Below are 72,089 nucleotides of genomic sequence, written 5' to 3' on the forward strand. Positions count from 1 at the left end.
ACATTTTAAGTATCTCATTTAATTTTTCAAAGTCAAACCTCAGAGATGTTTGGCTCCATTACTATAGCATGCTGGTATTGCTGTCCTGGTGATTATGAACTGACCTTTTGCTATGCTTTTGCATAGCCTAGCCCCAAGTGGTAGACAAAGTAGATTTTAATAGCTAGAAATCTCTCTTTTGCCTATCGAATGCTGTACACTTTAGAGCAGCCTTTCCCAACCTGTGGGTCCCCAGATGTTGTTGGACTACAACTCCCATCACCCCTAGCTAGCAAGGCCAGAGCTCAGGGATGATGGGAGTTGTAGTCCAACAACATCTGGGGACCCACAGGTTAGAGCGTATAAATGTTGCACTCATATCCCATGTTTCCTTCAAGGAGGTGAAGGTGGTTCACATCCCCATTTCACCCTTACAACAACCTTGTGACATGAATTCACACCTTTGATCTAAAGTGCTACAGCCTGGGATCATTCTTCTTAACCTTATCTTCTTTGTTTTCTCTTGTTCTGGCAAAAAGCACCTGGCTCTCTGAAGTAGGTTTTCCCCTCCTTTGAAAGTTTTCTGTCACCTTTGTTTTAAGATCAGCACACAAATTGTCTAACTTCATTTTTTATTGCCCTTACAGTAAGTAGAAACTTACTGGGTGGCGAAGAAGATCCACTCTAAAACTAACAGCCCAGTCCATTTTGGTTATTACAGACACAGCAGGCTCTCACTCTGCTGCTGACATTTATTTTGAGACGTGTTCCATTTTGGCATGGACTTAGCAGGGCATTGACATTTACTAACACCAGCAGCGCATTGTTTAAAAAATTGTGTGGAAATTGGTTGAATGAAGCAAAAAATAAACAACAAAGACCTCAAAACACAATTGGTCCATTTGCAAAATGCAATAGTTAAAACAAATAGGAAAATGAGTTTTTCTTGAAGGATTTCTTCCAAATTTACTTCTCCAAGCCATTGCCTAACGAACATTCCAGTTTGATTTTTCACAAATTATGAGGATTCTGCTTCCATAGCTGTCAACTTTTCCCTTTTCTTGTGAGGAATCTGATTCGGAATAAGGGAATTTCCCTTTAAAAAAGGGAAACATTGACAGCTATGTCTGCTTCCCATACACAAGAAATAACAGTTATTTTTTAAAACTGTTCAATTCTTCTCATTCATGGAACTGGTTTATATAGACTTATGTACAAATGCTGGGTTCCTTTCATTTCCTGGTTTGCAAATTAAAGTGCTGGGTCTTGTTATTTCAGTATGGAGAAGGGAGATGACCCAAAACAAATATACCTGGGTTTCACCAGAGTTCTTCCTCCACCTGACAGTAGAGGCTGCCACACCCAACTCAATCTTAATTCCTCCAAGGCCACCTGTCTTGTTATTTACAACCAGTCCCAGGCTATCAGCTTCCTTCTCCTTAGTCTTGGTGTTGCCCTTGTTGAACTCAGCAGGGAGAAGGATGGGCATGAAACTAGAATTAGCTTCCTCTATCTGTCATTGGCTCTAAATAATAATAATAATTAATAAGAATAATAAGAATAATAATAAGAATAAGAATAGTAATAATAATTTATTTATACCCCACCACTCTGGGCGGCTTCCAACAGAATATTAAAATACTATTAAACATTAAAAGCTTCCCTAAACAGGGCTGCCTTCAGATGTCTTCTAAAGCCTCATTACAGCAGAGGACAATCCCCCTTTCTGGCAAAGCAGTCAGAGCCAACTCCACACATATTTGTAGGAATGGAACTACTACTGCTACTACTACTGCTACTATTACTAATTTATTATTTATACCCCTCCCATCTGGCTGGGTTTCTCTAGCCACTCTGGGTGGCTCCCAACGGAATATTAAAAACACAATAAAACATCAAACATTAAAAACTTCCCTAAACAGGCCTGCCTTCAGATGAATTATAAAAGTCAGGTGGTTATTTATTTCCTTGACATCTGATGGGAGGGTGTTCCACAAGGCAGGCGCCACTACCGAGAAGACCCTGTGCTTGGCTTCCTGTAACCTCACTTCTTGCAGTGAGAAGGCCCTCAGGGTTGGACCTCAGGCTGAACAATGGGGGTGGAGACGCTCCTTCAGATATACTGAAGGTTGGTCTACCTGCAGTTGGTCACTCTACCAGTCCTAATGGGTGCCATTGGCTATGATCCTAAAAATCTTTGGTTCAATTTTCACCTGCTTCCCCAAAGGCATTGATAAATGTAGGGCACAAGAGCTTCCCCAAAGCTATCCATAAATGGGATGTGTTTAAAGAAGAGCTGTGGGATGAGAATTTCGAATCCCAGTCTCTGAAATTGCTTCTCTCTGTGCAAAGAAAGTACTGCAAATGACGCATTTCCTAAACATTTCTCTCTCTCTTTTTTGGTGTTTTGTTTTGTTTTTAAGTACAAAAAAAGGCAAAGGAAAAGAAACATATTTATCGCCTTGGAAAGGTTAGCCAGCTATTTTGTCAAGTGCCTTCCTCCGAGCCCTCCAAACAACTTGGCCAATTCAGTGTGGAAACAAGGCACAGATGATATAAAGGGAAGAGACTCCTTTGAACCTGCAGCTGCACTGACTGCCGCTCTCGGTGACGAGCAGGCCAATTCCATGTGGAAAGGGAAAGAGCACAAGATATAAAAAGGATCAAAACTGTTTGAACCAGCAGCTGTGCTACCTGAAGCCCTTAATCTTTCCTGGCAATCTGTTTGAGACACACTTTCCTTCAGTTAAGAGGACTAAGAGGCTTTTGCTGACTGCTGATCCTATGAGAGAAGCCGGTCCAATTCTCCCACCGTATTTATTGGAATGCTCAGATATATTTGGAATGAGGAAGGGAGTGGGGGTGGAGAGAAGTAACTTTTCTTTTGGTTGGGATGAAATCGAAATTGGATTTGGATCAGCTGGCTTGGATGAGCAACACATAGGTAGCTTGTACTGAACCGGACTCTAGTATAGAGTCTTTCTTTTCTTTTCACTTATCAAGTAGGGAAAAGGCTTGCGTAGTTCATGGTAATGAGAGAGAACTATACTGAAATCTGGCACTTCTGGCCAGAATGAAAGACAATCTTTGCAGAGACAAGAAAGGGAGCTGCTGAATACTGCCAAGGAAAAAGATTGCAATTTATCCTTGAGTAGAAAAGCAGGTGTATTGTTCCATTTCAGGCTGCAATCTGTCTCATACTCTCCACAGGCAAGCCATCTCAGTAATGCCCCCCTTTTGCTTTCTATCGCAAATGCCCCGCTCCTATAACCCTAACATTTCTGTCTTCTGTAGTCCTCTCACTGCTTGTTCAGACATGCACACAACTGACTTTTCTCAGGTTTTCAAGGGTGGGGAACCATTTATAAGTTGAGGGCTCTATTCTCTTGTGGGCAAATGACTGAGGCCACATGCCAGAAGTGGTCAGGGTCAGAGCTGTGGGTGAATGGTTAGCATCAAAGCCAAAAATACCATATTGGCCTGAATATAAACCACATTTTTTCTCCAAATTCCAATCGTGAAAAGTTAAAGTGTGGTTTATATTTGTGACCTTATGCAGCCAGCAAAGTGGTGTGGCTCCCCCCCCCCCCCCCCCGCCGCCGGGAAGCAGCCTGGGAGCACAGAACAATGGCTCCCAGCCCAGCCACCGCTCCTCCCAAGCCTCCCCTGAGCCATCAGAAAAAAGGAGGAAGGGGGGAGGCTGCCGGCAAAGCGGCTCAGCTCCCCTCCCCAAAGAACAGCCCAGGAACATGGGGCAATGACACCCATCCCATCCAAAGCCTCCCCCAAGCCACCAAATTTTAAAGGTGCACCTTATTTGCGGGTGTGCCTTATATTTGAGCCAATACGATAGGTGGAGATATCCCTTTTCTCACAGACACTTTCTATTACCTCAATCACTGTCACCCCTTCTTTCTCCTCTTCATTGCCATTCATTCTCTGGTGCACACAAACTGCATATCAAGCCACTCATACACGCACAAACAAGGATGTATCCTTCCATCCATCGTCTGTTCATTCTTTCATTCCCTCTCACCAATCAACTCTAACACACCACTTCCAGCTATGTGCTGAAAACTTCTACCTTTCCCATCAGCAGTGATCCCAGCCTATACTCTTCTGCCCTTGGGGTGAACCAGGATGTCTGCCACTACACAATGAGCAAGGGAGAGGGGTCCATTTAACCATCTGCCTCCCATGGGTTACACCAAAGCTTAAAATTACTGTATGGCACACCGTATCCTAGATCATCCTCAACAGGTGAGGCATTGTTCAGTGGTAGAGCATCTTGTTTGCATGCAGAAGGTTCTGGATTTGGTCCCTGGTGTCTCCTGGTAGTCCTAGGGATGTGATTGATTGATTGATTAGACTTCTTGCCCACCCTTCACCACAAGGTCCCAGTGCAGCTTATAAGAATAGAACCTACAATAATGAAGCCATTACAATTATGTTGTTGTTTCCACTGCCTCCCGCAGTTTGGTCAAACTTATGCTGGTAGATTTGAGAACACTGTCCAACCATCTTGTCCTCTGTCATCCCCTTCTCCTTGTTTCCCAACCATCTTTCCCAACATCAGGGTCTTTTCCAGGGAGTCTTCTCTTCTCATGAGGTGGCCAAAGTATTGGAGCCTCAGCTTCAGGATGTCTCCTTCCAGTGAGCACCCAGGGCTGATTTCCTTCAGAATGGAGATGTTTGATCTTCTTGCAGTCCATGGGACTCTCAAGAGTCTCCTCCAGCACCATAATTCAAAAGCATCAATTCTTTATGGTCCAGCTCTCACTTCCATACATCACAAATATTATACAGTGGTGTGTGTGTGTATTACAATTATACAATACGTAAAACTATTCACAGTGGAAGAGAACTGTCTGCTCCCCTGCCTGAAGCCCTTGATATTGTCTGCCAGTCAGTGCAGTCTTGGGGTGCTTAACATCTGAGGGGAAGTAGCAGATCATCTGCTTTGCATGCCAGAGGTCTTGGGTTCAAGGATGATGGGAGAGGCTTAAATCCCGAAGAGATGCTCCAAGTCAGTCAAGACAAGACCAAGACCAAACTAGATGGACTAATGGCCTGGCTCAGCCTAAGGTAGCTGCCTATGTTCCTGTCCCTTTTCTAAGCTTGCTGTACTGTTCAACTCCTCTTACAAGTGTTCAATTTTATATCTATATATTTTGAGAGATGCAAGCAGAGTAACAATAGAGAACTACCATCTATGGTGATAGGAATGCTGGATAATTCTACAGCATTCATAATGTTTATTGTGCAGTATTTCTCATTCATATATATAGTGGGGGGGGGGTCAGAAAGACGGAGGGGATAAAACTTATTCTATTTCACTGACACATTAATCTATTTCAAGCTTTAAAAAACAGTTTCTGCTTCAGTCTCACATGATAGAGCTGCACTCTCAGCAGAACCCAAGAGAATATTCAGTCCTTCAGTTTGTGGTGCTTAAATATTGATTTTGGTAATCAATCAAAGAAACAAATTTTACTATTAACAAACATAAATTCTTCATTTTTGAAGGGGAAGGGGTGGTAAAATCAGCTGCCGAGATGACCTGTTTCACAGCCATTCCCCCTAAGCATGTTATTCAGATGGACTTTGCTGTCACTTCATCGGTACAAACTTCATCAATGACTGAGTGTAATTTCTCTCAAGAGATGAATGCACAGAATAATGTAAAATCCTGGCAATACCATGGCCCTTCTTATCAAGAATATGCAGCAGAGAAGCTCAGATTAGAGTGCTGAGACCACAGAGTGCATATGGCCACTTTTGGCTGGCATGCTAGCTGCACTGTCTTCCAGACAGAGATAATTTGCATCACCCTCCAGGAACATCCCATGACACTGGAGATGTGTGATTCCACTGAGAATAGTTTGAAAGCTGCAGTTAGTGTAGAAAGCACAAATTTTGATTGGCACAGGCCACTCATATGTCACCAGTCTTGAAAGAACCTTATTGATTGTCCATTTACTCCAGGGCTTAACTTGAAGTTCTGGTGCCTACTCTCAAAATGATCAATGGTTGGAGCCCAAGAAAATGATCACATGCTAAGGCCATCAGATGATGCCTTTCTCCAAATATTACCCCCGTTTGAAGTTTGCATCTGCTACATTTGATACAGTATATGACTTAGATGCAGTGACACCAAAAATGTTGTGTGTGTGTGTGTGTGTGTATCCTTCTTGACCACATCCTTTGCTTTGTTGTTGTTTAGTCGTTTAGTCATGCCCGACTCTTTGTGACCCCATGGACCAGAGCATGCCAGGCACTCCTGTCTTCCACTGCCTCCTGCAGTTTGGTCAAACTCATGCCGGTAGCTTCGAGAACACTGTCCAACCATCTTGTCCTCTGTCGTCCCCTTCTCCTTGTGCCCTCCATCTTTCCCAACATCAGGGTCTTATCCAGGGAGTCTTCTCTTCTCATGAGGTGGCCAAAGTATTGGAGCCTCAGCTTCACGATCTGTCCTTCCAGTGAGCACTCAGGGCTGATTTCCTTCAGAATGGATAGGTTTGATCTTCTTGCAGTCCATGGGACTCTCAAGAGTCTCCTCCAGCACCATAATTCAAAAGCATCAATTATTTGGTGATCAGCCTTCTTTATGGTCCAGCTCTCACTTCCATACATCACTACTGGGAAAACCATAGCTTTAACTATACGGACCTTTGTTGGCAAGGTGATGTCTCTGCTTTTTAAGATGCTGCCCATAATAATCCCTTCTTTACTGCCCACAATTCAAAGAGTGGTTTAAGTTTCAGGTACTGGACATTTGTGAAGTGCTAATCTTACATTATTGGACCAGACATTAAACTGGCATTTAGATTAAACATCAAGCATTTTCACCAAAAGAACGCATTTGTAGTGTGTCTTCTCTTCTCAGGGAACAAAGACCATGTTGTTTGAAGTTACCCAGTTCGTTCAATAAATACAGTTTATCAAGCCAGTTAACAAATGGTAACAGGCAAGAAACAAGATAGGGATTATTCATTAATATGCAAGCTAGGGTTGCCATATTTCAAAAAATAAAAACCAGGACACCCTTAAAGTTGTTGATTTTTCTGTATAGAAAGACCCCCAAATTGTTGAGCTTTCTTTCTTCAAAAACACCACAAAAAATCTTGATTTTTCTATTGACTGTACTGAAATATTTGGACATAAGGCAGCCGTAATGTAAGCAATTTCTTTTTCTTAAAAAAAAAGAGAGAGTCCAAATAAATTGTTGGTTTTACAGTTTATGGAATTTGTAGTTCCTAAGTGAATTACTAGAACTGTGGAAGGGGTACAATCAGAGCCATAATAGGGGATAGGGTGCTAAGGACTTTTGCTCCTTTGCTCACAAAAACCCAAAACGATGTGCAACACCAGGAACAAAGCAGGAGTTGAAAAACCACAAACTTTTCTAAAACTCCCACCTCCCTAATATGATGCCACTGACAAATCTTTGGTGGTGGGGAGGAGAAAAAAAGGCCTATGTGGCCTGTGAGCCATGGAATAGCCTCCCTCAATATATTCAGGGAAGATAGAGAATTATCTTTTAGAAAGTAGACAGAAGCAGGGGTGAAATATCAAAGTCACAGATGATGAATATGACTCAAGGACTAACTATTGTATCAAAAAGCCTGCAGTAAAAAATTGAATAGTGACATATTTAACTGGTTTATGGTAGTAACATTAGATGCAATAAGTCAATATAGCTGAGAGTTCAAGTCATAGATAGCTATAATCATGGATACAAAAAATCCAGAGGGTTGTTAGCTCTCCAGCAGAGAAGTTGCTGAGGGATATCTCATGCTGATATCTCATCCCATTTTTCAAATCCTAGTACTGTGGAGTTGCAATGATCTGAGTGAAATCTGAAGGGATAGGTGAATCTGTCTATTTCAGTTTCCCTCCGTTCCTCATTTTTGCAGTATTAAAATCAGTTCTTCACATCGTATTGTGCTCTCTCTTTCCCTCCCTGCTTCTCTCTCTCTCTATGAAAATCTTTATGAAAAGTCGTCAGCATTTTAGCGCAAATTTCTCCTTATCTACACAAGTTTGTATGCAATTTTGTCTAACAAAATGCATTTTTGTGTGTTATTTTCACTAACATATTCATTTCTATGAACATTTTAGCCTGGCAAATGCATTCTTGTACACATCGTATGGCCGGAGAACTGCATTGCAGGATTCGGAGAATTGCAAATTCAAGGGAAGCTGTGTTTCAGTTTTTGTATTGCTATGGAAAGTGAAAATTCAGTAGGTTTGCCTTGAAATGTGACGTTGATCCCCCATCCCTCGTAATCTGGTCCAGTTCCTGCCTACTCCTTCTAATCAAGCACTCCAAATCAGTGAATTAGTCCATATAATTCCAAATATGAAGAAAGGAGGCAACTGAATCTAATATGGTGAACATTTGCTAGAGGTGCTGTAGGGCATATAATGTTAGTAAAATCCATCTGTTGGTTCAAAGAAAGAAACAGTGCCACGGGGACTTGCACAACTCCCAGGGGCATTCCACTTGAGGGAACTTGCTTCTCAAACCAACTTACACTCCCAAACGAAAGAAAAGCCCAGGAGGATTGAGATAACTAAACGATGCATCCAATATAAATATTTTGATGGTTAAGGTAGATATAGCCTAATGCAAATGGATCTCTGCAGGGTGACGAGTGTCATCTATTGTATTTTCTATAAATAGCCCTGCCTACAATATGAACATTAAAAGGAGGGATGCTAATTTGCTTGACTATTTGTAAGCCCTTAATATCAGAGGATTATCAGGTTTCTAAATCAGTTTTCAACTGCAGGGAGAACAGTAATTACTGTAATTATGAACTGCAGATAAATGCCACATTTTCATTTAAATAGTTCAAACTCACCAAGGTAATCTGCATGCATAATTCGACCTCATCAACACCTGTACTTGTTTCTGATTAACTGAGATCAGTGACTATATATATAGAATGTATATGGATACATTCTTGTACATAATACTATAGCATGGCCTTTGGATGCAACATTCCAAAAATAGCAGGAGGGAATTCAAACTGATCTTAAATTATGATTGAAATCTCATTGGTAGGACAAGTTCATGAATTTGATTAAATAGAGATATGCCAGCTCTTACTTTTTCACCCTTGGCTCATTGAAAGGCAAAGATGCTTTGAGTATAAAGAAATCTCTCATTTGTCTTCGTCGTTTCCACACAGACACACACACCCTGGATTATTCTTTATAAATCCACTCTGCCTTATCTCCATTTTATCAAACTTTGGAGAGTAGCTTAAATCAAGAGTGCTCTGATGGTGTTTCCTGCTTGGCAGGGGGTTGGACTCGATGGCCCTTGTGGTCTCTTCCAACTCTATGTTTCTATGATTCTATGAAATCCTAAACCAAACAATAGCCCCTAGTGCCTACTTGCTCACATAATTGTCTTCACCTTTTGGTCTCAGACAAATCTTTCAAGCGAGATAAGCAAAAAATGCAATATGGAAGTATTTCCCAAATTAATAAACAATTTTCAATGGAAAAATGGCCATGTATTTTATCAGAGCAGAATATAAACAAAGTTAACAGTATCACATTCCAGATTCAAATGCTTTCTATTGCCAATGCAGATTGAATTACCCATGGAAAAATCGCCAGTAGAACATCCACTGTAGTGTCGTAGTTAGAGTGATGGACTAGGACCTCAGAGACCAGGGTTCAAGTCTCCACCTTGCCACGAATCTCACCCAAGTGACCTTGGGCTAGTCATTACCTGACCTATCTTACATCATTGTGAGAATAAAATGGGGAAGAGGAAAACCACATGTGTCACCTTGAGCTCTTTGGAGAAAATGGTAGGATATAAATACAACAAGCAAACAAACATGGCCCCCAAAACCAGATTCTGTCAACTACTGCCTTATGACTTATTCACAGAGGATAGGAATATCAATTAGATCTTATAATGTGAAGGGAAACAAAAGGTACTTTCAGCACCATGGACAGCTAAAGTGCTACTGAGACTTCTAAAGGTTCCTTTGTGTCTAATTAAATACCACCTGTTTGAAGGGTCATTGTTTTATTGCTTAATGAGTGCAGGTGGGAGATTAGTGATGAGCATCTCATCAATTGCCCCTTGAACAGCTTCTCTTAATTGTACCCCCATCAATTTCTGCTCCCGTGGAGCAAGAGGTTTAATCAATGGGTTCCTCTCATTCTACAAAAAAATTAAATAAATGCAAAGCAGTGTTATTTCCCTACTTCAAAAATAAGAAAGAAGTCAGCACCCCCTTTGGGAACAGAAATTGACATGGCAACACTTGTCAGGAAGGACTAAAATGGGTCAGAAGTAGCAAGGAAGAAACTTCTATTAAACTGTTGGGAACTGCGACAGAACACAACTTGTGTGTGTTTAAACATGCTTGTGAGTAAACTCTATACCGTTAGCTAATATAAAGGTAAAGGTAAAGGGACCCCTGACCATTAGGTCCAGTCGTGACCGACTCTGGGGTTGTGGCGCTCATCTCGCTTTACTGGCCGAGGGAGCCTGCGTACAGCTTCTGGGTCATGTGGCCAGCATGACTAAGCCGCTTCTGGTGAATCAGAGCAGCGCACGGAAATGCTGTTTACCTTCCCGCCAGAGCGGTACCTATTTATCTACTTGCACTTGATGTGCTTTCAAACTGCTGGGTGGGCAGGAGCAGGCAAGTCCTAGGCTTTGTGGTTTAACCCAAAGCGCCACCCGCGTCCCACGTTAGCTAATATAGCTCTGTATTAATTGATTGCATGGAACTTCCATTTTAATTCTGCTTTGAATTAATGTGGAAAAGCAATGCTTCTGCAGGACATTAGAGATCTAATGTGAAAAGAAGTACCAGGTATGAACTGTGGGGCAAGGCAGAATGGAGCAATTTCTCTGGGGTGCAGCTGTTTTTCTGTCTGCACAGAGGCTGCAAAGCAACACTGTGACTCAGGCCCTGCCCCAGAAACCAATAAGACTAGCCAAGTGCCTTCTGGGGTATGGGAGATCTTTCTTCCTCTGGTCCACTCCTAGGCTATACAGCTTTAAATCCTGCACACCACAGAATATATAACAGCAGAATTCTAGCCTTGAATTTGGATCAGTAATTTAAGCACTTTGAGTTTATGGAATAAACTATTATACTTGAAATTGCCCCTTGCTGTTGCTGATGACTGATTTGAAAAGTGTCGTTTAATCTCCAGTAGCATTATTCTGTCACTTTCCAGAAATCTCCTTTTATTAATGAAATCTATACAACCCATTTCGGCAGACCAAGAGGCCATGTGTATTTCAAAAAGACACCATGCAGCTCTTTAGTGGCGGATACAAAGCACTAATAACAGGATCCATTTGCCTATTCAGTGCACCAGACTCTTATACTAGAAGGTATTATCTTCAAATATCTAACAAATCTCCATGGAGCATAAAATAAACCAGGCCAGCACAATTTGTGACTCATCAAGCTACTCCCCCCCCCCTCCAGACTTTACACAGCCATTTTAATTATTTTACATTGATGTTTACTTTCTTACTTTTAACTGCCCTGTGATCATCTTTGATGAAGGGCGGTGACATTATTTGTAGAGGAACAGCTGGTGAGAAAATCCCGCAGCAGTGTAGCTTGCGCCAGAGTTGTTGAGCTTCTCTTAGAAAGATCCCCCCAAAATTGTTTACATTTTAATACCTTTTTTAAAAAGCAATCACTTTCTTCTGCCACCCTTCGACCAAAAAAAGAGGAGGGCTGGTGTGGTGGTGGTATGGGAGAAATCGAGCATGCCGGAGACACCACACATTCCCATTGAAATGAAAGGCCCTGGGTTCTGAGTAAACATGGTTAGGATTGCAAGGCACCTATGCAGAATTAGACAAGATGACAGGAAGGGTTCAAAACCTGCGGGATCAGAGATTCTCAGAGGACTGGAGTAAATATGTGAACTATTTGAAAAGCAATTGTAATCAACAGATTATGCTAGTAGGATTGCAAGAAGTTTTGTAAGGAGGACTATGTGAAATATTCCAGAGAAAAGTATGAAGACAACTATTAGTGAAGGACCATTAAAAGTAATAGTGAAATTAATGAAATGCAGATTAAGTGATAAAGATTGAAAAATCTTCAGATGTGGTTGATGGAAGTCCAAAACACTGAATAAGATGAGAAAATATGTTGTATTTTATTTATTTTTGAAATTTCATGTAAAAAATTTTTTAAAATTAAAAAAAAAGGGATTTCCTAACCAATGCCTCCTCCCCATTGGGTTCAATGGGGCTTAATCAGATAACTCTAACCCCCATCCAGTTTCCTTTCCCCACTTTCAGCTATTCCACAGTACAAAGGAAATCACAGGGAGAGATGTTTCAAACATTCCCTCCCACGATCCTAGTTTAGCTTATCCCGGATTTTGACTGGCCAGAAGCATCTTTTATGTTCATAAAACCTTTCCTAAAATGGTTAACTCTTCCCTCCCCTGTGATCCTGATTATAATTAACCCCATGCTGCTATAAAGTTTCCCCCCTAAGATTAATAGTGGCAGAGAGAGAGAGAGAGAGAGAGAGAGAGAGAGAGAGAGAGAGAGAGAGAGAGAATTTTCATCTGAATGGTGAGTGGGATCGTGATGCTGAGAAAATTTGGGAAGCAGGAGTACCACATAGGAGGCAAGCCATTTACCAGCCACCTGAGCTCACAATTTGGTGACCAATTCTGACAGCAGCTCCAATGGTTTTTTCTTCCATTTCCATAGCAAGGGCCAATGTGATAACCTTCCCAAGATTGTTTTGTACAGTTGTTTCGTGTCAGAGTAAAATGCAAGCTTTCAAAATAAGTGATATAGATAAGTGACATGAATCCGTATCTTCACATAATATGGCATGTTGTCCACATGTAAGCTTCCCTCCTATCTTTAAGAGCAGCTTGGTTTGGAGATGATAATATTAATTTCCATGTTTTGAAAAGCCTCATCTGCTAATTTCCATATTTCAAGCTTCCTGTTTAGAAGACAAGAGCAAGTCAGGCATGCTTTGTTTCTAAGCAGTTTGCAATTTTAACTGCAAGTGGAAGACACCTTACGTAAGTTTAACAGTATTCTGGCCTTCATTTATTTACCAGTAATAAGCCCCAGTTCAAAGAAAGTGCAAGCTAATCATATAATAAGATACTATTTAGTAGGATTATAGACCTAGTCCGAGTTTAGCCTCCATTACAGAATTATTTTATTTCAAGATTACATATTAGTGTTCCTAATAAATGGGAAAGCTAATAGATAGGAGCAAATTGATATTAAGCACCAGATGCAACATTACCAAACATCTCAGAAAATTTGATAGCAATTATCAGAGATTGTGTTCCTATGATAAGTCATAGGAACTTGCCTTACACTGAGATAGAATCATCATCATCATTATCATCAGTTTTATGATGATGAGAGCCAGTGTGGTGTAGTGGTTAAGAGTGGTAGACTCGTAATCTGGTGAACCGGGTTTGTGTCTCCGCTCCTCCACATGCAGCTGCTGGGTGACCTTGGGCTAGTCACACTTCTTTGAAGTCTCTCAGCTCCACTCAGCTCACAGAGTGTTTGTTGTGGGGGAGAAAGGGAAAGGAGAATGTTAGCCGCTTTGAGACTCCTTCGGGTAGTGATAAAGCAGAATATCAAATCCAAACTACTACTACTCCTCCTCCTCCTCCTCCTCCTCCTCCTCCTCCTCCTCTTCTTCTTCTTCTTCTTCTTCTTCTTCTTCTTCTTCTTCTTCTTCCCCTTCCCTGCCCTCCCCAGCCAGAACCGGGCTCAGGGCGGCTAATAGCAAAGTATATAATACATTAAAACAAAAACTCAAACAATCCATTAAAATAACAGCTTAAAATCAAATTAAGATGAGAATAAAATCAGATGGCAACCCACGAACCATTAACTATAGGGGTGGGGAACATTAAGTGCTCACCAGGCCCGGTTATTTATACTGGTCTTATATGATTTGGGACACGGGTGGCGCTCTGGGTTAAACCACAGAGTCTAGGACTTGCCGATCAGAAGGTCGGCGGTTCGAATCCCCGTGACGGGGTGAGCTCCCGTTGCTCAGTCCCTGCTCCTGCCAACGTAGCAGTTCAAAAGCACGTCAAAGTGCAAGTAGATAAATAGGTACCGCTCTGGTGGGAAGGTAAACGGTGTTCCCGTGCGCTGCTCTGGTTCGCCAGAAGCAGCTTAGTCATATTGGCCACATGACCCGGAATCTATACGCTGGCTCCCTTGGCCAGAAAAGCGAGATGAGCGCTGCAACCCCAGAGTCGGTGACGACTGGACCTAATGGTCAGGGGTCCCCTTTACCTTTACCTTAAATGAGCTGGTGGGAAGAGTTAGCGAGGCCACTTACATGCAAGGTCTTGTAGACAGAGGGGGATCAGACTGGGCCCCAACCAAAGGCCTAGAAAACTAGTCCATTTAGCTTACACTGAGTAGCAGCTGCTCCATGGGGTTTCAGACAAGATATATTTACTAAAAATATCTAGTAAACAAGATCAGTAGTTGGGTTCCTATTTGGTGAGCCAATATGACAATGATGTGGAACTGAGGATTGGAGCAGTCATTCTGTGATACTATGGCAGTGGACAAAGCTGTATGGTAACTCTTGAATAAATGTGTGTTTTTGTCAGAGACTGGGCAGAGGAGGAGTGGTGGAGACCGTCTCCCCTGCCTAAGCCATCCAGAGAAGAAGGAGACAGTTCAGAATTACAACAGGGGTTTGAGGGAGGTCACAGCTCAGAGGCAGTTGAGGGGGAAAAGCTGGGAAATAATGGGAGAGGGGGAGGGGGAGGAAGAGGCACCAGGAGGGCAACAGCTGATGGACTCAGTGTCTTTAGAAAGTGTTCCAGACCCCGCTCTCCCAGAACCTGGCGGGCACTGAAAGTAGGAGAGCAGAGAGCTCAGAGGCAGAAGGCCACCATAGTGATGACGCATAATGGGAGAGATGGAGGGGGTGAGGTTCTATCAGAGCAACACGGCCTGCATTTCTAAGCTTCTCTCTGTGAATACTGAATAAAAAGCATCAGTAAGAACTTTTCTTGTCTTATGCATTCCTGGCAACCTACTGTTGGGGGGTTGGATCCTCTGATGCTTGACAGTTGTTTTTTTTAAAAAAAGACAAGTTTTTTAAGTGTGTGAGTATAAATAAAATAGTTTTTCCTAGCCCTACATGGAGATGTGGGGATTGAAAACAGAGACTTCTGCATGAAGGGCATATCCTCTACCACCGAGCAATGGTGGTACCACCTTTTAGCACAAAGCATCTTCAACACAATATCTGTAAACATCTTATAACCAGCAGAAAATATATCACAAAAATGATCATACAGTACAAAAAGATGAAAATAATAACACAGCCATAATAAAACACCTAATTAAACCAGCATAGACCCATTTAAACCCAGATGATCTTTTAAAAAAACCTCTCCAGGATTTCAAGCGGGGTTCATTTCCAGGACTACCTAGACATCTCAAGGACTAAGCTAAAGCCAACTCCATATTTTGCTTCCACTATGTTTGCCTTGGAGTGCATGGAGGTGGGGACTGTATTTCAGAATCCTGTTAATGTGAGTTGCTATAGCTCTCATTCTTCAAGCTTCTGGTCCTTGGTTCTGTGGAAGGTAAGCAACTTTTGTGAACCCATGAGAGGGGGAAAGCTCTGCCATTTGTTGAGAATTATTTTGTGTTCTTTAAAATATTTTCCACAAAAATCTTTTTTTCCCTCACTCTCCTTGATTTATTTGCTCATGCTTCCATGAAAAACCTAATTGGTTGTGGCACCTCTTTTTATTTGGTTTGCAAGCGTCAGAGAAATCCTTGTATCAGTGAGAGCATCATCATCATATTGCCACTTGCAAAACTATCCACAACTTGTTGACTCCAACCGTATGAAATGTCATTCTGGTCCAGTGAGTCTGTGGACCACAAGGAAATGGTGCATAGAAAGCAAACAGGTATAAAATGACTTCCTGAAATTAGGGGAAACGGAAGGTACTTTTTTGAAATACACAGTGGCTCTCAGCTTTAGATAGAACCTACATTAGGAAACTGGGACGCGGGTGGTGCTGTGGGTTAAACCACAGAGCCTAGGACTTGCTGATCAGAAGGTCGGCGGTTCGAATCCCCGCAATGGGGTGAGCTCCCGTTGCTCAGTCCCTGCTCCTGCCAACCTAGCAGTTCGAAAGCACATCAAAGTGCAAGTAGATAAATAGGTACCACTCCCGCGGGAAGGTAAACAGCATTTCCATGCTCTGCTCTGGTTCACTAGAAGCGGCTCAATCATGCTGGCTACATGAACCGCAAGCTGTACGCCGGCTCCCTCAGCCAATAAAGCGAGATGAGCGCCGTAACCCCAGAGTTGGTCACGACTGGACCTAATGGTCAGGGGTCCCTTTACCTTTACATTAGGAAAACATTGAAAGAGATCTTAAAATCTCAATATTAAAGATATTGCAAAAAAAAATATTTCAAGTGACCCTTCTCTTCATACATTTAGATATGGGAACCTATTTTTTTGTGAGGGAAGCATTTCCTCAACAAAGGGGGTGGGTGCCCCATGCTGGTGATGGGTAGGAATAGAACCAGAGGTTGGGGAGGGGGCTGCAGCAGAAAATGGATGAGAAAAGTCATTCACTCTCTCTCATATCCGCTCCAGCCTTATCTTGCCATCCACATTAATTTAGGCCAATAACATTCAATTCTGCCATGTCCTAGATCAAATGAGGACTTTCAATACCGCAATTCTACACATGTTTTCCTGGGAATAAGCCCCACTGTTTCTGAGTAAACATGGTGTAGGCTTGCTCCGCATGTCTCCTCTTAACTTTCTGCTTGGGAGGAGTTCCGTTTAATTGCTCACAAAGTGTCTCAGAGGGCACTGAGTTTGACAGTGAATTAGAAGCAGCAAAAGGATGTTTCACTGATGCTGAGAAGGGGGAATAATGTTTAAGCTAGACGTGTTCTCATTCCTAATTGAGAAGATGTCAACCTCACTCCCGACCCCTTAATTCCTGAGAGAATGGTATGTGACTTGGCCACAGAAATGGTTCTATGTAGGGGGTTTTTCTTCTCCTCGGTCACCTACAGCTGACCTAGCAATATGGAGAACAGACAGAACTTTTTAAAAGTGGGTTTTGTCTGGCTTTGGCTTAGTTTCTCTTGAACACACTTCCTTTTGCTTCACTGTGAATATTCGCCAATGTCACTGCATCTGGACTATAGACTTGGCTTGTTTTTAATTAACTCCTCAAGATGATTTTTTTAAAAAATAAAAATAAGTAAAAGCCTCAGAACAAGGTATAAAGGCTACAATCCTTATCCTTCCTAGTCATGAATAAGCAATGTGCATTGATGGCACAGTGTTAATAATTAATTTAAAAAATAAGTCCTCTTGATGCTTGCGAGGATTGCTCTTGAGGAAGCACGTTGAGGAGCTCATCAAAACTTGTTCAAAAGGATACCAAAGCCCTAGAGAGACTTCTGCCGACTTTGAGACTCTTTCTGTTTGGCCCTAAAATAATAAGATCTCATTAAGCTGACTGATGGGAATCATTTTTCTATATTTCATGTTGCTCATTTCTATTGCTTTGTTATTTCTTAAGTGGGCCTAGCACAATATCACGTCCAAGGAGGATGCAGCTGATCCTCAGAGCGCTATTTCACTGCAACCCATTGAAAAGATTACAAAATGAATGCAGTCAGTGGATTCCTTGACAACACGAGCTTCTTGCTCAAGACATTGCAGCAGAATGTTTATCCATCTTTGAGATATGCCAGAATGTACAGATGCAACATTCAGCTTTTAAATGTCTAATCCAAACATGCATTTTGTATGACAGATTTTAGTTTCAAAATTCAAATTCTTTAAACTTCTTTGGTTTGGATGTTTTTTTTTTGTTGTTGTTTTTTTGGGGGGAGAGCAGAATCTGTTAAGAAATAACAGAGCTTCTTAACTGTAGTATAATAAAGGCAATTGGTAGTTATCTTATTAGTTGCTGTCATCTACTGAACACCACCCCCTGCAAAACATCAAATATGATCAAATGTTAAATGCTGTCATATGTCACCTATCAGCAGCTGTCAGTTACTAAAATCATTGCTTGCCAGCTATGAATCACAGTCAACTTACAGTGCAATTCTATTTGTGTCTGCTTGGAAATAAGTCCCACTGAATTTGCACTGAAATTCATTCAAATGAAATAAGTGGTATTTCATATCTTATTTCAGTTTAGATGCACATATTGTAGATTTTAGATACATTATTGTAAAGTTTAGATATGTTACAATCATGCCATCAAATTTATAACTACCTATTTAATTTTCCCCTAGGCTGAAAAGTGGACGAGATGAGAATTTTGTCTCATGAAATGAAAATTTTGTACATGTTTTCTGATCCACTCTACTATAAAAATTTTGGAAAGTTGTTTGTTTGCTGTGCATTTGGCCATCTTTTAAGATGTTATAACCAAATTTGCATTTTTGTTCCTGAGATCAAGGAGCAGATTTTCATCTATTTTTTTTTTATACAGTTGGACACCATTTTGAATCAAGACAGCAGACTAAACCTTTCAAAACTGCAGTGATTCTAACAACTGGTTTCAAAACTGCACTGATATTTTGGTTTCTTAGTATTTCAAAACAACAGCTGGTGCAAGGCTGTATTGGGCTGTGGAAAGATGGCATCTTTGTTTTCTTGAGAGAAGCCACAACCTCTTAAACTAGCCTTTTCTAACCTGGTGCCCTCTAGATGTCTTCTAAACATAGCCAAGATTTTGGTTAGGAGAGGGCAACCAAAGTTGATGAGCTTTCTTGGCATTTTTTTAAGGAGATTGTGTCTGCCCCCTCCCCAAGTTGCTGGGAAATCATCAGTAAATATACCCCCAGACTTTGGATGGGGGGCAGGCTTCTCTGGAGGGGCAGAACCTCACTTAATGGAATACTTTCAATGCTTTTCAATAACTTTGGTGGATCTAAGATCCTGGCCCACCCCCTTGGCTACACCCATGACACCATCCCTTACCACTGGCCATGTAGAAGTCCAGAACATCTGGAGGACAGCAGCTTGGGGAAGGCTTTATTTTTACTATTGACAATTGGCCATAATAGCTAAGTTTTTGTTGTTGTTTAGTCATTTAGTCGCGTCTGACTCTTCATGACCCCATGGATGCCAGGCACTCCTGTCTTAGCTAAGTTTTGGGAAGTCAAATCAAGTGGATTTCTTTGCATCTTCCCATTGGACCCCCATTATGGCACAGACTCCTGCCGTGGATGTTTCTTGCCTCGGTTCCCTAGAAGAAAAGGTTTTCTTTTAACATGTACACATGTTAAAAGTACCAGTGTGGTGTAGTGGTTAAGAGTGATAGACTTGTAATCTGGGGAACCGGGTTCGCGTCTCCGCTCCTCCACATGCAGCTGCTGGGTGACCTTGGGCCAGTCACACTTCTTTGAAGTCTCTCAGCCCCACTCACCTCACAGAGTGTTTGTTGTGGGGGAGGAAGGGAAAGGAGAATGTTAGCCGCTTTGAGACTCCTTAAAGGGAGTGAAAGGCGGGATATCAAATCCAAACTCTTCTTCTTCATAAATAAATATGTGCATTGTTTTGCAATGCACGTCATTTACATATTCATTGAAGTTTAATTGCTGCTGTTCCAATAGGTGTGCCTTGTTGCTTTTCTTTTATTGTCTGTTGATTTTGCATAAGTTGTTCATTGCCTCCTTACTCCACTTCTTATTGTGAATTCAAAAGCCAATGGAATGCATCATTGATCATTGCTCCTTTTCACATGGCAGGAATACCTTAGTGCAGAGAAAGATTTCAAGGTGTCAAGCACAAAATTGTGTTTCCTACAAACATTTTAAGATTAGCTTGAGCATTATCTATCTACTGACTTTTTTCTGATCATTTTCTGAATCAAATACACATTTATGAAATGTTGCAATAAAAAGGGACTTCTATCAAGTTAAGGGCAGTACTTAATAATGCCAATAATCCAGGACAAAAAGAGAAAGATACCAGCAGGGTGCTAAACTGTCTCTCCCTCATGCCTGAGTGAAGGAAATGAGACAGGATGACAAATTTATACTGAATTGTGAAATCTAAGAAGCAAGATAGGCTGCAATGAGACTTACTTCTGAGTAGACATGGTAAAAAATTGAGGGCAAGGATGACTTCATAATGGGCCATTAGCTACAGCATTCACTTTGTCTTTAAGGTGCCAGTAGATTGTTTGCTGTTTCACCCATTAAAGACGAACTATGGAAATTCATTAACTTTGATAGGGAACATGCCAGGAAGGTAATTGATTCGTAAATACCTTTTCGATGGCTGAGATACACAGTCACTGCAATATGCCAAAGAAAAAATTACTTACATTTCTGCATCAGTGGGCAGAACAGAAGAAAGACCTTTGTACAATAAACCAACTGTGGTGGAATAGAAAATAGAGATGAAAGTGCCAATGAAAGTTGGAATGGATTAAAACACGTTTCTACATCCCTTGCTAAGTGGAACCTACCTGCCCAGATATAGTATGACCATAAGTTATTTAATAACAGCAGAGGGAGGAAAGAGAAACATGACCATGATCAACGCTGCTGAGAAGCCACCTCCATTGCAGGGGGGGTTGGACTAGATGACACTCTGAGGTCTTTCCAACTCTACAGCTCTATGATTCCATCAGGCTCCTACCTCCAGCAGCTGTCTCTTGCCAGCAGCCACTACTTCTGGTTACAAGCAAAGGGAAGGAAGGGAGGAAACCATCAGGCTCTTCCCTCTGTCACCTGTCACTTGATACCATCCATTACAACAGACTACAAGAAGAGAGAGGGAGGGAAAGCAAGGCTACTCCTTTTGACTCTGCCGAGAGGCCAGCAACTTCTGACTCCTCCTTTCCTTGAGCAGATTCCATTCCAGCTACTCATTCTTAAAAGTTCATCATAACCAAGAAGTAGCACATGAGTTTGCTTTTTTCCTTCTTCCTCCCAATACTTTTTTGTTTTGTTAATTTTGTGGCATGTATTTTAGAATGGTGTTACAAACTTCTTATTGGTATTTATCAGTTGTCCTGAGACCTGAGGTCAAAATGCTTTAAATAAATAAATACTAAAGAAGTTTTGAACTCAATATCAAACATTTTGGACCCTGTGAATCTTGATGATGTTGCCGCTGGGGGCTGCCCAGTTGGCATTTGATCCCCTGACAGGGCCTTCTCAGTGGTGGTTCCCGATTTGTGTAATGCCATTCCTGGTGAGGTGCACCCACCTCCCTCTTTACAAGCTCCCAGGAAGAATGTTAAAACATTCCTGTTTCCCCAGGCATTTGGTGATTGACAGATGCCCTGAAAACATTGGCTGAGGAAATGTAGATTGTTCTTAGCTGCTTTTAGAACATTTTTAATGGTATTGTTATTGATCTGTTTGCTGCCATGAACTCCTTTGAGAGGAAGGGTGGGTTGTTAATAATAATAACAACAACAACAATAATAATAATAATAATAATAATAATAATAATAATAATAATTTATGTAAGCACCATCAGTATACATGGTGGTTCACACAAGAAAGACAGATCCCGTGTGTCTTATGTTTAAACTACATACAACTAAATAAATCAGGTTACGCAACTGTTAATAAAATACAGTGCCAAAGATGGTAACAAAATACCATGAGCATTTCATGGTCCACTTTGTTTCCTGGTGGTCTGAGCAGCTGACGTATGTCAGGAAAGTTTCCTGCTGTTAAAATTCTCTATCTACTTGAGCGTTCCACTTCTCTCCCCATACACCATCTGTCTCCTTCCCTTCCTTTCAAGATTCAAAGTGTAAACACTGAGAGCTAAAGAGCAGGGAAACCAAGAATAGAAGATGTGAAACCTAAGCAGTTTCTGAGCTCTTTGAAGGGTCCCCATAGATATCCACGTACAGGGAGCCCCCAATGGAGAACTTCGTCAAAAAGGCAATCCTCCACCTTGAGCCTCTCCACCAACACAAACAAGTGGAAGCAGCATGCCATTCTTTCCACAGTGAGAGATGAAAGTGATGGCTGAATACAAAAAGAAGATGCATATGCTACTAAGGCAACTAAATCATAAGTAAGCAGCCAAATGGGCTCTAAAAAACGCTACCATAGGAGGGAAAGCTGTTCGACAAGACAGAGAGAGCATCTTTCAAAAACAGATTAAATTCTGTGTTGCAAATCACATTCATATTCAAAACATTAAGACCAGAAAGGGGAGAGAGAAAGAGAGAGAGTGAGAGGAAAAAGTGATGGAAAACACTGCTTTCATAAGTGCACACAAACCAATTAGATGAAAACGTAATTTTGAGGGAAAGCAGTGGCAGTTTTGACTCCCAAACAATTTTGATTGGCTGCCTTTTGATGTGCAAATCAATGGTGCTGGGTTAGCTACCTGCAGGGCAGAGATGACCAAAATGTTTTGCGGTTTGAGGCAGGACAGTAGATGGAGTCTCTTCCCCTGCGCCCCAATTTCAAGAGACTAAACACTCAAGAGGAGAGAAGTACGGTAATCAGACGGCGTGTGTCTCTCTGCGTGTGTTCATGGTACCCAGTCAAAATGCCAAATGTGCCAAGGAGACTCAAAATGTTGGTGACCCTTTCTCTAGGATTTGGGCAACACTTAGTTCAAACTTTATACAGTACCATTTCCACATGGACATATGGAATCCTGAGGCATTGGAGAAGATGCTTGGATGCACTGTAGTGTATGCTGCCATTTTGTGTGAGGTGTTTGTGAGACCTGCTGTGCTTCATTATTGTCTGTCCAAATAGAGGGTTTCCGAGAAGGTCTCAGGGCAAAATTACGATGTCAGGTTTTCAAAACAAAAAAATCTCCACATTAGTTTGAGGGATCCCACAATCCATTCCAATTTCTGAAGTTGCCTCCTTGTTTGCACAGAGGGACATAAGGCAACAATGGGGAACGTTTGGGCAGATCAGGAGTGACAACATTCCCTTCATGGCCAATGTCATTGGTGGGCAAGCCCAGGGACAAAGTGGGTGGAGCAACAAATGTAAATTTACCTTTGTACTATAGGTGCACTCTTGACACCCTTCTCTCTATGCAGGGAAGCAAGAAGAACTACTCAAGTTCAAGGACAAATTTTACCTGTGTACAGTAAGCTAGTTTCACTGTTTACCATATATAGGCAAGCAAGAAACATTGTCAGAGTTCAAGGGCATATTCTAGCCAATCCAACACACTTCAGGAGGGCCAATTAGGGGTGCAGCCTTGGGAGAGGCTAGCCAGGTAAAGAGGCCTGGAGGCCCACATGAATCCCTTCTCCCTGATATGGTGCTAGTCTTGTATGCTTGGGTTTGTTGTATAGCTATGGAAGAATATCCAAATCTGCAACTGAAGTGTTACAGCTCAGAAAAAGCTTTGGCCCCATATCTGCTGTTTGTGTGGACTTAATGTAACATCCTGTCATGTTTTTCTTTGTGCACCGAGATCCAGTAGAATAAATTCTACCGTACTTTATGAGCTTGTACAGTGTACTACCGGCAACTGGAAATACGGCTCTTAAGGTACACATGTACAATCTAAATGATTGTAGCTCGAATATCCTCAGCTGTGCAGTTGTATTTATAGAACGAAAAAGCTTCAAATAAATTGTGTGCATTTCTACTGTGGGAAGTAGCCGCAGGATGTGAAGTTCAATAGATCACCAGGCCAATCCCCCGAACATGCCAAAATCTATTATACTGCTGTCTCTTTTAACGATTCCCAAAGTTCTTGTGCTATATTTAACAGGCTTTAAAAAAAATTCTCAAATATACGGCCAAGATCCATGTCCACAAAAAAAGCATTTCTTTTGTTTATGACTTTTGGGGGTGGGTGAGGGAAGCATACCTGATGGATCTGCTTTAATTCATTTCCTTCCATACCTCCACCACCCCCAAAGCTGTTTCAAAATCATTATCCTCCCGTTTAGCTCGATTTTAAGCTCTGCCCTTGATCTATTTTTAAGTGGCTGTGATTTTTTCTGGAGTTTAACTCGCCATATCAGTTTTAAGAAACAAGCATTCCTTCTGGTTTCCCTTAGAGATTTCAGAATCTCAAAGCAATTTGTCCCCCAAATTATTATGAACTCTCTCTCCTACTTCTCTACTACAGTGCCCCCAATTGAGTTTCAGCTTCTAAGACGCAGAGCCTGTTTCATCTTGTGGAAACTTTTATTCCCTCAGCTCTGTGTCAGAGGCTCATCTTCCTGGACATTTTAAAGGGTTTTCTCTCCCCTGCCTCTCGTTGTCAAAAATAGGAAGTCATGGTTTTCAATAGATAAGCCTTGGTTTATTGATACAAAAGCTTGGAGTTTTATTTCTCCTCTGCTGCTGTGCAACTTGCCTCATATGGAGTTAGTTTTTCTTATCAGCATTGTATCTTACAAAAAGGCATTTTCTTCCATGAGATTTTCTGAGCACTCCAATGCTTACGCTGTGGTATTCTGAACAGGGTACATTATTTAGGAAGGAACCAGTGAAATCTATTGGATCTCCCCCCCCCGCCACCCTTGAACTTGGATTTCAGTAATAGAAATAGAGTTTATAGAGAACAAAAAATGCTGCCAGAGCCGACCTTCAGGCAGATTATCTTTCCAAGTGGTTTAGAAGAAGATCTGTGAATCTCATGGTCTGAGGCAGGGCCTAACCCAACGAAAAAAGCTGCAAAGGTTATCTGTGTTTAAGTCCCAGAACCCTATTCAACACACAGCATATTAAGGATATGTAACCACAGAAGGTGAAGGTTGTAGAATAGGCACTACCGATTTTGACAGCCCTGCTCAGTGCTTGGAATGAACTAGTTCGGTTTAAATAAGTTCACTGAATTAGCCCAAAAATCTCTGAACTGTACTTCACAGTAGCTCCCATAACTGCCAGGTGAATTGAACATGAATTAGGTTCATTTTGGGGTAGAATTTTGAACGGTTTCTAGTTCATCTTCAATTTCATTCTCTTGCCTGTAATTTTTAAAAAAATCTTCCCACTCTTTAGACCTTTCAGTTTAACCATTGTAATTGTTGGGAAATGTAAATAAAACCATTCATATGCCACTGTGAGTTTTTAAGGGTTTTTTTTCTTTCTTTTTGGGAGGGGTCTTTTAAGTGTATTCTTTACTTCAGCACAGCAGCTTTATTTGGATGAACTTGATCTGAACTGTGTACTGAACAGGAACCTAACTGATATGAATTACTTCCCCTTTTTGGATATCTTGACCTAAAACTAGTTCCTTTTAAAAATGATCTTTCCAAGTTCTGAGACTGACACATCCATCCACCAGTTTTCCTCAGCTCTACGTTTGCCATCACATGGCCTGAATAAGTCACCCCTTCTCAGCATCATTTTTCAACCAGGAATGTGGAAAATGACAAGTATAGTGGTACCTTGGTTGTCAAACGGCTTGGCTCCCAAACAAATCGACTCCCAAACGCCACAAACCCAAAAGCGAGTGTTCCAGTTTGAGAACACTTTTTGGAAACCGAACATCTAACATGGCTTACGCGGCTTCTGATTGAGTGCAGGAAGCTCCTGCAGCCAATTGGAAGCCGCACCTTGGTTTTTGAATAGTTCCAGGAGCTGAACGGAGTCCCGGAACAGATTAAGTTTGACAACCAAAGTACTACTGTATTAGGTGAGGGATAATGATGAGTGCCACAAAGATATGTGCCTTGACCTCTTGAACAGAAATAAATGGACCAGTAGACATTTGTCATGTAGAGAATATGTCGGGTACACATACATGTTACTGTACACACCCATAATTTTTGTATCTTTCCCTCCTAACCTCAGCAGGAATAACTGGGATGGAAGGTTCTTTGAGACATCACATAGGAGCCAGCAAAAGAGGTGAGAGAAACAGCTGACCAGCTCAACAGCAGACCCGTTAGCTTCTTAATAATAAATCAATAGGACCACTCCACAGTGAGGACTAAAATGTCTGCTAGTGATGGGTCCGTGTCAAAGCTCTGACTTTACCATAGATCTAGGTTCTATCCCTCTTAGCTCCATGCACTGTAAAGGTTTATTTCATTTCACTGGAAGTCTCAGCTGTGATGTACTTTTTGCTTTTGTGCTTTTCTCCTCTTCAATGCTTGGTTGAATTTAAAAGCTCTAAGCAACCAGCTTTGCTGGTTACCGCAGCACAGGATCAAAAGCATCGATGCTTGACTGCTGTCTAACAGAATCTTTTCAAGTTTTTCAAGTGCAAGTTCAGTGTAATAGCTCCCCATCACCACCGAAGCATTTCTTCATTCATGGCATTAGTGTCACTGAGGAGAACGAGCAAATTATCCAGGGAGAACGAGACTTGCAGCTCTCAGATATGTTGCCTGTTTGCATACTTTCACAGGAAGAGGGCAAGACCAGGTTAAGCGATGAAAGCACTTCAGACATCTTGTCTGATAAGGTTTGATGTTAGATTGATGAGCAACTCTGATAAAAAAATATGTTTACTTAACTTGGCAACTTAAAAGTCATGCTAAGCAATCGGAAGAATTGTTTAGTGTGGCTTTCCCCTGATTCCAATTGCAGTCTGAAGAGACCAGAGAGAGCCATATGACATGCTTCTGTTGATCACCTAGCTTGGCACCAAACCTGCTTTCATGTGGCATGCTTAAGGAGGAAGCCTATGTTCTCTAGGAGGGCATACCCTCCAAAATTTATCTGATGAACGGCGAGAGTCTTAATAGCACAAGGATGGAAGAACGAGGAAACCCCGCCTAAAGAATTACGGCAAGAAAACTTGATGGACTATGCAGAACTGGCAAAACTGACACATAAATTATGGGACAAGGATAACTGTGACTTTAAAGATTCATGGGAACCTTTTACAAAGTTTCTAAAGATCCAACAAAGTGAATTGGACTCTTTGGCAGCTTTAAATAAACATTCACAAACTCTTTATTGATCAGTTAGACAAATTAAGGATTTATACAATTTTGTAACATGCAGAAAATAGCATTTATAGAAAAACCAGAGCTTGGAACTGAGGGAAGTCGGGGTGGGGGTGGGGAGGGTGTGTTGTTTTATGGGAGGGAGGAAAGGGGGGAATTAAGAATGATATGTTTTAAGATAATATGTTCTGTTTAAATCCCTAATAAAAAATTATTAAAAAACAACAACAAAATTTATCTGATGAAAATAGGGAATGTCCTATTCTATCCCTCTAACATTTCTCCAGTGAAAATAGAGATGTCCCCTCCAGCATTTCTCCAATGAAAACAGGGACATCCTAAGGAAAAGCAGGACATTCTGGGATCAGATCAGAAACCAAGGACAGCTTCTGTAAATCCAGGATTATCCCTGGAAAAGAGGGGCACTTGGAGAAGGGCAGCTAAAGGCCATAGGAAGCAGCAGAAGGTTTCCCCAGTGGCTGAAAAGGGAGCTCTTGTGCAGCAGCAAATAGCTTCATTGCTGTCTTGCCAGTGGTGTTCAGCCGGCAATGGGGGCAAAACCAGGACATTCTACAGGCAGGTTGCAAAAAGGTGAGGAGAGTCTTTGGATGCCCAAGATTCTAAGCCCCCTGGTACTCTCAGTCTACTCCCAAACAAGCTCCAAGACTAGACCAGCCTTTGAGTTAGTGTACTTAATTCCCACCTGTTGTCAGTGGAAAGAGGTGGTGGAGGAGAAGAAATAGAATGGTAGAGGAAGCAGTGGAGGCTGGTCCACTGGGGCGAATGGAGCCCTACCCTCACTTGTCTGCCTTGTAACTTACAACCAGCCCAGAGGGTGGCACTGTCTGGGGCCAGTTTGTTCCCCTTAGACTCAAATGTTGCCTTTGTTGAACAGGAGAATGGTGCCAAAACTAGAATTAGATAGCTTTGTCTGTCATTGGCTCTGATTACATCAACTGTTGGGGTCTTTGCCCTACCAATTCCAATGGGCACCACCCACCAAAGCAAAAAAAAAAGGGGGGGAGCTGCTCCCACCTCCGAATCTGGATGGGGTGATTGCTCCAACATGAATTCTTCTCTCTCTCTCTCTCTCTCTCACACACACACACACACACACACACACCCTATACTTCCATAGGGTTCCTCTGTAAATTGAGTTTTGCATTTCCTATATTTCCATTGTGAAACAACAGCAAACAACATAATGCATAATCAAATGTAAATATCTATCTCCCTCTTAGGAGCATGATCACAATCACTTTCCAAGACCTCCCCACAAGAAGAGATGTTAGAGGCTTTGCTTCTCTGTGGCAAAAATTAAAATGACATTCAGTGACCAGTAATTCACATATTTGACACCACGTCTGATCATGCAAATATTGTGGTACCTCAGGTTACATACGCTTCAGGTTACATACGCTTCAGGTTACAGACTCCACTAATCCAGAAATAGTGCTTCAGGTTAAGAACTTTGCTTCAGGATGAGAACAGAAATTGTGCGGCATCGGCATGGCGGCAGCAGGAGGCCCCATGAGCCAAAGTGGTGCTTCAGGTTAAGAACAGTTTCAGGTTAAGAATGGACCTCTGGAACGAATTAAGTACTTAACCTGAGGTACCACTGTAGGTGCAAATTAATCCTCCTCCAAATCATTTAGCTTCAGTAACCCAATTTTAGGTACTATAATTCATACTTAAAATGGCAATTTCCTGTACTTTTTTTTTCTTTGAGGGGGAGCAGTGCCTCATATGACTGAATGTTCTACTAACACAGCCCAAAATCCCTACTCGTAGATAATTAGCATGTAGAGGAGAATGCTAAGCTATAATTTTTTCCCAGACATCTAGTCTTCTATGTTCAGGGAAAAATAATGAGTCTCTGATAGTAATCCCCTATTGTTCATAAGCATGACTTACAACTACTAGAAGCTGTGCATCATCAGCCTGGATAGTTCAGTTGGTTATAGCATGGTGCTGGTCACTGGCAGAGGAAGGGGGTGGGGGGAGCACACTGCCCCTGGCAGTGCAATCCTGGTGGGGTGCCATTACGTTTGCCCCCCTGCCCGCACTGGGTGCCACACCCGCAGGACACACGCCAGCCACACCCACACCTGTTCTCTGCCCCCCGGTGCCGGAGCATGAAGCTCCGCCACTGGTGCTGATAATGCCAAGGTTGCAGGTTCAGTTCCCATATGGGGTAGCTGCACATTTCTGCATTTCAGGGGACTAGATGATTCTCAGGGTCTCTTCCAACTCTACACTTCTATGATTTTATTGTGACCCCAATTCTGTGGAACTCCTTCCTAATTAAGATTAGGCAGATCCACAGTCATTTTGAGGTACTTTTCTGTTTATAGGATTAAAATTAATTCTTCTTCTTCTTTGCATTTATAAACATTTTATGTACAATTGGAGATTCTGGATATCAAGCCATATGCAAATACAGGCATACCTTGGTTTTCGAACAGCTTAGTTCTCAAACGTTTTGGCTCCCAAATGCCGCAAACCCGGAAGTGACTGTTCCGGTTTGCAAACTTTCTCTTGGAACCCAAACGTCCGATGGGGCTTCCGCGGCTTCTGATTGGCTGCAGGAGCTTCCTAAAATAAATGATTTTGCTATGGTGGAATGTTCAGATATGTTAGCAGTCACCTGCCCTCTGAACTGGCACAGCCCAGACATTTCTTTGCCCCCATGGTGTGGGTTTATCTAAGCACAAGATGGAAGGTCTGTGACTCAGAGCTCTTGTTTGGTTTATGTTTTTTTTTTTGGGGGGGGGGGCTTTGTAAACCCCCATGGGGAAATGGCACTCAGGGTTTAGGGTGTAAGAGGAAGGAATCCTCCTGGTCTTCCAAGCAGTTTTGTGATGTTACTAATTAGTAAATAAATAAATTTAGAGGATCCTGATTATGAATTTCCCATTCACATCTAGTTTGGACCAGAGAAATAAGGGGGAAAGTCTACGTGGTGTTACTTGTGAACTTTCCCTAATTCCAAGCAATGCTCTGATATACAGGGTTTTTTGTTAAAAAAAGGGAAAAGTCCTTTGCTGACTCAATGGAATAAAGGAAGGTATGAAAAGGCAATCAACTTTCACTACAGGATTCTTCCCAATTGCAAAATTGCCTCATTTATTTCACTAAGCTGCTACACATTACAGGTTTGAAGAGTAAATCATAAGGATCCCAATAACAGAAATTACTCCAGAAGTGAAAATTCTTCACTTGGCTCTAACAAATGATCTAAAAGGAAGGGCAAGGTAATGCATCTCAGATTGAAAGGGCTGCTCAGCTAGAGAAGGGGTAAAGCAGTAGCCCAGCAGATGGACACAGAAAATGAACAAGCCAGATTTACTATTACGATAATGGGCAATGACTGCACCCAAATTGCTTTTCATTTTCTAACCAGTAGCCCTTCAGAACTTCCATGGCCTACTAATTTCAATTATATATTAACTGATGGGTATTTTTTTTTTGCATGCTTTAAAGATAGACAGAGTGCTATCTTAACATAGGCTCAAATAAGGGTGAGTGAAGCTGTCCATTTCTCTTGGTTTCTCATATTTCCAATCTTAATTTCGGTTCTCCACATTAGTTTGTATTTACTTCAAAAAAAAAAAAAAAGGTCATCATGAAAATCCATCAGAACCAGACGAAGCATGAAAAGGATGGAGAGCTCGGCTTCATGCAAGTGCCGTCTCCGATCGCTTGGGGAAAGCCCTGGAGAGGAGGGGACTTAGAAGACTGTGAGGAGTCAGGGACTTTCGATTTCAGCAACTGATCCAAGGGGGCAAGACCTACCAGGGATGAGCTGCTATGCTCATTAGGCCTGACACCCCACCTAGTCTGTGCAGATTGTGTTCTTGGTAATAAAGAGTTAAGTCCAGCTTACACAGTGTGATTTATTGCCAGCTCGCTCCTGCCCTAGGCGCTCTCCTCTGTCAAGAGGCTTTGGCAGACTTATGTGGCTACAGTACTGGTGCTCCAAACAATACAGGTTGACTGGATCATGCAATTCTTTTCATTTCCCACAATGGCAATGTCACATGAAATGTACTGCAGTAAATTAAAAGGGTAGTGATGTACGGAAGTGAGAGCTGGACCATAAAGAAGGCTGATCGTCGAAGAATTGATGCTTTTGAATTATGGTGCTGGAGGAGACTCTTGAGAGTCCCATGGACTGCAAGAAGATCAAGCCTATCCGTTCTTAAGGAAATCAGCCCTGAGTGCTCACTGGAAGGACAGATCCTGAAGCTGAGACTCCAATACTTTGGCCACCTCATGAGAAGAGAAGACTCCCTGGAAAAGACCCTGATGTTGGGACAGATGGAGGGCACAAGGAGAAGGGGATGACAGAGGAAGAGATGGTTGGACAGGGTTCTCGAAGCTACCAGCATGAGTTTCACCAAACTGCGGGAGGCAGTGGAAGACAGAAGTGCCTGGCATGCTCTGGTCCAGGGGGGTCATGAAGAGTTGAACACGACTAAACAACACAACAAATTAAAAGGGTAGCTAGATCTATCCACCTGGTACATGTCAAAGTGCCAGACTGGGGTGGGTGGAGATTAAGTGAGGATCAATCAGACATCAGCTGTGGGATCTACCCAGGCATTGGACATCCAAGGATGTCAGGCAGTGACACTAACCTTGGTCCATTGCACTTGTTCCCCATTCCACAACAGAGGCAGAAGCATAATGCAGATTTGAATCACTGTTGTACAAGACTTCCGATGTTACATTTCACTTAATACACAAAAGTCTGTGTAATTAAACTACCTCTCACTTGTACTCATGTAAGCATGTGTACCAAAAAAATATTTGCAAGCCTGCTGCTTGTTTGGGACACAATGCCAAAGCTGCCGTTTTCACTTTAGGAGCAGACTATTTAATGTTTTCATTGCACCCCTATCTTGTAATTATCTTAATTAGATTGCAAGATTTCCAGTTTATGTGGTTTCACAGTGACTAGCATCTTGCCATTTCCACTTTTGTTGGTGTCATGGAAGGCTGAACAGACTCAAAACTGGAAGCTAGACAATAACTTTATTATCTCTCTCAAACAAGAACAGGACAGGAACAGGAAACTCGAATTGAACCCAGATTCAACTGAGTCCACTGCCACCTAGTACTGAAACTAAATAATCACATTGCCTGCATAACTGGGATCTCTAAGCTCTGCTTTTCATATAAACAATAGCAGATTGTCCCATTCCTGAATTATAACTGTTTAAAATAGCCAAATGTCATCCATGTGGAGTATTAGCAGTTAGTCTGGCTTGGATCTGTCTAACAGCACTACTGAAAATTTAAAAGAATGGCGCCATGGGAATATTTTAAAAGCTTAGAGTACATTTTGCACTCACTTAGCTGAAGGGAGTTCAAAATGTTCTCAATTATGTGTTCCTAAAGTCTTTTCTTGTAAATATACCTGCTTCTTTGTGAGTAATAAAATTCCTGCAGGCTTCTAAGTGAGCAGGCTTCGAAACAAGAGAAAAAGAAATGTTTCTATTATTATTTTTTAACGCTTCCCTTAAGATGATTAAAGTGATGGTGATTTTCTTCTTCTTCCATAGGTGACAAACTATATGGAATTTCAAATAGATGGAAAAACATGCATTTATTTTTTTTTAAGTGCCGTGTGCATCTGAGTTAGCAGCATTAGAAATGAACCTCCCGTGGCTCTCCTGTATAATTCCATATACATTGTAGACACTTGAAGCCTCATCATTGTTCATGTTAAGCAATAAAATATATGTCACACAATAATAGAATACTATGCGAGTTGCACATTAACAAACACCGCCAGAAGCCAGTAGATTATTTGGTATGCACGATGTAAAGACAGAAGAGAGCTAAAAAATAATGGTTGGACACTGTGAAAAAACTAGTGTCACTGGAATACAAAAAAGGATATTATTCTGTGCTACAAATGCTACTTTATGGCTAGCTGGATCTTCAACCAACCAAACTCCACCTACTGCAACAAAGGAACCAGATAGGCTCCTATACTCAGGGCCATTGGAGATCATGCCATTAAGTCTCTGTTTAGTGTTCCCCTTTGCAAGAAAGCTATCGCTGATGAGTCAATAGTTCACTTTCCAAAGACTTTGCTGATTATTAGAGGTTACCCAAAGAGTGCAAGGAATGAACTTCTTCTTAGGTCAATGTAGTGATGATAGGTGGTTGTGATGGGATAATGAGCTGCTTGTGCGTAAAAGCTTGATCCCTCTGGGGTTTGGCTGGTCACCCAAACCCAGGCACTAACGGAGCCCCCAAAGCATGACTCCGTCAGTCGCTGGTAGAATCCGACAGTGGGCGTCTACGGAACTTACTCCAACATAAAAGCTGTTTGACGGACATGCGCCTCCTGGACTCTCTGCGTGACAGCTTCCGGCGAGGGGTGGGGGTTGCTAAAGGGGGTCTTGTTACCTCCTCACTGTTCTCACTGGAAGTATCCCAGAGCCTCTCCCCCGATTCCCTTTCCGCTGGAACTCCTGCTCTCCCCCTACTGGTTCCTTCTTCTGCTGTAGAGTCTCTCCTATTCTCCTGGAGCCTCTCCACCACCTGTCCCTCCGATGGCAGTTCCCTGACAGTGGTGTTCAACTAAGTGTTACGCAGAGCAAATTCACCGAAATTAATGGACATGACTAAGCAGGATCCCTCAGTTTTAATGTCTACTCTGAGTAAAACTTTGTTTCAAAGGGGAACAAACCTGCTGCTTCCACAAGAATGTGCAAAGGAGGGTATGCAGAGCACTGCATGTCTGTATTTAAATAAATCTTACATAATAGAAAATGCCAACAGCATCCCATGACCTTCATCCTAAGAAAATCAAATGCAAGGTATGCACCTTGTGATCTCTTACCGCTTGGAGAATATATATATTTCTGAACCTCTGATGTTGTTGCTTTCCAACCTCACCTACCCCGCACACTGTTTAGACCTCCCCTCCCATTTCTTATCCTGTACAACAGCCATTCAGACATTGCAGCTGGGGTTCCATTGCTTTCCTGTATCTCCAAGATCACAGATCACTGCTTCTTACTGAGAAGTGGGAGGAAAGATGTGGGAAGCATGGTGAGTGGTGGCAGGGTCGATCTGACACTTCTGCTGTGCACGCCATGCCAATGTCCCCACACCTCACCTCTCAGTGTTTCAGTAAGCAGCAGTGATCCATGGTGCTGGGAAGCCAGAAGAGCTCCACCCATGCTGCGTAACTGGCCGCTATTTCTCAGCTCGCCATAACACCCAGCCCCTTAGTGATGGAAAGTAAGGAGTAGGGAAGTGGTAAGCGTAGCAGGACTGGGGAGCAGTTAATAGAGAACTGCCTTATTCTGTTTTGAATGTTCCTCTGTGGCTCACCTGGGACTTCTCCCCTGCCTCCTGCTCACCAATGAGGATGGGGTTGGGGGTGAGATGACATCATGCTGTAGTTTTCAGTGCCACCTGTCTGTTACCAAGCAAACTGCAATGTGACAACACCATTGCGTTCTTAGTATATAGTAAGATATACAGTTGTACCTTAGTTCTCGAATGGAATCCATTCCAGAAGTCCGTTTGACTTCTGAAAACATTTGAAAACCAAGGCACAGCTTTCGATTGGCTGCAGGAGCTTTCTGCACTCAATCGGAAGCTGCGGAAGCCTTGTCGGATGTTCAGGTTCCAAAGAATGTTTGCAAACTGGAACACTCACCAACATATGACTGTATATGTATCAGCTTAACTGTTTGGGCTCCCTTCCCACCCTAAGAATCATGAGAGCTATGTCTTGGTGATGGTTATACTAGAGATCCCTAACTGAACTACAGTTCCCAGGTCTCTGAGAAGAGGATATAACAATTAGCTAGTTTTAAGTCTGTGGGGTGGATTTTCTCAGTAATATATAAATGAATAAATACACAGGCATAGCCTACAGATTATTAGTGCATCCTTATATAAACCCAAAGCAGTTTCATAGTTTTATATTTGCTCAGCTTCCATGTAGAAAAGGTGTTTTGTTTTGGATTTCTTATAAAGTCCTGCATGACTGTTGGCTGTACTTCTCAACCGTATCTCTCAGCTTAATTAAGTTGGTTTCTTCACGCTACAAATACCCTTCCTTGTTCAGCAGCAAGAATAAGAGGTAAAAAAAATAAAATCAAAATCAAGGGACATTCACTGAGCCATGAAGCTGTCAGTCCATCATAACTTGAATATTGATTATTATGAGCTGGTGACATTCCCTAGGCTCACATATCATAGTTGTTGACTGAGAGCTTTAGACTTAATTGAATGTGGTGCTGGTGCGAGAAGTGATGAACAATGCAGTGGATGTACAAGCTAAGCTTCCCAGCAGCCCAAGATGCATCAGAAAGTTATGAGGTGCTATGCACTTTCCAAAGCTCTGAAAAAGTTTTCTAATTTTAAGCAGAACAAGGCATTATCGAAAATTGAAAATAAAAAACAGGACTGCCCCCTCTAACCTATCAACCCTGTGTTGTTATGCCCCCCCTAAACTGTCTAGTGCTTTCTGGGCTGCATCAATAGGAGTATAGCATCTAGATCAAGGGAAGTAATAGTGCCACTGTATTCTGCTCTGGTCAGACCTCACCTGGAGTACTGTGTCCAGTTCTGGGCACCACAGTTCAAGAAGGACACTGACAAACTGGAACGTGTCCAGAGGAGGGCAACCCAAATGGTCAAAGGCCTGGAAACGATGCCTTATGAGGAACGGCTAAGGGAGCTGGGCATGTTTAGCCTGGAGAAGAGGAGGTTAAGGGGTGATATGATAGCATGTTCAAATATATAAAAGGATGTCACATAGAGGAGGGAGAAAGGTTGTTTTCTGCTGCTCCAGAGAAGCAGACAGGGAGCAATGGTTCCAAACTACAAGAAAGAAGATTCCACCTAAACATTAGGAAGAACTTCCTGACAGTAAGAGCTGTTCGACAGTGGAATTTGCTGCCAAGGAGTGTGGTGGAGTCTCCTTCTTTGGAGGTCTTTAAGCAGAGGCTTGACAACCATATGTCAGGAGTGCTCTGATGGTGTTTCCTGCTTGGCAGGGGGTTGGACTCGATGGCCCTTGTGGTCTCTTCCAACTCTATGATTCTATCATTCTATGATTCTATGACTCCCATCAGCATCAGCCATCAGGACCAAGGATCAAGCATGATGGGAGTTGTATCTTACAGCATCTGGAGGCAAATCCTTGGTCTAGTTCATCAAACCTCAGTCATTCACACACACACATATCCATGGAAAGGGTTGAACCTAGCTATTTGGGGATACCTAGGGGGAAAGAGGCCAACAATCATCATTGCTCTCTTCTCCAAAGGAACTTCATAAACCTTATGAAGGCTGCCTGGGGCCTCCTAGTCCTCATTTATTTATTTGGTTCCATTTATGAATTGCTTCCTCTAAAATACCTCAGACTGGGGGAAAAACAACAACAGCAAAAGTAATGCCCTATGGGGGAAAAACGATTAAAAACCATGCCATGTATAACCATTTCATGTGTAAAAACTATTTCAGATCCAACACAGATATAAAGATAAAGATCTCCACTTAAAAGGCTTGTAGAAAAAGGAAAGTATTCAAAAGACACCAGGAAGACAATGGAACAGGGCCTGTCTGAAATTAAATGGGAAGGAGTTCCAAAAGGTAGGTGCCACAGTACTAAAGGCCCAGCTCCTCAATCGTACAGAGCAGACGTCCTGGTGAGATGGTATCTGCAGGAAACCATCTCCTGCAGAGTGCAGAGTGAAGCAATCAGTTGGGTGCATTAGGGGTGAGAGGATGTTTTAGGTCTCATGTGCCCAAGTTGTATAGGGCTTTGTATGTGAGGCAGAAAAGTGTGAAAGAATCAGCTATTGAACGCAAGGTGGGGGGGGGCCCTACAAAAAGCAGAACAATTCTCTTGATAGCCTTAATCTTCTTATCATACTGCAAAGCAAAGCAAAATGGGAAGGGATTTTCCGTCCTTTTCATCATCAGGTGGGAACCCATGGAGAAAATCCAACAATTCTCTTTGCATAGAACCCTGAGATTATCCTGACCCCAGTTGTTCAACAGGAGCATTAGGCTCATCCATGATGAACAAAGAGATGCAAATACAGCAAAGCTCCTTGTTGCATTGACAACAGAAATCTTAATAACTAGCTTGTGGTGTTCAGCAATGAACTCAGTAGGACTATTACACCTTAAGTCTTAGTACTTCCATTGAAAGGCACTGTGAGTTGATCTAAAGCAGTGGTTTTCAGACTTCCTCCCTTCAGGGTAGGAAGTGGGCATTGATTCCTCGGCTGATCAGTTCTTGAATATCAAGAAGTCCCAAATGTTGAACAAGCAATCCTACATTCTAGCCGTCGTGCACAGGTAACAGTTCTTAAGAGGCATACCCTCTGTGAATATATCCGATCCTTTTGTAAAGCCATCTACCAGGAGAAAGCACCATAGAGACTTGGTTCAGATGACTTCTGTTGTTACCACAACTTTGTGGTTAAATTGTTTGTAGTGTTGCACGTCACCCTAATCTCTGAGTGGTATGAGATTCCAGGGGTTCCAAGCACTTACCCATGGTCTATGCTCCCCTTGGGAAATGAGGCACAGTGGAGACTGTGGTGTCTTCATGATATAAGGTTTACTTACATAAATATATGAGATGGAGGGGTTCACAGCATTTACACCCCAATATGGTCTTGCTTCTCTCAATAGATTCCAACAAAAACCAGTCATGCATCTGTCTCCCAACTGCCCAGCCTGCAGCCTTGCTTCTACCTTCTAGCTCACATAACTCAACTCTCCACTCAGGCCTCTGTCTTCTAACTACCAGTGAGTTGAGGGAGGGAGGCCCACTCATATACCATCAGGCACAGAGCCACTTCTGATTTTTCAGCCCATACTCTGTTGCTGAGATAAGCCCTTTTGCTATAGCTCTAGGTGAAGGCTGAGGTGGCAGACAGACAATCACTCTAGAGTCGGCTAACCTTTCGTCACACTGTGAATTTAAACCCATCTACACTATCAAGTCACTGTCAGATAAAATATGGTGAAAGCATAACTCTACAGCTGATTACTTGGCATAGTTATTAATGGCCAATGACATACTTTTGCTAATCTCTTTCACAGTTTCTTTCTGCTGTTGCTGCAGCTCATTCTGTCTCATAATTTAGTCCTCTGTGTCTCAGCTTTCTTGATCTCCTCTATTCCTTCTCCTCTTCTCCCTGTTGCTTCTTCTTCTCATTGCACCTCAGCTGCTCTTCTGCTGCCCCTTAAACTCTTCCATGCCTGTCTCCTCCATTTCCCTAGATTTCGTGACATTTTCCTCTCCACTTTCTACACCATTCCCTCTAGAGTTCCATATAATAGACTTTCAAGAGGGAGCATTGTGCACCAACTCTGCAAAGTTATGAAGACTGATGGCAACATTTCCCAAACTTTCTGGACTTTCTATTAGGGATCCAATTTGTAAAGCTTTCCCTTGCTGTCACTGCTTCAAACCATCTGACATTTAACAGAAAAATAACGTCTTTCACAACACTACACATTTAAAGCACTTTGTGTGTTCAAGAAATGTCATAATGCCATTAATTCACATTTTAGAGATATGTAATTTTTGCTCTATTACAGAAGACTGCAGCCAGCAGAGTGATTGCATGAACACAGGGGGGGAAATCTACAGGAGACTTGTTTGGAAAGCATTTTTTTAAAAAATGAAAAATGAAAAATCAATAGTAAATGCTGTCAGATCTTTGATTTGTGAACCTGGGGATGCGTGTTCAATGGGTCTGTGAGGTAAATCCTCTTTTACAAAACAAAGCCTAAACAGTGAAGGACAACTAATCCCTAGCCATTAGAAGATTTTTAAGGTTGGATACAGTAGAAGATGTTAAGTTCAAAGCAGGAGGAAATAATTAATGAAGTTTGTTTTCCTTTTGAGAATATATATATATATATATAGGCGCATAATGAAGGCACCAGGCGAACTTCCCTGGGGAGAGCATTTCATAGACGGGGAGCCATTGCAGAGAAGGCCCCATTCTCATGTTGCCACCCTCCGGACCTCTTGAGCAGGCGGCCCACGAAAGAGGGCCTCAGAAGATGATCTCAGGGTCCAGGTAGGTTCATATGGGAAGGGGCAGTACTTGAGGTATTGCAGTCCTGAGCCATTTAAGGCTTTATAGGTCAGAACCAGCACTTTGAATTGGGCCCGGAAACTAATTGGTAGCCAGTGCAGTCGGACCAGGATGGGTGTAGTATACTCAAACTGTCTTGCTCCGGTGAGCAACGTAGCTGTTGACTTCTGCACCAGCTGAAGTTTCTGAACCGTCTTCAGAGGCAGCCCTACATATAACACATTAGAGTAATCTGCAGTGGTCAACAAGTTACCTGTAAGAAGCCAACAAGCAAGGCATGAGCACAACAGCAGTCTCCCCTTTTGTATTTGATTTCAAACAGTACCTCAAAGATGTAAGAATGAAACTGGCAATGAGCAATGAAGCAGGCTATCTGGTATCCAGATATTTACATGCTCAACTTCCCACAGGGCCTAAGCATCCATAAAGGGGGGAAAGGAGTCATCCACTTAATGATGTTTAAATCTACAACCCAGCGCTAATATGCTGCATTCCCTGCTGGGGTTGTAGGTTATCTGAAGGCACGTTGATCTTTGCCGAACATCAAATGGACTACATAAACATGTTGATTTGGCATGCAATACAGGTCTGGGCCTTCAGGTAAAAAGAAGAAGACAGCATTAGCAAATAAGTCATAATAAGTAATGTTCACAAACCTTTTTCTTAAAAAAAAAGAAAGAAAAAGCGCCTTGTGCTATATGAAGAATAACAGGTATTAGAACGAGGTCCCGTTATCTCTGGAAAACACATTTGTTAGGCATATAAACAAGATATAAATTATGTATACCTTTGCTGCACCAACAAAAATATAACCCTTACGTTAAAAAAATATCATTAAATTTTAAATAAACTGCAGCATTAGCTCGTGAGAAAATTGTTTATTTCAAGACATTTCTGCACCCATCAAAGGGCAAGTGATACTATTTGTTATTCCTGGTGGAAGAAATGTTGAATCACCGGGAAGGCAGTGCTTAATTGCAGAACTTTGGGTTAAAAGTTTGGGTAACGGGAAGGTGACACTAATTGCTACATTGAAACCTGACCTAGGGAGTCAGTGACAAAATGCAGCTGAATAAAAAATCTGGCTCCCAGGTAGGAGGCTGTTAGGGTCTGGCTGGATGAGGAGGAGAGGTGGAAACTGCCTGACCAAGAGCCCCACAGGGAAAGCACAGAGAGAGAATTTGGATCCTAGATCCTGGTGTTGGGAAACCGACCACACCCCAGAGAAGGGGAAGAACTGGGAAGTACTGAAAGTGTTAGGAATGTGGCCCCCCAGGATCCAACAGAAGGGTCAGCATTGGGAAGTGAACAAGAGGTTATGTTAGAATTCCTGCTCCATGATTGCAGCCATGGTATTGTTGTCTATCACATGACGGTATATGTTTTGACTCCACAGAGTGGGAAGTGACGGAGACTGGATGTTTGTGTTATTGTGTTCTGTGAAGTGGGACTATTGTCCTTTGTTCTTTTTCCTCTTTGCTGTCTGATGCTAGAGAGAGAGGGAGCCATGTTGCAGTGCTGTGTGTGTTATATGTAAATAAAGTAGATTAGCCAAAATGCTGAGTTGCTGAGGTCTGTCACGCAAACTGCGCAGACTCTGCAGATCCCTAAGTGTGCCGATGTCTGTTGGCATTGGTCGCTGTGATGTTTGGGCTGAAGAAAGCTTTTGAAGCTCCCGAATGATCGACCAGGAGGGAGGGAACATGCCAGTCGGGCACGTGTCTCTGCCAGGGTCCTGACACTGACAGCCCACAGCCCTCCCTTCCCATGCCGGACATTCCTAGCTCAGATGAAGAGGGAGAGTTGGAAGGTGGCCAAGGCGAGGCCAGGCTGCAAACAGATAAGACAGGCTTGGGAACTTGTCCACTGACAGCTGGGAAGGGCCAGTCCAGACTCTCAGTCCTCAATCTCTGTGTTGGGAACACCTCAAGAAGGAGCGGAAGGGGAGGGAGAGAAATACGAGGTTCTGGCGTCGTTCCTGTTGGAGGCAGAGCTCTGATTCAGATGAGAGCATCTATCGTTGCTGAGAGGGAGTGCAAAGCTCCGCTCTGGATGTTTATTTCTGTAAATAAAACTACCTTGAAATGATGGGAATCTTCTTACTGCTGGTCAGCCAGCTCGTTACCAGGACAGAGACAGGAATCAGATTTGGCAGCTCCAACCCAGAGCCACCCTGACAGCTTCTCTGTTGACAGCCTACAAGCACCCCCACCACTCTCAGAACAAGGCGCCTATTGCATGTGACTGAGCAGAGAACCAGGGAGAAATAGAGAGGGTCCCTGGGGGCTCACCATAGACAGAGAGAAGGGCCTGACACAGAGGGGCAGGGAGTGGAGGGGGAGTTACAAGCCAGTAACTTCATCTAGACAGGAGCAACAAGGGAAGTCTCTGTGTGTTCTATGTTCTGCTTCCTTAGTAAAGACGCTAACTGTAAGCAGTGGAGAAACTGCATGCTCTGGCACTGGGGGCAGAGAGCAGGCAGGGGCATGGCTGGTGCACGTCCCGGGGTGGTGGTGCATGTCCCGGGGGTGTGGCATGTGTCCTGGGAGCATGGCACATCGCCCGTGGGGACTTGGCATGCGTTCGGGGGGCATGGCGCCTGGTACGGTTGGGGGGTGTGGCGCATGTCCGGGAGGCGACTGCAATGGTACCCCCTCTTCGATGGTGCCTGGGGTGATGCGCTCCCCTGCCCCCCATTCCTCTGCCAGTGACTGCAAGTTATCCAGTGTTTCACTGTTTTTCTCTGATCTGCAGGTGACCAGTTCTCCTTGTTAGCTCCCTGACAGAGGCTCACATACGGAAACTCCACACAATGAAATGTAACTTCTGGTACAGGGGTAGTCAATGTGGTGCCTTCAAGATGTTGTGGACTCCCAACTCTAAGCAGACCCAAGCAACATGGGATCAGGGATGATGGGAGTTGTAGTCCACAAAATCTGGAAGGCACCATGTTCACGGCCCCTAATCTAGTTTGTCTTGAGGTATTTGGGGTGCTCTGTTTTGAATTAACTAGAGGCAGGTATGAAAGGGAATGCCTGAAGATGTATCTAGGCTTCTCAATTTTTCTCTGAGCAGATCTACCAATGGTAGCATTATTATCTAGACAGGCAGCCTCATTCATGTACAGTACATATTTTTTTCATATACTACTTGTGCCTCAGAAATTGACACTGTTTTGTAAATCCATTCAAAGCAATGCAATCTTATTTCCCCGATAAGATGACCCTGCCGCCACACACAAAATCATACCCATTTGGAAATAGGAATGTTTGAGGATTTTGATTTGTCTCATTCTGAAGCAAACTGACCTGATCTGCAACTTCCAGGCTCAGAATGTAATGATCATTTGGATTTTGTACTTCTCTGAGTTTTTCAAAATATTTCTTGGTCCAGAAAATGTACCTAAAGGCATTTAAAATGCCTTTTAAAATCTCAAATACTATTAGTAATAAAATGGTATTTATATACATATGTCGTGATAAAATATGCAATTAAGCAAATGCATATTTAAATATGAATTTTATGCAGAATATTTTTCCCCAAGTTACAGATAAATGCAGAAACAGACAGAACAGACTTACGACTGGACACATGTAAAATTGAAATGTACCGGAAATAGAATGATCCATCTATCCCTAATTGGAACTCCCAAGTAAGGCTTGTTAAAACAAATGGAGGCTGTGCAATAATAGTTCTTATTGGATTACATCCTAGGACTGAACTGTGTCTTCCCAGCAGTCAAGAGACTAAGTATCTACACAGCTTTCATTACGATCATTTTTTAAAAAAATTGGGCAGATAGATTCAAGACTAGAGAATGCAATGCTGATTCCCAGGGTGGCAGAATATTGTCTAAGAAGTTATACTCCCCTCATCAAACTATATTTACTCCTGATCCATATATGTGGGCATGATTTCAGCTATGGATGGATGAATCATTTTTCCACTCTTAAGTTCAGTTCCCCATCAGTTTGCAAATTTAAAAAGAAAAAATAAATCCTCATGGAAATCCAGCGGAGTTTTAGTCTGAATTTCTCCTAATGTAAACATCTTTGTAGACAATTTTGTCTATTTTCCACAAAGCAATTTAACATTTGTGTGTGCTAGTTTCACTAATACTGATGCAGTTTACTCCGATGTGTGTGTGCATGAATATGTACGCAGTTCTTGCCAATGCAAAATTCAGAGAAGCGTGAATTTCAAAGGACAGTTGTGTTTTGGTCCTCATTATTTCAGTTACATTTGCCTGTAAATCTGAACCAAAATGAATGTCTCAGACACCCCTAATCATCTTCTTCCCATGATGGCAGTCTCTGCGCACTGACTTCCAGCTGGTTACCATACAAGTTTATTTGGGGGAGGCAGGGAAAGTAAGTGGGCAGGTAGAAGAGCAGACAGGGATGGGCAGGCATACCAGTGGAGCCAATTCAGTGGTCCTGCATAAGTGCAGTACCGACCCCACCACTGCCCTGCCCTTGACTCATCCCGGTACAATCCAGTAAACAGCAGCAAAACTGCTATCAGGAAGGCAGTGGCACAGCAGCACTTCACTGCCCCAGCTGCTCCTCTCTCTGTGTATTGATTGACCAAGTTATGAGGGAAAAGGCTTTGGAGAACTAGATCTCTCCTCCCTTCAAGATAGAATGGTCCTTAGGTAGCCCTGTGGTGAAAGTTGGAGTGGGATGAGAGACCTTGCTAAAATTCCCTCTTCTATCCCCTGTTGAAGACCCAGGAGCCTAGTCTTCTTTTTCACCTGGCCACCTGAATTCCTGGGCTGACCTCAAAGCCAATGGAAGAATGCTTTCTCTAGGGCAGTGATGGCCAAACCTGGCCCTCCAGCTGTTTTGGGACTACAATTCCCATCATCCCTGACCATTGGTCCTGTTAGCTAGGGATAATGGGAGTTGTAGTCCAAAAACAGCTGGAGGACCAGGTTTGGCCATCACTGCTCTAGGGTATGCATGGTTGGAAAGAGAACTCTGAGTAGCCCCACATTCTATGTGTGGCAATACAATATTGTGAATTGGTGTTTTACACACACACACACACACACACACTGCTTTTAGTGAAAATATTATTTAATTCAGCAAAGGAAAACATACTGAAGTAGGTTTTGAGAGAGGAGGGAGGAGGGAGGAGGGAGGGAGGGAGAGAGAGAGAGAGAGAGAGAGAGAGAGAGAGAGAGAGAGAGAGAGGTATTAGAATAGCTAAGCCTACCTCGTGGAATAGGGGAATTAAATCTAATTTTCAGTATGACCAAGCAGTGCTCTCACCAGCTACATTTTCTATATTCATAATATGCATGGTGTTGCCTTGAAATGCTGTGGGGATTAAAAAGAAATATATATATTTGAGAGAGTCAGCAATCTGCAGGCAAGACCACTATTGTCTAGTTAATAGGTTTAAAAATCAGGAGACATGCAAAATACCAATTTAATGTGCCCACATTTAACCATCTCCTATTCTTCTACTTATGGAAAGTTTACTTTGGAAGAACAATGATTCCTAAATCCTTAACTGCGAGTGATGTACCATTCTGAAGCAGCATAGCTGGTGATTATAAAGAGGACTTATTACGTCTGAGTCCATCAAGATTCAGATAAAACCCCATGACCTTGAAAGACAGACTTTTGCTATGAGCCACCATTCAGTTGAGCAGTAGAACATCAGAAATTCAGCTCTGATTTCAGACATGAGGATGGTGTCATTTCTTTCTCACTGTAGCTCTGTCCCATCCCAGTAGCAAATAACCATTTCTATTACAGTTACCTACTCATCAGAGCAGCAGCAGCTCCCATGGATATTCCTAGGGAGCTAAAAGAATGTCTAAAAATTATGTTTATGTGGGTTGCTTTAATGATGTAGATTGTAAGCATACAGGTGAGGCACCACAAGGAAGACTGGGTACCACCTTCATAGTTGCTGACTGTTAAATGATAACTAATCAGAGGCAGCTACAGTTGTAAATGGCCAAAAAAAAAAAAAGGGGGAAGGAAGAGGAGCAGGTTTGCTCAGTTGTGTAGAAGGTAGAAATACTCTTTGTAATGAAGTGAGAGCAGTAGTTTACTTGCTCGAATTAACAAATAAGAAACTTTTGATAATTTAAATTCTAGATTAAAATTGATTACTTGAGAAGGGGATTGTAACAAAAACACTTAGGCCTAATTTGAATAGTAGAGTGCCTGGTATCTGGTGGGCAATCTCATCCTTTATTTCCACACTGTGGCTGCAGACCAAATCGCCTGTCGGGAGAGTTATGAGATTCAGATGAGGGTCAGATGCCTTTTCAATCTAAGCACGTATATAAGAGGCCTTCACCCTCCAGAGCCTGAAGGGGCCAAAAATCTGTTGTGAATACATGTATTCCTCCTTCATTCCATAGCCCACTTCTAGGAATCTAGCTAAATGATGCAGTACTGTGTCAACTCTTCCATGTGCAAAGAGGGTGATGGAGCTCCCTGAAAGCTGCTTTGTTTGGACAGGAAAGTAGCTCGGATGAAAATATCTGATAGTTCTTAAAATGAACAGCATCTGAGTTAGATGATCCAAAGCCATCTAACCACGCTGAAAGCAATCTCTCTCCCTCCAGGTGTCCGTTTATTGCCAAGTGTTGTCTTTATTATCTCTGTTTACAGCCATAAGTGGAAGAGTAAATAAACTCTTAAATAACACCATGTTGAGGGAACAGAAACAAATATTGACTGAATTAGAGTCAGCCTTTGCAGCACTTTGCTGCAAGAGATAGGACTCGGTGGGCAAATGTAATTAATGAATCTTTTCCCAGGGTGTGTTGGTAGCCTGCGCCTTTAAGCAGGGCCATGCAAGAGCTAGATGTTTTTGGTTTTACAGAAAGTAAACTCCGCTAAGAGACTACATAGGAAGGCACTCCGGGATTCAAGCAACCAAATCCTAGCACTCTAGTCTCACTCGCATGTGTCACCCTGACACCTTACCAGAAAAGGGAATTGTCGGCCTTCTCATTGCAGTACTTAAGTAGTCAGAACCACTGAGCATCTTGGGCTTGCCAATCAGAAGGATGGTGCTTTGAATCCCCACAATGGGGTGAGCTCCTGTTCCTCTGTCCCTGCTCCTGCCAACCTAGCAGTTCGAAAGCACACCAGTGCAAGTAGATAAATAGGTACTGCTGTGGCGGGAAGGTAAACGGCATTTCTGTGCGCTCTGGTTTCTGTCATGGTGTCCTGTTACGCCAGAAGCGGTTTAGTCATGCTGGCCACATGCCCAGGAAAGCTGTCTGTGGACAAACGCCGGCTCCCTTGGCCTGAAGCGAGATGAGCACCGCAACCCCATAGTTACCTTTGACTGGACTTGACCGTCCAGGGGTCATTTACTTTTCTTTTTTTTTACTTAAGTACTGTAGATACTACCAATCCTGAACAGAACGCAGCTGTAGGATATATACAATACTGTCAAACCAAGAATGCACGTTTGCTAGATAGACACATGAATGGAGCTGAAGCTCACAGAGTTTTCCTGTACAATTGCTAGAGAGAAGTCTTGAGAGACACTCCCTGCACTCTGAAAGGGAGAGAGTGTGGCCATATATAATCTATTCACCTGGCAAGGCACTTCTTTGCTCTTTCGCCTCTTTCCAGCAATGTGAGAACATGTGCTAATAATGTCTTTGTTATTGGATTACCATTTTAAGACTGCCTGAAAAAAGCTGCTGTATCTGTTACTCTTCAACAAGTAAATGTTATTTTTACAAGATTGTTTGTGTGATTATTGTTTTCAGTCAGAGAAAGGGGGGAATACCAGTAAAATCCAGTCTGCCTTAAAGCTTCCTGGATTACTTAAACTCAAAGGCTGAAACTAGCCTATCTAAGCTTCCCTTTTTAAGCTGCAAAGAGATGCACTGGAAAGAGATCTCACAAACGTAAGGAAGGGATGATAATATCTAATAAATATATCCTCTCCGAGCATCTATTCACATTCTACGACAGCTACAGCATCCACACTGTCAAGTGACACAATAATGTTCCACATGGACCTAGAAACACATTTCAGCCTGGCTCTTCTCCTTAATTCAGTCATAATCTAAGGGGGTTTTCAGACTGTTAGCATTTGGTGGAATAAACTGGAACAGAGCTGTAAGTTTGTACATTAAATGCGGGTTGAAGTGCTCCGTCATCCTTGCACAACCAGCTTTTTGTGTTTTTTAAAGGACTTCTGTGGTTTGGAAAATGTTAGGGAAGTGCATTCAAATTTTGGGGGTGAATGGATTATTTTTGGCAGTACCAGCCCAGTCATAAGGCAGGTGAGGCCACTGCTTCAGGCAGCAGAAACCACACCGAGCCACACACCAGTGGATGTACTGCCTACCCCACCAACTCCACCAGAGCCACTGACATCAGTACCAATTTGGGGTAAGAACGCTGCTGAAATTGGTGTGATGTTGCCCGAAATCAGGACCGATTGTGTTGCTGCTTCTCTACCAGCAGCAGATGGGGCAGAGCAGACAGTAGTGGCATGGACTGATGGGATGCAGAGGAACGTTGGGGGGAACCAGCTGGGGAACTCCCAAAGGAAGAAGGCTCAGAGCCTGGGGATTGGTGGTGGGACAATGATGAGTGGCCAGAAGGAAAAAGAGGGAGAAGACTGAAGGGGTTGTGCCAGAAACTGAAGAGGCAACAGGGCGTAGTGAGTGGGAGAATCTGTGGCAGAATGCAAATATTGACTGGCATACACAGAGCAATTGGAAATGTAATATTTACAAAATGGTCTGGCACTACTTCCATTCCCTTGCTTTATTTTCGTTAAAAAGCAGGCGCACATTCCAACAATTAATCACGATCAGATTATCAAGATAAGATGTGTCCACTACCGTACAAAAATATAAGAACTAAATGTAAGAGTTTATTTCTTGTAGGGGGGGAAATGTTGGGGTGTGCAAGAGTGCCATTTGTATGCGAGCTTAGTTAAAAGAATAAGTGTTCCCTTTTTGAAGTGCCTTCAATCACAATTGGACATTTTCCCTACAGGAATTCTGAGTCAAGAAAATATCTCCTGTTTTTTCCAAAAGAAACATTTCTGCTGCCAAAGAACCTGTGCTTGGTTACTAGGCTTTGTGAGCCAACAGTGGCATCCAGTGGACAATCCATTTATCAAAGAAACATATTTACTATTGCTGTGTTTCTTCGCATTTCTCTGTGCTATTGTGCTTTGGGCCTGAAAGGGACAGCTCTCAAGTCTGCTACAGGCATATAGCATTAGCATCTCCCCGTTACCGTTTTGTAATGCGGTGTGAACAGTATAACAATGCAGTCTATTGAATAATGGATATCATAAAATTGCAAGAGGATTTTATGCTATATCAGAGCGAGAGCTATTTTGTGCATGCAGCAAAGTCATCGGAAACGTATTGAGAATTGCTGAGTAGATGCTCTAAACCGGGTCCAGTGCATGCCCCCTAAAATTTCACAGATGCAAGAACATTCTTCTGTACCCCAAACATCATTCCTCTCACAGATAAAAATTACTGCCTGTGTTCCTCCATCTGAAATGCATTTTAGCCCTATCCAAGTGTTCTTGCAAGTACATGAAAATCTATATGTGAGGGTGAGATGGCATTACAAGCATCACAGAATCATACAATCTTAGAGTTGGAAAGGACCCTGAGGGTCATCTAGTCCAAGCCCCTGAAATGCAGGAATCTCAGCAAAAGCATCCTCCAAAAGCATCCTCCACCTCTCATGGAAGTCTGTTCCACTGCTGAACAGCTCAGAAAGTTTTTGGGACTGTTTAGTGGGAATGTCCTTTCTAGTAACTTGAAGCCACTGCCTTGAGTCCTACCCTCAAGAGCAGGAGAAAGCAAGGATGCTCCCTCTTCCATGTGACAGTCCTTAAGATATTTGAAGATGGTTATCATATCTCCCCTCTCAGTCTCCTCTTTTCCAGGCTAAACATATCCAGCACCTTTAAGCGTTCCTCAGAGGACTTAGTTTCCAGACCCTTGATCATCTTGGTCGCCCTCCTCTGCACACGTTCCAGCTTCTCAACATCCTTCTTAAAATTGTGGTGCCCAGAATTGGACACAGTATTCAAGGTGTGGTCTGACCAAGGCAAAATGGAGTGGTACTATTACTTCCCTTGATCTGGACAATACAGTACCTCGCAATACGAAATTAATTCGTTCTGTGAGTTTTTTCATCTTGCGAATTTTTCGTCTTGCGAAGCATGGATTCCCATAGGAATGCATTGAAAATCAAACTTGCAAGATGTTTTCGTCTTGCGAAGCAAGCCCATAGGGAAATTCGTCTTGCGAGTTTTTCGTCTTACGAGGCATTCGTCTTGCGAGGTACCACTGTATACTTCTGTTGATTAGACAAATCCTGGGAGGATAAGGCTCTCAGCAGGTGCTAGCCATCAGGGGTGCCAACTTGAAGGTAATATTGTGGGGTTCCAGGTAAGCCCCACCCCACATAATCGATCACAAGACATACACACCATTTATATGGCAATGCCCATCAACTTTGGGGGGACCTGGCCCCCTCAAAGGTTTTATTAGGGGGGTCCTGAAGCCCCTGCAGCCCATCAGAGTTGGCTCCTATGCTATGATAGCTATGTTCTACCTCTGCTGTCTGAGGCTGCATGCCCCCTCAATACTAGTAAAAAGGTAAAGGGACCCCTGACCATTAGGTCCTGTCATGGCCGAGTCTGGGGTTGTGGTGCTAATCTCGCTTTATTGGCCGAGGGAGCTGGCGTACAGCTTCCAGGTCATGTGGCCAGCATGACTAAGCCGGTTCTGGTGAACCAGAGCAGTGCATGGAAACGCCATTTACCTTCCCACTGGAGTGGTGCCTATTTATCTACTTGCACTTTGACATGCTTTCGAACTGCTAGGTTGGCAGGAGCAGGGACTGAGCAACGGAAGCTCACCCCGTTGCAGGGATTCAAACCACCGACCTTCTGATCGGAAAGTCCTAGGCTCTGTGGTTTAACCCACAGCGCCACCCGCGTCCCTTCAATACTAATAGCTGGGAATGAAAAGTTGGTAGACTGCTGGTGCACTCAGGTCATGCTGGTGGGCTTCCCACATGCCACTGTGGCAACAGGGTTTTGGGCTAGATGGGCCATTGCCCTAATCCAGCAGGCTCTTCTTATTTTCTTATGAGACATTAGGATGAACACTTTTGCTGCTGCCCTCCTCTCCATCCCTGTTGCTCTGCCCAAGTTATGGGATGGTTTTCTGAAGCAAGGAAGCATCTCACCCTCAATGAAGTTTCTGTGTGATGTAGAACACTGGAACAACTGGGTTCCACAGTGTATGAGGAAAAGTCAGCTCCCCTCTGCAAACCATTAACCCATGGAGGGTGACGTGGGTAGAAATAATGCCAAGGCTCTGGCAAGGCTTCCGGTTGAGGCAAGAGCAGAGAAAACAAGGTAGAGTCCTTTTTCATGAGTTTTGTTCAATCCTAATAGTGAGAGACAAAAGAACGCAACAAACCTTAACAATGGCACTGCCCCAAACTGGGCTCCTCCTCCCTCCTTCCTAGAAATAGCATCGTCTCTTACGGTGGCCTTCCATGGTCAAATGTCTCTGATTCCGTTGTTCCTGTACTCTTAACGAATGTCAAGTCCTCAGAGAAGGGGGATCAGAAATACTTTCCAGTGACAATGTGTCATCTGGCTGCCCTGCCACAGTTTCCCTCTCTCTTCTTCTACCACTGCCCAACTTCTCTGTCCGTTTATCTCTGAGTTATGAGTTTCCTCAAACCCCTGCTGTAAATCAAGGCTTCCTCCCTCTTCTCCTGCAGCATCAGGAGAAGAGTGGGGGGTGATCTCCACCATTCCTCCTCCTCCATCTCGCCTTCTTGAGTCCAATCCCTGACAAATAAGGAACAGAGCTCGTGTGAGAGTAGGTGCCACTCACCTTGTATAGAATTTCTGTGTTACGTATTAGCCTCTTGTTGGAAGCAATCCATCTAAAGTAAAAGGTAGAAGGTAAAGGACCCCTGGACTGTTAAGTCCAATCAAAGGCGACTGCGGGGTTGTGGCGCTCATCTTGCTTTCAGGTTGAGGGAGCTGACATTTGTCCACAGCTTTCCAGGTCATGTGGCCAGCATGACTAAACTGCTTCTGGTGCAATGGAACACCTTGACAGAAACCAGAGCGCATGGAAACGCCGTTTACCTTCCTGCCACAGCAGTACCTATTTATCTACTTGCACTGGTGTGCTTTCAAACTGCTAGGTTGGCAGGAGCTGGGACAGAGCAGTGGTATCCATCCACACTGCAAGAGCACGTCCTAAGCAACATCACAAGTTACCTGTTAGCACAGCAGAGGAAATATCTTTTTCCATTTACTCCTCCTGAAATCCCACATTCCTTCCATGTTACCCGAACCATATAAAGAAAGGCACCTGCTCCTATGGGAAACAATTGGTTATTGTTTTGTCTTTTTGGTTTACGTGTGTTTCAACTTGGTTTTTAATCTGTGAACCACCCTGAGATATTTTGATGCAGGGTGGTTTATAAATAAATAAGTAAAATAAAATTGAAGCCGAAGGGCCAAACTACATGGGATATGAAATGTGCCTTGGCATCGGAGCACAACTAGGTTGTTGGCTTTTAATTGATCAGTCAGAACAGGTATGGGGAGAAGGGGCAGGTAGAGGGCAGGACTGCCCTGGGTGTGAAGATAGGGGGAGCAGAGAGGAGAGGAGCACAAGGAGTCTTGATTATATATATATATATATATATATATGTGTGTGTGTGTGTGTGTGTGTGTGTATAAATATATAATGCTTTGTGCCCCTTTCTAAAATTTATTTATTGGTGTGCGCTTTTCTTTTTGCAAATACACCAAAGCAAAAATAAACTTGAGATTAATCTGCTTTCTCAGGAAGGTGGAGGGTCTGTGTGCTGTGTCCCATTGGTGGAGTGGTGGCGGCACTCACCTCTGGTTAAAAATACTCTGGGGGCATGGCAAGGGTTGATAGAAAAAGTGGGGGTCAATGAGGGTCATTTGTGTGGGAGTGATAACTCCTGGTGGGGTGGCAGAAGCACGGATGCCAAAGGGGTAGCATACCCTCCCTCCAACATTCCTCAGCGGAAAAGGTCCTTACTTTTATCTGAGGAATGTTGGAGGGTATTGAACTTGGGAATGGTAAATGTGATTTAAATGTGCATTGTGTACACCGCCCAAGTCACATTGTCTCTCACAATGGCCTATTCTGCCTGCAGAAGCCACTTCAGTCGAGCACTCATACACAGACACTGGGAAAGGCAGCTTGAACTTTTGAAGACTGACTAGCTCCAGCACATTGTCAGCATTAGATAGGACAAGTTGTCAAGCTGAAAGAAATTCAAATCACAAGGTAAGAGTTTTTAAAGCTAAGTAGTTCTATTCCTGTCCCCCCTCCATCCCCCCACACACCAAGTTTCTGAAATGCAATGTTTCTGTGGGGACGAGTCAAGATAGAATAATAGATTTGAGAAGGGAAGATGTATTTAAGAAACAAAAGATCGCAGCTGACTGCACAATTTCTCTCCAAATGACATGGAATACTTTTCCTTATAATGTGATCCCCATAAAAACAGAATGCCCTGCAGCAGGGAAGATGAACGGCGGTCACCATTATGGCACATCTGCCCTGGAATGATAACGACATGGTGTCACTCTAGCGTGAAATTATGGTGCATATATTTATTTTATATAGAGCATTTGTACCCCGCTTTTTAGCCAAAAATCTTCCCAAGGTGGTTGTCATTACAATCAATTTAAACTAGACAATCCCTGCCCACAGGCTCACATTTTTTTTAAGAAAATGACACACAAGGAAATATGAACAGGGAGGGAAGAGGAAAAAATAATCTCAGGCACTGAAATATACTCAGAGTCAAGAGTGGATTTCATGCTCTTTATTCAGCTCATAGCGGTGAGGAGGAATGAAAGCTTTATATACATTATTTACACAATGGGCTGCACGTGATTGGCTAATTCCGGAATTCTCCTGTAGGCCAATCAGGTTGTGGATTCACTTCCATCTGGAGCTGAATTGGGTGGCTCCTGCAGACCAATCATAGTGCTGCATTGTTCTAGGACCAATCAGACTGCTGCAATCTGAATCCTATTCTTCTAGGACTAATCAGACTGCTGCAATCTGAATCCTATTGTTCTAGGACCAATCAGACTGCTGCATTTTGGATCCTATTCAACTCAGTACATAACAGGTACCAATTCTTATATAGGAGTTATTATAACAACCAGCTGGCATAGAAATGGTTCAAGAGCAGGGAGTGCCTAATGGAGCTGGTCTTTCAGCACAGCTGATGGAACAATGCGACTATCCATGGCCCTGGTCTACTGAGCTGAGAAGGTTACACCACTGTGCATTGGATAGTTATGCCACCACAAGGACCATGAGCACTTGGGTTCTTTCCATATCTTGCCACAATTCCTGATGCCTTTAGGGTGGCAGCAGGAACTGTTTTACAGAGAGAATTCAAAGGGTTGTCACAACAGTCCTCTACATGAAGGGCTATCTGGTACAATTCCAGTTTCTTAATTTCTTTATTATCACTGATGAGAATTCTAGGGTAAAAATAAGGAACAATCAAAAGGGAGAGTCGGAGCCTTAAAGTCGCCCATCAACCATTAGCTACCCTCCCAACACCAGGGTCACTGCTGAGAACCTGGACGAGACTGGGGTGGGGTGGTGGCCAAGTCAGGGCTGTGCAATTTGATGCTCCCATGGGTGCTGCTCTGTAGCTGAGGTCTCCCCATCACTGCACTCCAGCTGTGTTGCTGTAAGGAGCAGCAGTGCTGAGGTAATAGGGCAATTCTGTTCCACCCCATGCTCTGCTACTGTATACAGGGCCAAGGCTGTTTAGGGCTTTAAAGGTCAGCACCAACACTTTGAATTGTGCTCGGAAACATACTGGGAGCCAATGTAGGTCTTTTAGGACTGGTGTTATATGGTCTTGGCGGCCACCCCCAGTCAGGGAGACAAAGCAGCATCTTCTCTTTTTCAATGCAACAGAAGTGGCAAGATCTCTAAGTTCCTGCTATTTTTTTTGTCATAGTTAATGTATCTCAGCACAAATAGGATTTGATTGTATTTGATTATTTTTAAGGCTGTTTAATTCTTGAGGAAAGGTTAGTTGATTCTTAATTAAAAAGAAAGGAGATGCACTGGAACAGAAACATGGAACCATTTCTCTGTCACTTTACATACTTTTAAAGTTACAAATCAGGTCCATACATGGCAACATATATATGTTGTATATGAACAGGCCGTGGTAGAACACCTTTCCCCACCAGGTATGAAAACTTGAAGGTGAAATGGAGCCTACCTTACTAAATTCATTTACAATGAATCTCCTGCTTGTGGTCCTTTTCTTTCTCCCTTTCTTTTTCACAATTGTCAGATCACATGAGCAGAGCTTGCTAACAGAAGTTACATCAATAGGCTCTGGTTGACACTCAAAGCTCTGGGCACAGTAGGACAGGTAGGATGAGTGTTTCCATCATGTGTAAAGAAGGCACAGAGTAGACCAATCTTCTCCAACTCTTGGGTCTCTGGGTGTCATTGGAATATAACCACATCAATCTCAGTCAGACTGGTGGTCAATGGGGTCAGGAATAATGGTGGTCGAAGTGCAACAGCATCTATAGAGTCACAGCTGGGGAAGGCTGCTCTAGAGCTATACATGGACCACATTTTTCAAAAAAAAACCTCACTTATGTCTCACAATTTCCCAGGCACAGATATAGTTGCTACAAAGCTTTGCCTCACTCTAGCTCTTTCTGCAGAAGGTGAAGGTCAGTTTCACTTTTCTTCACCTGCTTTCTGTTTTCTATCTGAGGACAGGCCAAACCTACTTCAGAGTTTCCGTCAAATGCCTCAAGTCAGTTGTTGATGATATTTCTTTCACAGCCTCCAAGTCTTCCTTAAATGCTAAGCAACCCATTCTCAGCAGCACGAGGGACACCCAACACATCTCATCTGTCTACGATATGCAAACGCTGACCTTACGAAAGGTGTCAACGCTTCTACTGAACTCTCAATAAACCATTTCTCAATTTGCACATGCCTTGTCTTTGCCACCACTCATCTGGCATGCTTAATTACCTCCCCCTGCATGGCAGCAGGAATCTCACAGCTAATATTAAACATCTCTTAATATTTTCAAAAATGAGATCCACTTAACCATGTCATTCTGACAGAATGTGGTTAACGTAAGAGGGAGGTACACTGATTTAGAACCAAGGGCAGTCAGACAAGGAGTGTAACTTCAAAATATGTTTCTTGAGCTGTAAGAGCCACTTCATATGTTGGAGTAGGTGGAGAAATTATCTTCTGGTACTGGTATGTTCATGGGGTGTGGGGGAAAACAAAACCAAAGCTGGTTTCTCTCGTTTATGGGATGAGGCCCAAACTCTCAAACAACTTCTAGGCTAATCATGCTGCCTGATCTAAGGAGGAAAGGGAGTCTTTTATTGCCACTCTACCCTGCTGTTCCCTTGTCATCTCCTCAGCCTCAGTAAAGGTGAAGGTAAAGGACCCCTGGACGGTTAAGTCCAGTCAAAGGCGACTATGGGGTGCGGCACTCATCTCGCTTCAGGCCAAATGAGCCTGCGTTTGTCCACAGACAGCTTTCTGGGTCATGTGGCCAGCATGACTAAACCGCTTCTGGCACAAAAGAACACCGTGATGGAAACCAGAGCGCACGGAAATGCCATTTACCTTCCCGTCGCAGTGGTACCTATTTATCTATTTGCACTGGCGTGCTTTCAAACTGCTAGGTTGGCAGAAGCTGGGACGGAGCAATAGGAGCTCACCCCATTGTGGGGATTCTTTCTTTCCCCCTTTTCCCCCCTTGGTGGATCTGGATGGCTCTGCCTTCTGTAGCCAGAGTTGGGTGGTGGTGCATGGACTGAAAGTGACACCCCTAATTTCACCAACTGAAAGATTTGCAATGGGCTTGAGCTCTGACACCTGCTTATCCAGCAAATATCTGTGTTATTCATAACAGTCCATAATTTTAATGACAAATAGATCTCTCTCTCTCTCTCTCTCTCTCTCTCTCTCTCTCTCATACAAGTTGAAGTCATATACACAGGTATGTTCCAGGAAAAGGTGCCAGAGAAGTGTTCAGTGTGTGAATGAATGATAAGATCTGTTTATCACATTGCAGGGTGCTGCAACATAATCATTCACAGAAATTATGCGGAGGACTACCCAGCACAACAGACTGAATATTGAAGCACTTCAGCCACAAAACTGCAGTCTTTTGCCTCGTTAATCGGTAAAAAAAAAAGCAACTTTAAGCTAGCTGCTGATGCCCAAGGATTAGAGGCAATTCATTTTCACTCTGTTGACCTGACATAATGTTAGCAAGCAGCGGACAAGGAATGCTCTATGGAGAAATACAGGAGTCCCATGGTGCAAGAATCTGACAACTTTTTTTATTCCCTGCAGAGAAAATATGAGAGCAGCAGGACCTGACAAGCAGCAAGGCTCAGTATCAACACTGCATCATCTGGTGTTCCCGTAACAGCGCTAATATAGATAATGACAACAAAGAAACTGCCTAAATGGGAGGTTTTTTTCATAAAGAAACACGTCCATTTCTTGAAGCATTTTTGACAATTACAGGGGAAGCAGCATTTTCTTTTTGACAGTTACAGGAACTTTCCTGAATTTGGCTTTCAGGAGATTGCTGTACTGCTGACCATGAGGAAGGCTTCATGACAATATCTAACAAAAACAAGTTTTAAGGTTTACATAATTCACCCTTGTGAGTATAGGGTTATACACAACAAAGTCATTACATCAGTGGAATGAATTCTATTTGTGCAGTGGATCTTTCCTCTCAACGTGGCATGTAACCCCATGCCCCCAATTTGTTCTGGTGGTTCCCTTGTATTTTAATGTTTTGTTGGAAGCTGCCCAGAGTGGCTGGGAAAACCCAGCCAGATGGGCGGGGTATAAATTACTATTATTATTATTATTATTATTATTATCCTTCCTTCACTCATGCTGGCGTAGCAGAGCAAATTCCCCTCAATATAGCTGGAAGCTAGTTTGCAGATTCGTTTGAATCTCTTAGTTAAGATTATTTCCTGATGTCCCCTTTAATCCCTCTTAAAATAATAAAGATACAAGAGTCTTTCTGAGTAAAGTAACAAAACGTTTACTCACATTTCAGTTCACGATATGATCCCCAAAAGGCAGGCTTTACTTAGTGGTTACACAAAGAAACTGTGAGTTCATCTCATATGGAGATTGAGCTCATGAGCTGCTGGCTGAGAGCCAGCAGTCAGCAAAATTACAATAAAAGAGCAAAATGGCTGCAGGAGAGCAGCATGGCAGGAAGAGATAGAACAAGACAACACTGGAGCAAGACAACTTCAAGATGAACAAAACTAGACTGAGAAAATGGCTGCATGACTCGGCTCTTTTATAGAGTCAGCCAGAGCCACGCCCATCTCCCAGGTCACATGCAGGGAGAAGAACAGGAAGTTACACTGACTGGATGTCCCCCTGCCTGTGCCCACTCTAGGGAAATAAGGAATGTTGCATTTGACGGCACCAATGGATTACATCCCACAGATTCAACAACTCATTCCGCCCTCATAGGACCTTTCCTCATAGGAGGTTGCTGTACTGCACCCAGGAAATAAATCTAACATAAAGTACCAGTGTTTACATCATTGGTATATCTATCTTTCTGGTTGGGAGGTCACTAGGAGTGCAGTAAAAGTGGGGTGCTCATGACAATTCTGTTCAATCCTGTTTAAAATGCCCTTTTGTTCTTTATGCTAGTAAAAAGGGGTGTCGGTAGTCTTTGCGGTTCATCTGTCGTAGCTGCTGTGGTTCAAGGGTCTCTCCTGCCACAAATGCAACAACCAATTCAGGAAGGTGGTGAAGGAGACAAGCAGGATAAAAGGAAAATGAAGAGGCTTCGGTCTGGATCTACTGAAGTCATGTGAGGCTGCATTGCTAGCTGGGATATGAACAAGTTTTATAAATGCATGCTGCTATGTATTTTGTTGTTGTTGTTAGCTTTTCCCTGCTATCAGTCCTCCCACTACCAGAGAAGATGGAAATATGCAACACCATTACGTACTGCAGAGAGATGTTGTAGTAAGCAGAAGACTGGCTCTAGGTTTCTGTAGCACCCAGGCAAGAGACCTTCGCTGGCCTTTCTGCAGCCCTGTACATTTACTACCACCACCAGTCTGGATCATGTCTGTGGGATTACTTTCCCTCTCTTTATGGGGATGTTGTGGATAGTAGGAGAGGATATATTGATTAAATATTATCCTTCCTCACTCACGCTAGTGAGTCAAATAGCAGAGCACATTCCCCTTATACAGCTGGAAGCTAGTTTGCAGATTCGTTTGAATCTCTTTAGTTAAGCAATCCAGTCTGGCTTGCCCAGATTGGATTATTCCTGCTAAGTCCCCTTTTGATCCCTCTCAAAAGAATAAAGACACAACAGTCTTTCCTTAAAAGTAACAAGAAGTTGTGGTTCGAGGACCCGATCCCCGCTTGGAGGAATAAAGACACAAGGACACAGTATATAAGGTTAATGGGCAAGAAAAGGCCACAACTTTATTGATTACAGCAAGTGAGAAGGTATTGGCTTAGGCATTGGACCACGGAAGATTTGACTCCACCCACTCGAAGAGGGGTGAATCTGAAGAGGGGTTAACCACCAGTCGGGGGAGCCTGTTGATGCTAATACAACTATAAGCTCTCCCCTGATGTCACCGGGGGTCGTGCCATGGCCCCCTGCCACACAGGCATCGGGCAGGATCCACGACCGCCGGATTCCTTTAACGGAATACCCAAATTTGAAGGGGTAGGCTATGGCCACACCTAGCCCTTCCACACACCAACAACACATTCCAATGCCTAATCGCCAAATACCAAGAATGTTGTGACGATTGCTACGAGGTAGGTGGAAAAAACCAAAAGGCCAATTGCCAGTTGGAAAAAACGCCTACCAGGCCCCCTGGGCAAGCTTGCCGACCAACCATAGGTCCATAGCAAGGTCAAGAGAAAAACTAAGCCCTAAGCCCTAAGGGAGTGGTGCGTGGGTGACTCGCGACAAGAAGGTTAGCAAATGGGCTGAATGGCTGGCGCGGCTGCGTCTTGAGCAGCAGACCACGCCCCCACCAAGCTGCCCAATTGGGTGCTCAGCCGGGAGTGTGGCGCGCCAGCCATGTGGATGGGGCAGGGGGCATAACGCCCCCTGCGTGACGCGGGAATCGTCTCCTACCCACAACACCTCCCCTCCGGAAGGAGGAGAGGCCTTTGCTTACATTCAGTTCACAGTTCCCTGAAGGCCAGCTTTGGCTTGTAGTTACACAGTTACAGAGATAGCTGTGGATTCATCTCATATGGGGATTCATCCCATGGGCTTCTGGCTGAGAGCCAGCAGTGCAGTCCAAGAGAGTCAGAATGAAGAAAAGAACAAAAGAGAAAGATGGCTGCCTGACTGGACCTTTTGTTGGGTCCACCAGGGTTACGCCCACCTACCTGGTCACATGCAGGGAGAGGATGCTCCAGACCAGGTGTAACAGGAAGTTATACTGGCTGGAGTAACATCCCCCTGTCTGTGTCCACTCTAGGGAAACAAGGAATGTTGTATTTGACTGCTCCAGTGGATTAAATCCCACACTCTTCTGCTTCAGCATTCCTAGAACCAGCTTCCACTTCCTCTCAGGGACCTGCCTAGTCCAGTGCCAGAGACCTAGGCATGCAGCATAGCTCCTTCCTCCCCCCTCTTTGCCACTGTTCACTATTTGAATGCTGCAGAGCTCGTCTGACTTCTGGTGACTCCTCTACTGTTGACCAGAGGCACCAGGCTCTGGACTGACTGAAAACCAACCTCTGGGCTATCCTAAATGTTGTTCTGTATACCATGGTGGGCATCTTCAGTTTGAATTACATTGGGTGCCTCTGTATCAGCCTCCCCAACCTGGTGCCCTTGCTGTGCTGACGGGAGTCCAAAACACATGGGGGGGTACCAGGTTGGGAGTGGCTGCTCTCTAGCAATATTGAACAAAGCCACCATCAGAACCTATCACAACTAGGCATCTCTTTGCACAAGAGGTAAAGTGTGTGTGTGTGTGTGTGTGTAGATGATAGATAGATGATAGATAGATAGATGAAAGACTAATCAGAATTTTTTGTCTCATCTCTACTGACTACTTATCTATTTTCCACACTGACACTGTGTGGAAAATATATGCCTTTTGTCCAATTCCATGCAGCTTTAATGTTTCCCAGTTTTATTTTCTAATATAGGTGGTATTAAATATTTAGCTGGGACGAGTCAAGGTAGCAGGTAGAATCGAGTATAACTTTAAGCTTGATGGACACCAACATTAGCAAAAGAAGAGAGTTCAAAGAGAGCATTGTGGGTGCAGAAAAGTCAAATATCAGAATAATTGTGACTCTGAAGCTGTGTGTTGAGTAGTTGCTGCTTACCAAAATAGGACCCAGTCTGGGGAAAGGTAATCTTGTTTATGTCCTACCCAAAAAAATAGACTTCAGTTGGGACTAACTTATCTCATGGATTTCAGTGAGACTGAAATGTACAACTTTTGATTTGGACTATGGTCTTTAAAGCAGTATTCACCAAAACACATCCAAGATATCCCCCCCCCCCCGATCTGCAACTGATCTTATTAAACATTTATGTATTCAGACAATGAAAAAGGTTCTGGAAACCAAGTGTGAATTAGAGGAGCCCTGCTTCTAAAGGACAATGAAATGGCTACATGTTTAGGGAATGCAAATCCAAAGAGAGATTTTGATAACTTTCAAGTTCAAGTCAAAGTCATATCCTTTGCTATCTTTAATAGTAACCCAAAGGCAAAACGGGGGGAGGGGATTAAAAAAAATTCATGTGCTGATGAAAAAAAATAGGAACTAAATCCAGCTGTGACCTTCAGGTATATTCCTGCATAAGCTGACAGCAAGATGTCCCACAAAAGATGTCCCAATGGGTACCAATATCAAATAGATTGTCCTTTTCATCTGCAAACTCAGAATTCTTCCACGTGTTTGAGTCTTCTTGCCGCCAGAGTCCCTAATCTTTTGACAGAGTCATTGACAACCTTTTATCTGTTCAAACACGCTTCCCTGATGATCTGAACAGTTAAGGACTATCTTATCTTCTGCAAGAACACATGCAAGAATAACTAATGCTGTAGTCTGTGAGCTGGTTTACACATTACTTTTTGAAAATAGAAGCACATTTGCCCAGGCAGGAACAATCTGGGACACTGTGAGGTTGATGAAATAATGGATATAGGACATAGGCATTGGGTGAAATCAGGCAATTATTGATTACGGTGGGAGGGGGTTTGGCATGGCCATGGGGCAAGGATCATTTCCTTTACCTGCTCAGCCCATCCTGGTGGAATAGAAGTCTATTGGGATTGTAATAATAACAATAATATAATAAATTTTTATTTATACTCCGCCCTCCCCGGCCAGAGCCGGGCTCAGGGCAGCTAACAGCAATAAAATTACAATAAAACATAATAGGGGGAAACAAACAAACAACCAGTTTATTAAAATACGGGTTAAAATACAATTTAAAATGCAGCCTCATTTTAATAGTAGCCCATAAATCAAAACCATAAGGGGAGGGAAACATAAGGGCCAGAATGAGTCCAAACCAAAGGCCAGACGGAACAGCTCTGTCTTGCAGGCCCTGCGGAAAGATGTCAAGTCCCTCAGGGCCCTAGTCTCTTGTGACAGAGCGCTCCACCAAGCCGGGGCCAGTACTGAAAAGGCCTGGCCCCAGTTGAGACCAATCTAACCACCTTGTGACTTGGGACCTCCAAAGTGTTGTTATTTGTGGACCTTAAAGTCCTCTGCGGGGCATACCAGGAGAGGCAGTCCTGTAGGTACCTAACCCCACCTGCATATGAATCAGCCAGCACTGGACCCTGGCATGGTGCAAGCTAAGCACTGGGAATATCACTGGGTGACTGGAGGAGAGATTCTAGCCAAGCAGAGGCACTAACCAGAGCTTAGGGAAGCTCCACCCTACCCTCTGCCCATGTCCCACAATAACTCTCGCTCTCACTTTTGGCTCTCCTCATGGAACCACCCGCTGCCCACAAAAACTCCCACTCCTGCTCTCGCTCTCTTCCTCCCACCGGACAAATCCTCTTCCTTAAACAGGTTTGAGAAGAGGAATGAGCTTGAACACATGAAAAGGGCATCCCGTTTTTCAAAAATAGGATGGGAAGCACTTTTCTCAACCCCCCCCCACAGGATAGTTACATTTTTCTAGGGACGGGTGGCAACCCTACTGTTCACACATGTATCCTACGGTTGTGCCAAAAAATTTTTTTATCCTGCTTTGTTTTGATTTTTTATCATTCCTCATCAATGAATGAGAAAATATTTGGGTTCAAAAAACATACAAAGAGAGAGATTTCATTGAAATTCTCATGGGTGGGGTGCAGAGCTTTTGATGAAATTACCTTATTTTTAAGGGGTCCAAGGGGTGTTTGTGAGTATCCTTTCATTCTACAAATCATCTTAACGGTGGTCTGTGCCCCACAACCTTCCAAGGTGCCCTTATTCCAATCATAGCCCGGGGGAGGCATCACAAAATAACTCGTCCCATGGTGCTTCTTCAGATCAGTAAATGGAGGCACCCAGGGAGGCTGCAGAGCACTAAGAAGGAAAAATACAATACATACAACACCCTATGACATCTCACAATGATAAGATAAGTTTACACTCACTGAAATTCTAAAGCATTTTTCCACCTTACATTTTTTTATTTGGTTTTTCTGATTAAAACTTTACATCCACATATCAAATGTACAACATAGAAACAAGATTCCAAAGAATATCTAGGACTTTCATCCTCCCCTTTGGGGGTCCTATTGTTAATCATTTCCTCCTGCTTCTTTTATGATAATCCACATCTTTTACATCTTCATTGTGTCCAAAATTCACCATTAAACTACAAGTGATATTCCAATCCTACTAATGATTTTAACTGTTTACAATGGTTTTTAAGATAGGTTATAAGTTTTCCCCATTCCTTATTAAAATTTTGGTCTTCCTGATTTCTGATTCTTCTGGTCATTTTAGCCATTTTGACATAGCCCATCAACTTGAAAGATATTCTTAAGGGTCTTGAAAATGGGGCAGAAATAATGGAAGCCTCTTTCACAGATAAATAAAACCGTTTGAGAAGCAGAAGGATGGGTTTCAGCACAGAAATAATCTGTAATCGTCATTCAAATGCCATTTCAAACCATCAAACACAGGTAGAATTTTAATGCCGTCTGAATACTTTCCACAGGAGTCAGTTCACACATTCAAGGAGTCATCAGGTGTTGAATACATGAATGAGCAAAGCGACTTCATGTTGCAAATTCTTCTCCTAGAATAAGTTGTTTCTGTTTACTTTCCAATATTCACTGAGGATTGTGAGAACCACAAATAGCAAGACAGCTTCTCTTGATGCAATCTGTGTTTTCACATAATGACTTTCTCAAATTAAACTGAAATTAGGCACTAATTCTGTCAATTGCCAGAAACTGCAAATACCTAAGAAGTGGGACAGAATAGATGTCCTTACCAATAGGACTCTTAATGTGCCCCAATTCTAATGCAGAGGCCTTTGGATTATAGAATTGTAATTTAAAATGAAATCCAGAATTTCCCAAGTGATTTGATCAGTATTCCATGGCAGCAAATAGGAATCTGTTCCATTTTTAATAAGCAAGTGTCCCCAAAAGGGGGGAAAAGGCATTGCCTATTAAAAAATAAATAGAATCAAAATTGTCGTGGTTTCTTCATACTGTTATTAGAAGGCAAAACTGTTTTTAATTCATGGGGATAATACTAAGTTTAATGTCCTACCATTTCAACATTTCCCTGCATTTATTATGAGTTTAACAGATTGCTTTTGCTTATCACTACTCTGTATGCATTAGAACTTTCACTTGTAACTTTTGCTAAAGTATTTTAATTAAAATGAGACTGTTTACATTTGTTTATGGCACATTAATATTCCAGTGTGCATAAAATTTTTACTAAATAATATTAAATAATTAAGAAGTCATGCATTATTTATTGGTCCTGAAGAGTTTCCTATAACAATGTAAACCATGGTGCTATTCAGTTATTGCAAAGTCAAGTTGGTGACAGAAAATGAATTTGCCTCATAAATGCAGAGCAAATGTAAAATGACTAGGAAAAAATAAGATAAAAATGACTAGGTTACATTAGTGTTATAATGTTCCCAAAGGTAGCATGGCTTTGAATTCCAGAAAAATAAACGTGGAGTGCGGCAAAAAGAAGGAAAGAAAAACTGCACCTGTAAAACACCTGGTTTCTTGTCAGCATTTTATTTCAGAAACCTGTGAAGTGTTTATTGAAAAGTATCATACCTTTGAGAAACAACAATCATGCCCACAACTTTCCGCAAGAGCATTCTGATGAGAAACCAGTTTTTGATGGAATCACAATTAGTGGTCATTAAGCCATTTTGTCAAATCTAGACAGCATCTTAAAAAGCAGAGACACCTTGCCAACAAAGGTCCGTATAGTAAAAGCTATGGTTTTCCCAGTAGTGATGTATGGAAGTGAGAGATGGACCATAAAGAAGGCTGATCGCCGAAGAATTAATGCTTTTGAATTATGGTGTTGGAGGAGACTCTTGAGAGTCCCATGGACTGCAAGAAGATCAAACCTCTCCATTCTTAAGGAAATCAGCCCTGAGTGCTCACTGGAAGGACAGATCCTGAAGCTGAGGCTCCAATACTTTGGCCACCTCATGAGAAGAGAAGACTCCCTGGAAAATACCCTGATGTTGGGAAAGATGGAGGGCACAAGGAGAAGGGGATGACAGAGGACGAGATGGTTGGATAGTGTTCTCGAAGCTACCAGCATGAGTTTGACCAAACTGCAGGAGGCAGTGGAAGACAGGAGTGCCTGGCGTGCTCTGGTCCATGGGGTCACGAAGAGTCGGACACGACTAAACAACAATAACAAAGCCATTTTGTTCCACAGCCTAGTTCATATGTTCAGCTGGAAAACGTACAAAATCCCATACTGCATAGGGAGGGAGATGTGAAAAATAAAGGGAAGAGTTTTCGGAGGAGCCAGCTAATAAAGCCTAGTTTTGTCCCCCCCCATCCCCCAATGATTGGCTCTTCCATCCACATGGTTTTCTCCAACTCCTCCCTTGGGGAAAACCATGCAAAGTCTTCTTCCCAGGGGAGTTGGGGTGTGGCAAAGATTCCCCCAATAAAAGGTGAGCACAGCAATCTCTAAACCAACGTTACAAACTGCACTGTGCATGTGTGTGTGTTGGTCAGTTGGACAATCAATGTGTATTTTGCAAAAAAATCATATACCACTTAATTGTAAATAATGAACATGTCATTAAGTGAAAAGAAATTGTACCGAGCTTTAAGCAAATGATGCTGGCTTTAAAACTACAATCAATTCAATTCAAAATGCTCCGTAGAGTTGATTACAGTAGTACCTCGGGTTAAGAAGTTAATTTGTTCTGGAGGTCCGTTCTTTATCTGAAACTGTTCTTAACCTGAGGTACCACTTTAACTAATGGGGCCTCCTGCTGCCGCCGCACCACTGCCACCTGATTTCTGTTCTCATCCTGAAGCAAAGTTCTTAACCCAAGGTAGTATTTCTGGGTTAGTGGTGTCTGTAACCTGAAGTGTCTGTAACCCGAAGTAGCACTGTACTTGCAGATAGAAGCCCAACTTACCCATCTTTCCATCTCTTCGGCACACTCATTTCATGCTGTGGTCATGAAAATTTGGTTTGTTTGTTTTTCTTTTCTGGAAAGAGGTCACAAGACACGGATTTAATCTGGTAAAATGATGCCACTTCATAGTTGTTTTCTAGCCCCAATTCTGGAGCGTGGAAACTCCGGGACAGGGACGGGCAAGAGACAAAGTGTTGAATATACACCCTCAACAGAGATATAATTCTTGCAGTTGATAGGCTGCAAATGGGTGAAAAGGTAACTTTTGAAAAACGGGATACATTTTGAGACTCTGAGGTTCATTTATGGAGGGTTGCGGAGGGAATAAAAGGGTTCTTTTTCTTCTTCCCTAATTAAGAATATTCTATTTTTATCCATAAAGGTTTTAAAAGCACATAATTGCCAAGTTTTAAACCTTTACGTATTTTTATATAACTATATATGTTTTGTTTAAAGGAACTGTTATCTACTTAGCAAGAGAATATATTTTGAAAAATAGTTCACTGGGATTAATGGAATGCAAAACCACTTGTATTAATAGTGATGTGTATGAAGGATTATCTTGTTTTGGATTACTGTGGGCAAAAGGTTTCTAAACCTCCACTGAAACTTTGAACCATAAAGCCCATTATATTGAGGAGATTTCACCCCTCCCATACCCAAGAATCTCCTGAGAATCTCCTGAGGTCTCTGCTGACTCTACAGAGAGGAGGAGCAATGTACTGCTCTCTACTTAATTAGTCAAGTGAGTGAATCTGTGTGTGTGAGAGAGAGTCAGTCAGTGTGTCGGAGAGAGAGTGCAAGAGATCGTGTTTATAGATAAGATTGCTGCTAAGAGCAGCTGCAGGCACTCTGCATTGCATTGATTTATGCTCAGAATATTTAGCTCTGTATATAGTCTTGTATTATAGCTGTAGTTATAGAATAAAGGAAGATACTTTACAGAGCTGCTCTCCGAGTGGTTTATACTCTGCAAGACTCTGCAAAACGCTGCTGCGCAACGACTGCATTATTGAGACAGTGAATCCGGTGCTCTCAGCTCCAAGCTGTGAGTCTACAGCACTGTCACCTGTTCCTGTGGGAAAGGAGGTCTCTGGCAGTGCTACCCAGCTCGCCTAGCCCAGTCGGGGCTGTAGTGCATGAGTCCAGTTGGTACACTGGCTCAAGGGCGATGCTGACATCAGTTATGGGCCCAGTCGTCTGACCAGTCGTTGTTCCAGTCATCCCAGTCATCCCAGTCGCCAGAGGTGTCTGTTGCTGATCGCTGGACGGCGGAACGGAGGCTGCATGCTGGACTGATTTGTGGTGCCTAGAAGCAGAGCTGTGTTGGAGCAGAGTGTTCAAGCTGCCGCTGTTGCTGTTGCTGCTGCTTGAGGTATGTTGCTGACTGCCAAAGAAAGAAGATAGCATCCCTGTTTGCCTGTTAATTGCACTCTGAGTGGGAGAGAGAGTGGCTGAAGAAGTCCAAGGCTTTATCTGTGTTTGCACGAGGGAAGTGTCTTGCTCTAAGTAATAGCAGACATGGCCTGTGCACATTCTGGCCAGATGGCTCTATCCTTTCCCCTCCTCACGCCTGAAAACTATGCAGTTTGGCAAGTTAAGATGAAAGCGCTTTTACAGAGGGAAAAGCTATTTCACACCATAGAAGATGACCCTCCAGATAAAGATGATGATGATTGGGCTGAGTGGCATGCTGCAGATATGAAAGCCCGAGGGACAATTGTTTTGAGTGTTTCAGACCACTTGCTGGTAAACTTAGAGGGTCAAGAGACTGCACAAGCTGTTTGGCATAAGTTGAGAGATATGCATCTGAGACAAAATGCTGGTTCCAGTGTGATTTTCTTCAAGAAGCTGTGCAGGTTACAGTTGCAGAAAGGTGGTGATTTGCCTAGCCATCTATCTCAGTTAAAGCGTCTCAGACAGGACCTTGTTCAGCGAGACCTGGCTATTTCAGAGGCTGTGTTTGCAATGCTGATGATAAATAGCCTAGATGAGTCTTATGATGGAGTAGCTGCCCAGATTTCTACAATGCCTTCTGACCGGCTAACAGAAGATTATGTGTCTAGCATGCTCTTGAATGAGTGGGATCGCAGACAGGCCATTAGAGAAAGCCGGGACAATGGTGCTGCTAAAAATGTGCTTGAAAATGTGCCTGAGTTTTCAGCAGGGGAAGATGAAAGTGAAACTGCTGCTGTTAAAGCACTAAAGTTAAAGCGGTGCTTTTCATGTGGAGCAGAAGGCCATTTGAGTTTCCAGTGCTGCAAGAAATCTTCAAAGAAAAAGGGAAACTTCAGAGGCAGAGGGGGAGGAGGACGAAATCCCCAAGCACCTGCTACTTCAAAGGTTTTGATCTCTCGCTGCTGCAATCAACGTGGGCGGAGTTTCTTCGTGATCGTCTCTGGCTGTACCAACCACGTAGCCAAAGATAAGGATCTCTTTGTTCAGCTTGAGAAGCAAGAGAAAGAAATTCATCAAGCAGATGGGACAGTTCTCACGAGTGAGGCTAAGGGAACTGTGTTCTTAAAGAGCCTGAATGCAACAATTAAGAATGTCCTGTATGCGCCTGATATTCAGGACAATTTGTTGAGTGTTTCCCAGCTTGATCATCAGGGTTTTAAGGTGGTGTTTGCTAAATCTCGCTGTGAAATTCGTCGAGATGGCAAGCTCATTCTATATGCAAAATGTGTAAATGGTCTGTACCAATTGCCTTTTGTTTCAGGTACAGGTACTGCAGAAGCAACTGAGAAAGAGTGTTGCAATTTGTCTATTGATAAGAATGAGAAGTTGCATGATCAATGTATTCATTATTACCACCGTGTTTATGGTCATTTGAATTTCCAGGCTGTGGCAAAAATGCCTGATATGGTTCAGGGTATGAAGCTGAAAGAATGTCCCTACCACATGAAATGTGTTTCTTGTGCTGAGAGTAAGGCAAAGCAAGCTCCCAAAGGTACAGAGTCTGGGAGAGAGGCCAAGAAACCATACGAAGTCATTCATGCAGACTTAGTGGGGCCTCTAGCGCTCTCTAGAGGCAATTCAAGGTTTTTCATGGTTCTGATAGACTCCTGCTCTAAATATGCATGGGTCTATATGCTGCAGAAAAAGTCTGAAGCCTTTACTAAGTTTCGTCAGTTTTGTAAATGGCTCAGGAATGTACATAATGAGAATGTACATTGTTTTTTCACTGACAGGGGTGGAGAGTTTTGTTCAGAAGAGTTTGAGGCTTTTCTTTCTGAACAGGGCATTGAGCATAGGACCGCCACACCCAGATCGCCCTGGCAGAATGGTTTATGTGAGAGAATGAACCAGACCCTGCAGCAAGGAATCAGAACACTGTTACATGATTCAGGGCTGCCCAATCCTTTTTGGGCCAAAGCTATTTCGTTTTTCTGTTACGTGTATAACAGGAGGTACCAGTCTAGTGTAAATTGCACCCCATATGAGATGCTTCATGGAAGGAAGCCATGTGTGAAGCACTTTAAAAAATTTTGTTCGGAGGTTTGGGTGCAACCTCACAGGGTGACAAACTGAGTAAGCGTGGAGAACATGGTGTTTTCCTAGGATATGAGAAAGGTTCTTATCGTGTCCTGATCACAGACACGAAAACCATAAGGCTGACCAGGAGCATTGACGACAATCCACAATGGGACAGAGTTGGCATTTTTCAGTGCCATCCCATTTGTGATGATGGTGCAAGAGGGGCAAAGAAAGTTAAAAGGGAGGCAAGTTCTGATGTGATTGATAATCCTGATGCCAGTGTAGATCCAGATGATGGCACAGATTATCAGAGCCTAAAAGCCTCAGGTGAGTCTGACGCTGATTCAGACTTAGCAGCTTCATATACTTTAGCTCCCCATTCTCCCAGAGAGGAGGAAGCACCAGAACAAGAGGATCAGAGAGTTTTGCGCAGATCTGAGAGAACAACCAAGGGGGTACCACCGAAAAGGTTTTCTGAAGAGTTTGCAAAGGCTGCGGTCACATGCAACTCTGGTGGGGTTTTTAAAGCTACCATGAAATGTGCTGAGAGTAATAGCACAAAACGCTGCATTTATTTCCTTACCTGACATTTGAAGGATCAGGATTGAAGGAGCAAGCATGTGTTTAAAGTGGTTTGTTCAAATCTGCCTAATTAGCAATGTCAATTTGTATTTGAGGAAAAAAAATGTGTGTGAAGATTTTTCCAGAAGCTGCTTATTCATTTGTGTGTTCACAATGTGTATTTTGTGTAAACTACAGGTTGAGATTTATGCTTTAACTCTTTCCTAATAGACACAGAGTGGTTGAAGTAACTGTTTAATGATGTGATAAAGTGTCTTAGATAAGGGGGGAGAGAGATACCTGCAAATATGTTACCAAGGTTGTAAGCAGAGAACAACTTTTGGAGTGTGTGTGCAAATTGCAGTTATGTTAAAGATTCTTGAATGGTCGGATGAAATGGGGGAGGATGAGGAGATTTCACCCCTCCCATACCCAAGAATCCCCTGAGAATCTCCTGAGGTCTCTGCTGACTCTACAGAGAGGAGGAGCAATGTACTGCTCTCTACTTAATTAGTCAAGTGAGTGAATCTCTGTGTGTGAGAGAGAGTCAGTCAGTGTGTCGGAGAGAGAGTGCAAGAGATCGTGTTTATAGATAAGATTGCTGCTAAGAGCAGCTGCAGGCACTCAGAGTATAGCATTGATTTATGCTCAGAATATTTAGCTCTGTATATAGTCTTGTATTATAGCTGTAGTTATAGAATAAAGGAAGATACTTTACAGAGCTGCTCTCCGAGTGGTTTATACTCTGCAAGACTCTGCAAAACGCTGCTGCGCAACGACTGCATTATTGAGACAGTGAATCTGGTGCTCTCAGCTCCAAGCTGTGAGTCCACAGCACTTTCACCTGTTCCTGTGGGAAAGGAGGTCTCTGGCAGTGCTACCCAGCTCGCCTAGCCCAGTCGGGGCTGTAGTGCATGAGTCCAGTTGGTACACTGGCTCAAGGGCGATGCTGACATATATAACTGGCAAGCCATGCACTACACTGTGCACACAGCTAGCCCATAGAATAGAGAGCTGTTACCAGCAAAGCAATTGCTGGTGGGATGCATTCTATATCTGCCAAGTAAAACTGCACTTCCTGCAGAAGTCATTCCATTCATGTGAAGAGTTGGCAAACTCTGCACAAGAATAGGCTAACTCCCATGGTCATTTGGGATGCTTACATGGGCAAACACATTACCTGTGGCTATTGTCATATCTGTTTTAGCCCTAGCATATTTATACAGTGGTGGCACTGTGGGTTAAACCACAGAGCCTAGGACTTGCCGATCAGAAGGTCGGTGGTTCAAAACCCCGTGATGGGGTGAGCTCCCGTTGCTCGGTCCCAGCTCCTGCCAACCTAGCAGTTCAAAAGCACAAAGTGCAAGTAGATAAATAGGTACTGCTCTGGCGGGAAGGTAAACGGCATTTCCATGCACTGCTCTGGTTCGCCAGAAGCGGCTTAGTCATGCTGGCCACATGACCCGGAAGCTGTACGCCGGCTCTCTCGGCCAATAAAGCGAGATGAGCACCGCAACTCCAGAGTCAGCCACGACTGGACCTAATGGTGAGGGGTCCCTTTACCTACCTCGAGTTACAAATGCCTCAGGTTTCAAATGCCTCAGGTTGCAAACTCTGCTAACCTGGAAGAGTTACCTCGAGTTGAGAACTTTGCCCCAGGATGAGAATGAAAAACGTGTGCTGGCAGTGCAGCGGCAGCAAGAGGTCCCATTAGAGAAAGCATGCCTCTAGTTAAGAACAGTTTGGACCTCCGGAATGAATTAAGTTCGTAACTAGAGGTACCACTGTACAAGGAAGAAACACATGCCACTTCTCCATCAGGCTATTTTATAGTATCAGCCCCAGCTGAATGTATGAACTTGGAGGGAGTAAAGCAGAGTAATATGTTTGGCAACAGCTTGGCTGCAGGAGTTGCGGGAAGTAGGTGTATGTACAAGGTGACGCAACCATCTTAGGGACTCCACTCCAGATTTGTGTAATACTTACTTCTCCCGAAGATATCCTGCAAGGCAGTGGAGCTTTGGGATCAGATTTTTCCATCTCCTATATGGACTACCTTCCCAGGTTGATGAGCCCCATTTGCTCCTCATTTCCCACTACAGTACATGCAGAAACCACCTTTTTTTTTTCAGCTGGAACTCACCAGAATTCAGGTGGGTGCCATCGCCATTATAAGAGAACAAGGGAGGCATTCATGGTGAGTTACGGCACCTATTTTCTAGAAAAAATAGCACTGCATGTATGCCAAAACTTGCTCTCTGTTCACAGCAAAGTGCCATATCTGTTTCATGGGTTT

Source organism: Podarcis gaigeae (assembly GCF_964106915.1).
Source record: "Podarcis gaigeae genome assembly, chromosome: 9".
NCBI classification, from domain to species: Eukaryota; Metazoa; Chordata; class Lepidosauria; order Squamata; family Lacertidae; genus Podarcis; species Podarcis gaigeae.